Consider the following 68,468-nt stretch of genomic DNA (forward strand, 5'->3'; position numbering starts at 1 on the left):
ATGTAGCTAGACTTATGGGTCAAGGTAGCTAGGTGCGCCTTTAGTCTGCACCATCCTCTTCTTTTCCAACAAGAAATTGCTGTTGCTACCGTCCATGACCTGGTTAATTTTCTGAGTCTTGCATTTAACAAAAACAGTGGTTCTATTCACTAGTACGGAATAAGCTAGTCAAGATGCTTATTGAGAAAAATGAATTATTCAAACATTTTGAGAAGAATTATTAATCAAAATCAATCTTTATAGATCAACCAAGATTCAAATTTCAAATTGCAGGCTGGCCTCATGCTGCTATCCTTCACAGACTTTATCGCATCGATCAAGACTGAGATTACGGTCATACTTAGTTGAGAAAAATCACGAGTCTTTACAAATTCCATGGAATTAGTCTGGTCAACCCAGATTGAATTCAACTTCACTCTTAAGTTAGAAGAAACTTCTAATTAGAATTCTATATATACTTGATTGAGTTTATTCCACTCCCATTTGACTTATCAAGATGAATGATCAAAACTTCACCAACTTGGAGGGTTTTAGTGTTTCAGATTTTGATCCTTTAGCTGATTGTAGCTTGGACAATTAAGAAGCATTTTCAGCATTCGGAGCCCTATTTATAGCTTGGAACATCTCCAGGCTAGGGTAATTTGTAGTAACCAAGAGCGTTGCCCAAGTGTCGAGACTGGAGAAGTTGGATGGGGTAGTGATGAAATAAATGAGTCCTAAAATATTTTGTAGTTAATTATGATTAGATTCCCTGATTACGTAGGGATGTTCTGTATCAAATTCATTAGGAATCTCTTACTGTATGAGTATTGTATGATTGTATCACTGTAAAATCAGACTAAGATAATATGTGCAACCTCACAGGGCTTGTGTTGCTACCTTACATTCTATGTGCAACCTCATTCTGTTGGTTGGGGGCTCTACCTTTAATGATGAACGGAGAAGTCTCGCTCTCTCTCTCTCTATGCCGCTATGTTCTACCGCTAAGGATTGACTGTACAATGATGACACATCAAAAGATGTTTACTGTCGTGAATTACATTTTCAGATACTCTCTTGAGCAAAAAGTCAGCAATGCCTAAACTGTTATGAATATACACCATGCAGCGGACAAGTTTCCATCTTTGCTTGCTCGCTTTGAACCCAATGGGGATCATGTATAACTCGCCGTAGTTGATTTGGGAAGTGAATGTGTTATGATGTCCCTGTTACTTCAAGAGAATCAAAACTACGAGTATCGACAGGTTTTCTTTTATGAGAAATTGAGATCCTAAGCGAGTTGCTTTGCTGCTGTCTACACTGTTATATCCCACTGACAATCGGTTAAACAAGAAGTTGCAACTAGTTGAAGCAGCCGAAAAGGCCATAACCAATCTAGGCCTCGATAAAGTCTGGGATACAAAGCCATTACTGGACGGAAAGGAGATCATAAAACATTTGCGGCTTAAGTTTGGAGGACCAATTGTCAGTAAATGGCAGGGGGAACTAGTTGCATGGCAGCTTGCTTATCCTTCTGGGACTACAGAGGAATGCATCGAGTGGATGAAGGAAACACATTCTTCAAGTACCAGCAGATCTGCTACAGATATTGAGGAATTTAATTGCATCAACAGGAAGACAAGCAAAACTCTAGATTGTAATTTAATTGCATCAACAAGAAGAAAAGCAAAACTCTAGATTGTAACTAATTACAACCGAAAATTTTAATATCAGCATGTTCATATTTGATAATGTTTTTTTCTTCTTTGAAATATGCATTTCAATGGGAAATCTAGTTGATACTGAAGTTCAATCTAAATGGTAATACTTTGTTCCATTTCCATTGACTTATCAAGATGACCAAAAGTTACTCTCACAACAGTAAAATTATTCAGCTGTATTGCATATAGTTGATCAGATACATTCTATCTAATGCTTTTAGTTTTTCAAATGACTTTTCCAAATCCTCCTTTCTGAAATCACTACATTCCAATTTGTCTACAAGAATTGAAGGAATTTGGTATGCCTTAGTTGCTATAGAGCCTCACTGCTATGTGGCAACTTGCAAGCGGCAGTTTTGTCTTTTGACTTGACCTGGCCAAGCATCTCGGCTACAGTTCTGCATCGGCACTGGTTTCCTGGCCGGACCACATCACCGTAAACAGCCATTTCAATTATGTCAAGCTCCTTATCTGCGAGTTAAAGAGAAGTGTGTTTCTGAGATGAATGTCTCATCGGTTCTAAGTGCTACAAAACTAATAATGACATAGGTTAATACTTAAATTTTCTTTTTTGATTTGATGTTTCTCTGAGAATGAATTTGCATACTGGTTTCCAAGAAGGCCAGAAGGTAGCTCCGCATAAGATAGCCCACCAAACAAGCATAATAGGTTAACTCAATCAGAGAGGCATCTTAAGTTTGGATTATTATTTCCAAGACCTATGACTAGATCAACATCAAAGTTCAATAGCATGTAGTGATTGAAGACTTTCAAGTGTTCATCACAACTCTCTTTTTGGACTTGAAGCAGAAAAACAGTTCTCCAAATCTTGATGAATGCATTTTTGGATGATAAAGCAAGATCACCTAGACTAACAAAGCACATTCTAAGCGTTGATTATAGACAGACAGTAGAAACCAATAACACAGGAGATTAGTCATGTCCACCATCTTACTATTCTGTACCTCCCGAATCCAGGATGAATTCTAGCTGGTTAAAAACTGAAGAGAACAGAATATTCAACCTACTACAAAGACTGAAGTAAACAAGGCGGCATAAATACCTGTAAACTTGACATCACAAGAGTAGCCTTTCAATTGATTCTCGTCGACCTGCTCTTTGTTTGATTTGAATCTGTTCACTCTTGTTTGTAGAATCTGACAGTTTTCGGCTACGGATTCACCACCTACATCACAATCCCACATCAAACTGATTAACAAAGAAAATGCCCCTGTTGTGGATGTTGTGAACTGAGAAACAAAAAGGCAACAACTTTGAAGTTGTATTCCCCTACATTACTAAGCTTGTGCAAATCCTAACTGCCAAATCAAGTAAACCACACCATTCTCTTTGCTCCCAACCAATCCAAGACTACAAGGCCCAATCTTGGACATGGCTACAGTAGTTCAGAGGCAAAGCACATAGACCCAGTTCAACAAAGAGCTCAAGCAACTAGTATATGCACTAAAATCGACAAATCTCAAATACCCAGATCAAAATCATGAACCTAAATCCCAAAGATAAACAAACCCAGAAAGGAACTGAAGCAATTTATTGGATAAGAAGAGAAAAGCTGGGACCTTTAGAAAAGGGGAGTATGTGATCGTACTCGAAGCAGAGGCAGCCCTGGCAATTGCAGAAGCGCTTGCAGACAATGTTGCCGGCGGCGTCTTTGCGCCACCGCTCAGGGTGTCGACCTGGCACTATTGCGGCGTTTGCCCAGCACTTGCTCTTTGCTTTTGGGTCGAAGAATCGCGGCCTATCTTCGCCGTTGCTGCTACTATTGTTACTGCCACCATGAGAGCGATGAGGCGATGAGGAACTACCCATCTCTCTGCCTCTTATTGGTTCGTGAAAGTGAGTAGGAGAAAGAATAGATGAAAGGGTTAATGCTCATACACCCCAAATCTGGGAAAATACTTCTCATACACCCCAGTGTATTATTTTTGTTCCCTCTTACACAACTTTTTCTCATTTTCTTTCCTACCTACCCATCTTTTCAAAACCCCTACCATTAGTACCCCTTTACTGTTTTGGTCTGTCAGAGTCTGCATCTGCATATGTCTCTTTCATAAGTATATTCTACTATATATGTTGTTTTAGAAACGTGGTGGGCCCATCAGAGTTTGTTTCATTTGAATATATATATGAAGCTGACAGTCATCCTTTAAATTCGAAAGGTAAACAGTGCGATTTACTATTCATAATTTCAATTGTAGACAGACTTGAGTTAGTTGCTATATGCAAACAGGCTACTAAAGAACTGCAGAAAGAGAGAGAAAAACTGAGAAAATTAAAAACCTATCGGGACAACCTTGATAGAGAATCTCCCAATTACTGGGATATTATTTATAGACTTCAGACTAGAATCTATAAAATAGAAGAAGAGATAGAAAATCTCTTATATGTTCTGGAAGAGGAACAAAAACCTCTTGATTTTTTTAGCATTGGTTAGATCCGCACCTCACTGGTATCAGAGCTTGTAAAAGGCTCAAAGGAGAACCCCTCCTTAATGGGGACAATGTCAGAATTGTTATTAGAGAAAATAAATTCTCTACTAAAATCTTCTGATGAGAAATATCAGAAGCTGTTACTAGAAGTATCTAGAGGTCAGTCGACTCTAGAAAAATTTCCTGCTATAATCCACCAATTGGAAAGATTGGAAAACAAACTGGATTATATCAAAGATCTTCCAAAAACGGAAGAAGAAAGACTGACGAGTGTCAGTAGAAAAATCAAAGAACAGCAAAAAACGCTGGAGTCTATACTGAAGGACAAGAAATTGCCTACAGTAAAAAAGAAGACTAATGGGTTCAAACCATTAGAGAAACCAGACTCAAATCGTGTTCCTAACATGATTTTTCTGGAACCATCTACTAGTCAGACTAGTATCCGGCATCAAAACCCGGAAAAAAGAGAAATGAAGATGTTAAGCATCTTTGGAAAAAAGAAAGGAGTTCAACTCCTAAATTCTGAAGAATTTGAATACAACGAGATCGAGCATGAGGTAAAAAACTCCTCAATTCCAAAGCTGGATTTCAAACAGATCTACAGACGAGGAACATTTGACCTGATGGACAGCCATCATTTCAAAGTACTTGAATTCACAACCCCCTCAACAACAGGAGAAACAGATCTCTTGATGATCACCCCTGCTGAAGTTGCCAGAGCACAAGCAAAGCAGTACCAATTTATGCACATTGGAGCAGTCCAAATCGGCATAAAACTGTTGGCAAGAGAAGGCATCAACTGTTCAGTCCTATGTGTCCTGCAAGACAACAGATTGACAGACTTCCAAGCTAGTCTGTTGGGAACTCTAGAAGCATCACTATGCAACCAGGTAGCATATTTCAACTGCTTCCCCAACTTCTCAACCAGCTTGAAGGATGCAGCCCACTGCCTCAGACTGAGAGTCAAGACAGACGGGATCTCAATGAAAGAAGAAATGCAAGAATTGGCAATAGTATACAGAGTGTACTATAAACTGATGAGCACCACAGTGGAACCAAAGACAAGGATCTCCAACATCCCTGGTCTCACTACTGGATTCCTCACCAGCCAGAAAAACCATTCACAGCAGATTCACAAGGTTGCTTGGAATGAAGTAACTTTTCCTCTTGAATGGAAACTATCCGGTCCAAAAAAGCTACCGGAGAGAGCAACAGCAAAAATCTACGAGAGTAGAAGAACTGGAGAAATCAGCCTCAACTTCGACAATCACAGAAAAAGTGATGTCTGTCCTGAGAACATCAGGATAAACAGCAGTCTTCTGAGAAGAAGCTACAGCACCAGAGAAGCCGGTGTCAGTGGTACAAAACCCACTACTGAAGAGCCAATATCAGAAGAAGAACTGGAAGCTGATCTAGGCAGACCAGTCCATATGCTCAGAGCTGAGAGGCTCTATGATCTTTACAAAGAAGCTGAGAATTGTGAAAGTCCTGAACGATTAGAAAAACTAATCGAGAAAATGAAAGAATTCAAATGCAGAAAGACAAGAAAAGTCTTTCCGTACCAAGATGTTGAAATGGAAGAAGGAGGAAGCTCCAGAACTTTCATCAAAAAAGAAACAAGGGAAATGAAACTCCCAGTTCAGAAAGCCACCACGGGTAAAAAGGGAGAAAGAAATTCTCAGAGATTCGTCCCCGAGGACAATCTGCCAAGAGTTCCGATCACGAACTATGGCATCTGGTTGAATCTAGACAAGAGTCTAGACAAAAGAAAAACCATTGACCAATGGGTAGACAGCCTGATGATGGCCTCTGCACTTACCCTTGGCAAATTTGAAGCACCAGATTTGCAGGTGTACTATGAAACTACTCTCACCGGAGTGGCAAAAAAGTACTACCTATCTTTCAAAGAAACCGCCAGAGGAAGAGACTGGCTTGAAGAGATAAAAAATTCAAAGTCTCCGTATGATTTTGCAGTACCCCTGTACGATCAGTTCTGTGGAGATCTCTCAAATCTGAGTGAGAAAGCCAAAGAAACGGCAAAGTCGAATATCTATGCTCTCAAAATCTGTGACATGAGATATTTCGAAGAATACCTGAATGAATTTCAGGAATATTACTGTACAATTGGTGAACTAGAGAATACTGATCTAGTTAATCTGTTGCACAGAAAGCTCCCTGAACCATGGAGAACAGCTGTGAGAGAAAGCATAGCTGAAAAACCAATTGACAGATTTTCAGTTGGAGGAATTGCCGACAGAATCCGGCAACTACTGAAGGAGCAATGCAAAGCCAATCTTAGAGCTAAGATGGCCAAGAAGCAACTCAAAGGAGTTGAAAATTTCTGTTATGGAATACTGGATATGCCCACAAACTGGGGATGTCATGACACCAAATTCCACAGAAAGAAGAAAAAAGAAAAATATTACTCTAAAAATTCAAAAAGAGTAATCAGAAGAAGAATTGGAGATTCAAGAAAAGCTCTAATTACAAGAAGCAGCAGGATGAAGATCCAAAGAAGAAGTTCTTCAAGAAAAAGAAGAATATTCATCAGCATAAACAACCTAGCAAGAAAGCTTGCAGATGTTGGTTGTGCAAAGCTGAGGGGCACTATGCCAATGAATGCCCAGAAAAGGGTAAAAGATCTACTAATGCTCTCTTTGAAGAATATGAGCAAATAGTAGAGGTAGCAAACATGAAAGGCTACGAAATAGCCTATTCTGATGATGAAGAAGATGACAGGTCAGTCTACTCTGCCTGGTCTGAAGAAGAAAGTTCATCAGAAGAGTCTGAGAATGATTCTGAAGTAGAGTACTTCGAATCCAGACAAATGAATGTTTTGAAAGTCAAAAACTGGGAAGAAAGCAAGACAGAATCCTTCATGTCTTCTTATCAGGTGAACCCTGGTTCATTCGTTTGTGACTACTGCTTTTGTCACGAAAAGAATGGTCTCCCTATGTTCTGCGAAGAGTCTAAGAAGACTTATCACAAAGAATGCTTCATAGCTGAAGCAAGAAGAAAAACCAAGAATGGTCTTGTCAGCCAATGGGTTGAGCAAGAATATGAAGAATATTTCGCTAAGAAAAAAGCGAAAGAAGTTGAAACTCTGTTCCAGGAAACCATGGAACAAACAAAGAGAGTTGAAACGACTGTGTTCCAAGAAACAACCATGGAACCATCTTCCTCAGAAATAAAGGAAGAAGAACCATCCTCCTCAGAAATGAAGGAAGAAATCATCGGTGAAGAAGCGATCGATGAAGAAATTGAACTGGTTGAAATACCAGAAAATGAAGAACTGGTGAAACCACCAGAAACTGTTCATCTCTTAGAACGACAGGAGAATACTGACACATGGGATCTACTTGGCCAACCTTCCGGCAAGTTTGATTATAAGGTCAGATACGATCCTCCTCCCTGGTTCAATGATCCAGCCAGCAAAGAGATAAGTCCTACAGATTGGGAAGATGATGACAAATCACCCACTCAGGAAAATGTTCCAGAAGAATGCAAACCATTCATTCCCCAGGAACAAGCTCAAGAAAATGAGCTTCACCAATCGAAAGTCGTCTCTACAAGTAAGTACAGCAACTACATAGAGATCGGACTCAAGTTCCCTGATCACAGGAAATATCATCTACATGCTTTTGTAGATAATGGATCAGGCTTTACTGTTGCAAAGAGATTTGCAATTCCAGATGAACTCTGGAACGAAGACAAGAAAAAGTCAGCTACTGGTGTTACATTTGATGGAAGCCATCTCACCATGAAGAAGGTAGCAAAAAATGTTCATATCACCATTGGTGGAGGAACATTTATCGTCCAGAATGTTTGGTAATCTGAAGGCCAAGGATCTGATTTCTTGTTGGGAAATGATTTTATTCTCCAACAACGATTCATTCAGGATGAAGAAGCGATAGGCTTCAGGAAAGGAGAACGGGTGTTCTGGGCAGACCGCCTCACACACGCATTCAGCGTAGTCGGTCCCGGTTTTACTACTCACTATCAGAGATCGCAACAGAATAGTGGTGATCTTACCCCCTACAAACCCAAATTTCAGCCCATACTCCAAATCAAACAACAAGAAGAACTGCTTGTTGAAGAATCCTCAGAAGAAGAAGAAGAAGCTAGTGAAGATGAAGAAGCTAGTTTCATCCATGAGCACAACCTCAAGCACTTTCAGAACAAGCTTGAGTCTCAGCAAATTCCCACTCTTGAGAAAATCAAGAAACTACTCGAACAGAATGTGGATACAAACCCGCAGAAGTTTTGGGAAAAAGACCCAGTGGTCTGTGAATTGAGATTGCATGACATGAACGCTATCTGCCATGTCAAAGCTATTCCTCAGTATAAAGAGGAAGATCAAAAGAATTCAGAAGTGATATTGAAGATCTCCTGAAAAAGAGATTAATTCAACCTTCCACTAGCCCTCATCATGCTCCAGCATTCTACGTGAGAAATCATGCAAAGAATCTACGAGGCAAAGCTAGAATGGTTATTGACTACAGAGATGTCAATAAGAAGACTGTCAAAGACGGATATCAGATCGCTCAAGTCAGAGTCCTGATCAACCAGCTCAGAGGAGCTAAAGTTTTTTCGAAATTCGATGCAAAGTCGGGTTTCTGGCAGGTCAAGATGCATCCTGAGAGTATCCCTCTCACTGCATTTGGAACACCACAAGGTCATTACGAGTGGCTAGTAATGCCTTTTGGTCTCAAACAAGCTCCCTCAATATTTCTAAGAAAGATGGACAACATCTTCAAGCATGTAGCGGAGTTCTGTGTCGTCTACATAGATGACATCCTGGTCTTCTCCAAAAACAGAGAAGAACACATGAAGCACCTCCACGAGGTAACAAAGCTGATAGTTCAGCATGGAATTATCCTAGGTGAGAAGAAAATCTTCTTTATCCTTGATGAAGTTGATTTCCTAGGCATAAACATCAAGAATGGAGTCATAAAGCTCCAACCTCACATCCTTGAAAAGATCTGGAAGTTCCCAGACAAAATTCCTGATGCTAAGAGTCTAGAGAGATTCCTTGGTGTCATAAATTATGGGAGAGATTTCATCCCAAGAATCTCAGGGTTAACAGCAATGTTATCTCCCAAGACAAGTTCTAAAAGAAAATGGAACTTCACAGAAGATGATGAAAAGATCGTGAAGCAGATAAAAAATCTCTGCAAGAACCTCCCTCCTCTTCAACAACCAGAAGAGAATGATGAAATTATCCTCCAGACAGATGCGAGTGATAATTACTGGTCCGGTGTTGTTCTGGCGAGAGCGCCTGGAACTAACATTGAAAAGATCTGCAAATTTTGTAGTGGCAAGTTCAGCCCTGCAGAACTGAATTATCCCACAGGGGAAAAAGAAATTTTAGCTGTCAAGAAAATGATTTTAAATTCTCCCGCTTATCTGGGAAAAACCTTTACTGTCCGCACCGATTGTGCTAGAGTAAAGAATTTTAAAAAATTTAAACTTGATAAAGCTGCTGATAGAGGAAGATTAGCCAACTGGCAATTGTTTCTTAACCAATATGATTATACTGTTGAATTAATTGCAGGAAACAAGAACTATCTTCCAGACGCATTGACCAGAGAACTGGCAATGTTCAGCCAAAGAGAAGACGACGAAGGTCGTAATCCCAGAAGTAGAAGGACTGGGAAAGAACAGGAACCTGCAGAGGATCCAAAAGAAACCAAGGAGAAAATCCTTAAAAGGTTTCTGCTAAGCTCAAAAGGCTTGGCCTCAACTGATCAATCCCAGGGTAAAGGATTGGCTAGCCCGTCTCAAACGGCAGACGGTAAAGGCACATCAAGACCGTTGACGGCTGCTGCTTTGCCAAAAAGCAGACCAACTCCGAGTGGAGTTATAAATGTTTTTAATTATGAATTAAGAACTTTTGATACTCCTGTGTTCAGAACTGGCAGGAGACTAGCTTATCACCAGAAGGCAATCCTGGACAATCTCTTATTTGCCTTTCAAGAAAGAAGCAGTGGATTAATGTTCCCAGCTCTGTTTGCATTAGCTGAAGAACTCTACGAGAATGGTAGACCACAAGGTGAAGAGCTTCATACACAGCAGAGTGCTGTAAGGAAAGAAAAACTATCCTTCCTTGAAAGTCCAGAAAGTGCTAGGGTCCCTATCATGGCACTCAATGAATCAGACTGGTATGAATTCCATAATCTGATAGGAAGGCACAATCCTGAAAACCTAGTTCCTCCAACCCTTTTCATTGTCTCAGGACCATATGTTGGAAGATACCTGGTAAATGTTCAGAGTGAACATCCTCAAGAACACAAGCTTTGGCTTGTTGAAAATGGTTTTGTCCATAATCTGTGGACTAAAACTAATGATGATCTAAGAGGCTTGCCGCCTATTATTGTCAACACAGTCAAGAACATCAGAAAAGATAACTGTATGCTTCGTCTGAAGTTCAGATCCACTCCTCCAGAATGGATTCAGAAGACAGATGGTGAAGTTGAATATATTCCTCCATATCATTATGTGAGAATTATTCAAAGAAGATATCTTCAACCAGCTTGTGTAGCATACAATGGCCAACCTAATTCTAGCATTCCTTGGATGAAGGCCATGGCTCTTGACTACATCAAAAAGATCATCTCTGAAGACAGCAACAACACATTCCTGGCAGCAGGAGAAAAGACAATTATCACTGCTTACGATCATCCTGACGTAGTTAGCAGCGATATATTCCTATCTCTAACTAGAAAAGAGATAGACTCGACAATGGCATGCATGCGGTGGGTGGAAAAGATTGAAAATGACAACCACTACAAAATGTATGTTGATACAGACGTCGAGGATAATGCGACAACAACTCGCATGGCCCAAGTAGAAAACAACTCCTTTGTCTTTGGCCACCATTCTGAAACGGACGAGAACATGTGAAGCTACAGGTGAAGAATCAGCACCAAAATAGCAACTGTAGAACTTTAGACTTTTTCTAAAGCTACTTTTGCTTTTTCCTTTTCAAAAAGAAAAGGTTAAGTGAAAAACATTTCACTTTTTCCTTTTGCTTTTCCCTGACCGACCTCCACCAGCAGGAGCACTACGAAAAGCGAAAGTCACGGAGTTGGCCTGTACATTTTGTAATTTGAATTCTAGTTTGAGTTCCGCTCCCTATATAAGGAGCTTTAGCTTCTCTTAGAAGGCATTCGAAGTTTAGATCAGAAAACTCCTCTGAAAAATAAAATAGAATAGCAGTGTGCTTCCCTTCCTGTTTAAGTGTGAAGTAGTGTGCTTTCAGTACAAGTAAGTAACTGTTCTCATTCTTATGGATAGCTAAACAGCTTTTGCTGTTTACCTGAGAATGAGGCTCTGATTGTTTACAAGTTTTATATGTATATTTGAATAAATAAATTCAGATGGATGTTCACCCACTTCTTTAATTTATAAAAATAGTTATGTCATTATCTTTATATTTCATAATCATCTTTATCATGCATAGTCTACTATGTTTAAGTTTAACATTCGTATGCATGTATCCCATGGAAAGCTAAAGTTCTAAAGCTTTACTGTTCAGCCAAAAGAATCAGTTTTAAAATGGAAAAATTAGGACAAGCAGCAGTGATTCCGCCCTGTGAGTAGCCGTTTAGACAGGAAGTCGTTAGGCGAAATGTGGCATGTTGAAGGCTAGTCTTGTTTTTGTTTTAAAGTTTTTACTGTTCCTTTTTGTTGAATAGAACGGTAGAGGAATCTAAAGTCAACATAGGATACAAATGGCATTTGTTTGTTAAAACTATCCCTGTTAGTCTTTGTCTTTCATCAATAGTGAAATACCAAAGTGTTGGGCAGTTGGGAAAAATACCAAGGATTTCTGGGTATGCGGGAATTACCCCTAGATGAAAAAGCTACGAGCCATCTTGTCTTTGCCTTTTAATTGTAGTGCAAGTTGAGTCTGTAGTTGAGTCGGGGCGTCAGTCATTTTAGAGTTTTAGTGTGAAATCCAGTGACCATTTCTGTGTATGAAATAATGCTAAAACTCATTACATCAAGTTTATTATTAATAAAGTTTCTTATTAATAATATAAAGAGCTATCGTACTTAAAAGTTGAAACTCTAAGACACAACTCGTTACTTGTCACATGGGAATTGTTCTCATTGTTATTCTTCATATATTGCACACATCTATACTATTATTAAGAGAAGAAGTTTTGTTAGCCAAAATAGAAAAAATATACCAAAATAACCCTGAAATATTAAAAGACTATACAACTCATAAAACAGATAAGGGTAATATAGTCAAATTACAAAATAAACAGAAGAAAAAAAAAGGTGAAAATGAGAAACAAACAATCAAACAACCCACTTCTATCATTCCATGAAAAACTACCCGCTCCTGTAAATAACTTCTCACTCTCTATTAATTTTTTTTTTAATTTACACACAAATAGTGTGTGGGGCCATCTAGTTTGAAGGTTTATGTGTTCTCATTGTTGTTCTTCACTATTTGTCAATTTGGCTAAACGAGTTCATTCACCTTTCATTGCAATTTATGTATTTTCACTTTAGAGTTTCAAAATCCAGCTATTATTGTAAAAAAAAAAAAAAAAACGGTTGGATCATAAAATTATAGACTGAAAAATCATGATTTTAAAAGTTATCTCATTCCAACGGTTCTAACCATAACCATTCATGTAGTTAATAAATTATGCTATGCTTTCTTGAAAAGCTTTAAACATTGTGCAGTAGAGAAATTTTATACGCACATATATCATATAATGAAAATAAATGTTCCAACACATACATCATATATGTTGGCACTCGCATTCCACTGGTGCGTATTTGAATCAAAATATTATATCCTGGTAGTTCATAATAAAATTTCTCAATATCAAATTTTACTGTCACTGTCAGACTCGTAACAATCTGCTAAACATTTAACTAATGGAGAATCTTCAACCACATCTGCCTCCTCTTCAAAGCCATCATCAGTTTTATTTTCTTTGAAATAACCACCACAAAAATATTCCAAACAAAATCATAATAATTATAAAAATAAAAAATAAAAAAACACAGATCTATATTAGGGTCATCTATATTACTACCTACATAAGAGAAAGAGAAGTATAATGAAATAACTCTATATAACCATGCGTGAAGAGGTTCGAGGAAATAAAATCAAACTCGATCAAAACCATTTTTCAAAGTACTGGTCTTTTGCAGATAGGTAATTATTCTCCTCTGTAATTACTGACAATCGTCAACTCGTCACATTCCTTCTTACTCTCTGCTCCTTATATGTCTGCGTTCTTGGGAAACTACAAAATGTAGGTTATTTAAAGGTCCTATCTGATATCTGCTGGAATAGAATTCTTGGTTTTGAAATGCAAACACTTCAGAATACTTATTAGACTATTCTATCAGAGAAAGAAATTCAGAACTTTTGTAACTTTAAATCGGCCATCCAATGTGCAAGTACAACTTCATGAACTTAGACTTCGACAGAACAGTCATCCTCATACGTCCACGGATGGAGAAAAACATTATACCGAACAGGTCTACATCCAGAACATTTGGTAGAAAAACATCACTCTCTCGTTTTAACAGATGCATATGTGCCCATCACACCAACAGCTACAGCCATAACCATAATGCTTCCAACAATCAAAACTTCCACATCAAACTTCTGGTATAGACTAAATATCTTCAAGTAGCAAATACATGGAAGCAAGATGGAAATCGTTACGCAAAGAATTGCTCCAACAAGTCCCGTTAGTGACTCAAAATAGGGAAAAACTAAAGCCACTACAACTGTGCTAACCAATAACAATGTCCTTACGAGTATCCAAACCAGCTTGCTTTTCCATTTACTCGGTAAATTCATCTCAATGGCATCTGCTATAGGTGAGATTATCAGTGCATACTTAACCATCGGAGCAGCTAAACTGGTGTATATGACTATTTTTGAGCCGAGTTTTGTAGACATGTTCAGTGTCAATTGAGATTGGACATTCTTGCCAAACATCAAATAGCCAAGAATCGCCACCAGCATGTAGTTTACAGTGCATAGGAAAAAAGTGATGAGCAAAACCTGAAAACAAAAACAAATTATTTGAAACATTAATTCCACGACAGAAGTTGTTAAAGATCAAAAAATGAAAGGTTGGGATAGTTGAATTACATTGTATGACGACCATAATTACTTCCTATACATAATAAACAAACAAGCTATAGCTTTGAAGTGAACTACTACTTTACCTTGAAGAAGTGATTTTTTTGTTTCATTGAAGAATATAGGACTGGAAAGACTGGATGAGCTCCATAACAAAATGCATACAAACTAAGAGCAGTAGGAAGTCCTTTCCAATCGAATATCTCTCCTGCTGCGGAGAACCCTACTTCATCAATACCAACCCAAACAATGGCGCTGATGATAACAATGGTTGAAAGTATCCCACATAAAGAGATGTAGGAAAGCAATCTCAGGTCCTTTAACCACATCGAAGGTAATATTATCAGACCCACAAGCATTGTGAAAAATGGTTTTCCTGCCACGTGAAGTCCACCGAAATTGACTCCCTTGACTCCAAGGTGTGGGAATAACTTAACTAAATTATCAGCCTCCATTATCAGCAATCCTGTTGGGACTAGGTAAACCTCTAGGTATAAGAAAATGGAAACGAATATTCTGCCCTTTCGCCCAAATGCCCGGAAAGCCACGTCGGAATATGTCTTCATTGATCTGTTCGTGTTCAAGCATTTGGTGAGCAAGATTCCAGTGTAGCAAGTTGTTATTGCCATAACTAGAAGAAGACCAAGACTTAACCATCCAGATTTTGAAAGTGCATAAGGGGTGGTAAGCAATCCAATTCCTATTACAAGAGTTTAGGTCTGATTAAGCAATAATTTGAAGGGAAAGTGGAACAAAAACTGAAGGGAAAGAAACAATTAAGAACCTGATAGGGCATTGAACCCATTGAAGCAAGTCTTTGCAAAACTTGCTCCTGTGGTATGTGGGAGATCCATTAGCTGATCCGCCATGAGTATCAAAATATGCTACTCCCTTTTTTTTTTTGGCTTTTGTTCTCTTCACCTGATAGTAACAGAGGAGTAATTCTCACATCGCCAAGAAAATAAACAAAATTCTATCATACTTCAGAGCTTTTTTAACGTTAGGTTTAGTAAAAAAGTAAATCGATACAATAAAAAGGGACCGGGAGACTACCTTCGTGATTCAACCGGATATAATCACCCAATCAAAACCGTTTGTAGAGAACAAACAAGATTATTATTGTTAACGTAGTTATAAGATTTGAGGCTGAAAACTCAAGGACAAATTCAAATCAATTGCCAGATACAATTAAATGATAAAGAGAAAAGAAAACTACCATTTAAATTAAACTCTGAAAACCCTAGCTTTAATGTTTCACGAGAAAGAATGGACAAAAAGAAGAAGAGAAGGAGAAAGAATGAGAAAGCGGATCCAGACTTCCAGTTCGTGAATGGAAGAACCTAGGGTTTGCTCTTTGTTTGGATGCAGAAGGCAACTTTAACGTTTGTTTCAAAACCACAAATCAAAAATAAAGGCTAGATGATGTTATGAGATTACTTGTAAGATGATGATCTAACGAACTTCACAAAAACTGCACACAAGTAACTTCAGACGATCTTGATCCCAAAAAAAAAAATGCTCTTAAGCATATGATAGAAGTTTTTGAAAATCAATAATTAGAAAAGAAAAAGGAGACATACATACCAGGGAAAGCAAGTTATCGAATGTGGTGATGTGTGATCGAGTTGCTTTTAGATAATTAAAACCCTGCCGTGTGTTTGGATAGAGGAAAAGAATATGAAATTTAAATGAAAGTAAGGAATTCATAATTTCTAAACATGAAATACCTTTTTTTTTTTTTTTAGAATGTATGTTTTACCTTGTTTGGCATTTTAAACTTAGAAAAAAATAAAGAACTATTGTCCGGAATTCCTCACTTCAATTCTTATCAAGAAGCTAGTCCTTGCAAAATTTTCTTTCTATTACTTTATTAGTTTCAAAAACAAGGTTCTTATTCATTTTAAAAAATTTAATTTGTTTTAATTTTCTTAATTTATTACACATTCCAAATTCTAAATAGTATAAAATAAAAAAGGACTAAATACTATTTAGTCATTGAGCTTTTAACCATAAAACACTTCAGTTCCTGACCTTCTAATTTCACACGTTTAGTCCCTATACTTCAAAATTTCAGTCCAATAGGTCATTGCCGTCTAAAAGTTACGGCGAAATGTTTATTATGCCCTCAGTTTTTTTTTTAATTAATTAATTATTATTATTATTTTGGAAATTTTTTTTCCCTTTCTTTCTTTCTGTTTATTTTTTTTCTGTTTTTTTCCCTTTCTTTCTTTCTATTTGAAAGAAAAGAATAAATAAAATAAAGAAAAAAGAATAAATAAAAAAGAGAGAAAGGAATAAATTTATTTTAAAAAAAAGAACTGAGGGCATAATAGACATTTCACGGCGACTTTTAGACGGCAATGACCTATTGGTTTGAAATTTTGAAGTACGGGGACTAAACGTGTGAAATTAGAATGTCAGGGACTGAAGTGCTTTATGGTCAAAAGCTCAATGACTAAACAGTATTTAGTCCAATAAAAAATTAGTATACAACCAAACAATGAATTTTCATTATTGCAATCAATGGAATATTGAATGTGGATAATTATGCATTAAAGCTTGAGATTAGGTCAAGCATATATAGAATTGCTTGAGATTAGGTATAGAATTGAATGTGGATAATTATGAATTAAAGCTTTTAGCGATTTACAGCTTAAACCGTAAACCTAGCCTTATCTAAACGTAGTTGATCCTCTTTGGACCTCTACAACCCCAAAATTATATATGTTTTGAGAAACAATGAATTAATATAGCACGTACTGAATAAAAAAAGATACATAATTCTTAAATTTCCAAAAAAAAAAAGAAAAAAAATTTCTTAAAATTCATCAACACTGAAGGCATCACGAGGCATTTCGTAGGCATCTTTGGGTCTTGATCTCTTCAACCCAGCAGTGAACCAAACTTTATCAGACTTGTAGCCTTCTACAGCTACACTAGTGACTTTGATATAAACCAGCATAACCTTTGTCTTCATTCCTTCTATTACATCCAGCTTTCCCCTTGTCAATGTTGCTTTGACTCGAACTGCGTACCTTACCACAGATGAGTCCTTGAAGCTCACCTCACAGGCAGAGGTCAAGTACACAATGAGCTTCCCCTTTGATTCGTCGAACTCGTAGCATTTTATGTTTCGGGGAAACAGGCCTGGAGGAAGATTGTACAGCCGGAGAAGATCCGGCAAAGTTCTCAGTGGCTTGCCTGTAAAAATAAGCGCACAAGGGTCAGCTTCATTGCATCCTTGTTAACTTGGGCTAAAAGTCACTCCAAGCATAGAAATATAGTTTGTTGTGATTAAAGTAAATGGCTCAATAATATAGTACCACAATTAAGTAACCCTCATTTTGGGTTAGTGGTCTAAATCAGTTTCTGACTAGTGTGTTGAGAAGTCTAAGTCATTTTTTAAACATCCAAACCAACCAACCAACTCATAATGAAGGATACCCCATTAATTAGTGAAAGAGCTATTAGGTAACAACATTGACAAGCTTCACTCAACCAACTAGCAATGGGCGAGTAGTATTTCTCATCCATAATATATGTTGGATAAGTTCGAAGTTCTCCCCCACAATATATATATTAAAGAAAAAAATGTGGTAACTCAACTACTATTATACATTATTGGTTATTTTTGCTAGGCACAACTTCGCTAATGAAATCAATTTAGGTTTCTTCAAAGTTTTTTTTTTTTTGATAAGTAGGTTTCTTCAAAGTCCATTAGAAAAAGAAGTGTGATCGAGTTTCAGCTTTTTTAGGTGCGAGTGCACAAATATGGCAGATTGAAGGAGTCTAGTAATTAGTCAAAAGGGTGCCATCTCCTGAGAATTGTTCCAGACTCCCTCTGTTTAATATTCTCTAGTAATCTGATATTTGTTGGGTTAATATGCTTAGTCAGTTGTAAGCATGCATTCATTAAGATGGTTGGTCTGTTTAATTAGTCAGAACAAAGAAGAGTCTGGCTTGCTCTTCTATCATCTCTATTTCTCTTTCTTTCTGCATTACGCAGGACTTGCATGCTTAGGGTCTTTCTGTTTTGCCTTTATGGTGTATTGGTGCATTGTTCCAAATTCTAATAACAGCTAGCCTATGCCCGGCCTAAAGTAGTGTTAGAAGTTCCCAGATTAAAGAAAGATGAATAAGACTTAGAGGAACATATGAAATTTCAAAAGGACAAACATTGAGGAGTAGAGAAATCTTCTGAAGAATTAAAGATATGACAAGCTATTCTTGTAGTTAGGTTTCACTAAAATGAGCTCAAAAAGTTCAAAACAGCTGGCTCCATACCTTTAAGCTTGTTGAAAACCCATTTTGCCTTTCCCTCCACAGCGTTTGAGAGTAACTGAAATTGTTTTAATTTAGAAAACCAACAGAAACACACATTAGTTATTAAGGAACCATTCTGCCTACAGTGTATATTCATATTCACATGAATTTGAATAGTATGAGACGCTACAAATTCTGAATCAGCTAGCCTAACGCATTTAAGCTTTCCCAAATTACCAGGATATCAAACATCAAATTACAAAGTTCTTTAAGATGTATGATCAACTACGAAAATGGTCAATAGGGGAGTTGGAGGTAGAACACAACAAGCACCAATAGAGCCCCACAATCTTCAACTCTGATCCCATTAAACCACAACTAGCTCTTTGCAGATATATATATATATATATATATATATATATATCATTCAAATGTCCAAATGGGTAAAGCCCTATTTGGGTATGTACCCATAATGAAAAGAAGAAGAAGATAGAAGAAGAAGAAAATCATAATGGAAAACATATGAAAGAACAGAACCTAAAGGCTTAGAAAGTGTGAATTACTGTGAGTACATACAGAGAGGTCATCAGTGATGCTGTTGATCTCTTCCTTGGCTTTTTTGGCAATCCAATTGCTCCCAATAACTTTTGTTAGAGCGTTCTCCATTCTTTAATCAGGCTCTCTCTGAAGTCTGATGATCGAGGAAGAAGAAGATGGAAGTGGTATACTAATTGTCTCACCCAAACAATACCTGAGCAAATCTCTCTGTCTATGAGAAAAAACACATGCATAGATGAGTCATACTCATATGGCAACTGAGCGGCGTCCCAATAAATAATTGAATTATGATTAAACTTCTAGAGGAAGTTTGATTGCTTTTTCAATGCAGCATTATACGCAAATTTGAAATTAATACAGAGCAATAATGATGTCAAAATCCAAAAACATTAGAGCATCTTTAGTAGATTCTTTATTTTAGCTCCTTAGCTATTTTAGAGAGCATGTTTAGCTTTTTATCTATTTTAACGGCTGCACCAGACTCCTAAGTGGCTCTCCATTATAATTTTTAGCTATCTCACTCCTAAATATAGAGAGCAATATAAAACTCTTTATAATTTAAAACATTCATTTTGAGTTATTTTATATAAATTATAAATACATTTAAACTATTTAATCTTCATTTAAAAAATAATATAAATTTAAAATTAGCTAAAATAGAGAGTATTGATATAGACGTGAGACGCTTTTCTAAAGTGGCTAGCTAAAATGACTTTTTAGCTAAAATTTAATTTAAAAAAATGGCTAACATTGCTAAAGATGCTCTTAGATCACAGAAAAAAAAAATTCTTGTTTGAGATTGTCTTTTGGAGACTCAAAAGTGTTTCTAATTTTTTGTTTACATTATAAATAAAACAATTACAAAAAAAATATATATATTTTGGGTGAGTTTTAAAAAACACTTGAAAGTGGTTTTAACTTTTAAGAAGCATATGGTAAGTGCTTCGTGGTTTTGAGAAGCATATGATAAGTGTTTTTTCGTAAAAAAATACTTTGTCAAATCTTAAAAGTGTTTTTATAAACAATTTCAAACAGAGCCTATAGCCAAAGTCAAGGAATAAGTATACTTAAGAGCTCTCTCCACCGGACAGAGAGGCATAGCTAGTTAGATTGAAAGGACCTACACAAAGACACTGCTTGACATAGCAAGATCGCGATATGACGAATTATTTTATAGGGCACTGTTTAAGAAATTTTGATCAACTAAACGGGAAAGTACATATAGCAATCCTCTAATCTTAATCTAAAAGGCAAGTAAACTTAAAAGGACGTCAAAATCCCAAAACATAAGCTGTGATTCCCTTCCTGTTTGTGCTCCATCTCCATCAACGTTCTGTTTCAACTTTAAGTCCTACTTGATTTGCAGGATTTTTAAGTCCTACTTGATTTGCAGGATTAGGGAGACAGCATGAATGGTTGAATTATGGGTTTGGGCCGGAATTATTGTTCTTTTTTGCCAAAGCCCTAAACAAAACTGGCCCAATTAGATACAATCACAGGTATGGATACGTCGCCTGTTTAAGGTACATATTTTTTCTTTTGGTCAAGTTTAAGGTACATAGCACAAGGGGATCATGTTCAACTCTATTCCATATATTGTAAGTGACAATAAAATGGATCAATTGCAGAAAATGAAGAAGAGCATATTGTTGAAAGCAAATAATTGCAAAGAAATAGAGCCAAAAGTTGTGGTTTGTGGTTTTGCCGTTTTGGTGATCACAAGGCAGAGGCGGATAAAACAGAGAGGCTCCGGCCAACTTAGTAAACACCAAACCGGCCGAAATCCAAGACACAAAAAACAATGCTTCATTCTATGAATGGTCTGGATTTCTCTTGCTTTCTCCACATCTCACTTTCACATTCCACTTTGGCTCACTCAGTTTCAGGTACCATTAATCCTTCATAAATGGGATTTTGAGCAGGCAGCAAGCGTTGTCTTTTACTAACAGAATAGTACACATTTTCTTGTAAGTAATTTAGTTGAGTGGGAAATATGGGTGAGGTTGATACCAAACCAATTGAATCAGTCCAGGCTGCTTTGTCCTTGTTTGAAGATAAAGCTGATCACCGGAAATCCCGCCCTACCAGCACCGATGTAAGATCTGAACTTTGTTTCTGTACCAGCAACTAGTAATGTTGTGTTGGTATATTCTTCTTTCTGACGTTTGAGCTTTGATCAATTATTCAATTATATGGTTTCCTATGTAAAAGATGTGAAAAATGATCAGTCCGATTCAAATTTTGATCTGGGCATGTGTTCGAATTAAGTCTCAATGTGCGAGTACTTCTGCCTTAAAGTATAGAGTTGAAGATGCATGCTAATATGGCTGCATGGAGTCTTGTTAAGTCAACACTAAATTTTTATTTCTTCTCTAAGTTTGAAAATGACCTTCACGGTATTTTCTAGGGTTACAAATTTGAATTTCGGTCCGGCTATATGTTAGTTCCAATCTGTCGATATATTTGATATATAATGTGTGGATAAGTAGTACTTATGGAAATTGTGTATTTAAAGGTGCTATAGGCCTTAAAGCCTCCTATGTTGTTTGATTTTGTACTATTTCATTTTATTCTTTTGGTAGATGGAGAGTGAGAAAGAGAGAGAAATTGAAGGTATACTAAAGGATTTGGCCAATTACAAGGTGCAATTGGAAGCAAAGGATGCTGCCTATATGCAAGCTCTCCTTAAGCTGCAACACAATCAGTACACAGCAGAAGAGCTTTCCACTCTGGTTCAAAGCATTGAGATTGAGAGAGATGAGTACATACGAGACTGTAAAGAGGCTAGGACTCGCGTGGATGAACTCGAGTCCAAGGTGAAGGAGATGGCTGATCAGCTTTCGGAAACTGCCGAGCTACGCGAGCAGCTTATGCACGTTTTTAGCGAGTTGAAGGCCACACAAGCCGAGCTGTTTAGCATGGAAACTGACCTCGCGCGTGCCAGAGATTCAGAGCTCAAGGCCCTAACACAAGCGGAACTGATGGAGAGTGCTTTCGTCATGGAGCAAGAAAGGACAGAAGAGCTTGTGAGACAGGTTGCAGATCTCAATGAGGCGATATTCATGTCAAAAGGTGCTGCCATTGAGGCCGAGAATGACAAGTTAGCAATGTTATCTGAGAAAGATGCCGAGATTGAGCTAGCTACACAAGCTGCTCTTAAAGCACAGGAGCAGCTAGAAGACGCAAGAATACAAACACTAGCAGTTCAGGAGTTGGAGAATCAGCTCCTTTCCAAGTCTGAGTACATTGAAATGCTTAAATATGAGATCAAAGATGTAAATGAACAACTTGTTTTGTCCAAGAAGGCTGCTTCTGATGCTATTGATAATCTGAAGCTGGTACAAGAAGAGTTAGAAGGGATGGAAAGAAAGAACTTCGATCAGGATGGTTTGATTGAGTCACTTGAAATGGAATTGAATCAGTTAAAACAAGAGATAATAAATGCTAATGAAGTGGCTAATCGCTTGAAGGTTGATGTTGAAATTCTAACCAGCAAGTTACAGGAGGCAAGAAGTGAGATTGATGAAATCAAGCAGAGGGAAAACAATGCACTAGTTGAGATAGCAATGCTGGAATCTGAGCTGCATAGAGGAAGGTCAAAAATTGCAGCAGCTGAGGCAGCTGAAGCAAGAAAGGAGAACATGAAATCTGGGATGTATCTTGCAATTCAGCAACTAGCAATAGAAGCCGAAACTGCCAAGATGGAAAACAGAATGTTAAAACAAGGAGCAGATGGGGTAGAGGAAGAAGCTGATGAACAATATCAGGATGCTGAAGCTTCCGAAATTGAAGAACTCAATGTTGAAGAAGATCATGAAGAGAGAAAAGAACAGGATAATGGACAACTTATAACAATTTCGTTGAAGGAATATGAGTGCTTGATTGAGAAGGCAGAGAAGGCTGATCAAATTCCTGTGTCATTGGAGAAGGAACTTAGTTTTGGTCGACAGTCAAGCTTAAGCGCCACAGAAGACAAGTCTGAGTTGGAAAGGTTAGGGAAGGAGCTAGAGGCTGCTTTGGAAAAAGTAGTGCAATTCAGGAACCGAGCAGAACAGGCAGTTACGAGGGCTGATCTTGCTGAGACAGCTAAAGCAGGACTCGAGGATCAGATAAGGCGATGGAGAGAGCACAGGCAAAAGAGAAGGGCTGCTCTTATTGCACTTAGGGAGGTAGCTGCTCCAAAAGAATATGGATATCATGCTCCTCAAGAATTTAGCCTTCCTGAATACAATGAAATACAAAAGGAAAATCCCCCACTAGGTCAGGTACTTAACTTGAAATTCTAGTTTTGCACAGTTTAGGCCAGCTACTGTTCATGTGAATGGCATATATATATATATATATATATATATATATATATATATTACTATTGCTTCTTGAATTTCATTGATAATCTTAAAGGTAATTGTATCATGAGTGACCTTAATAATTGGATCAATAATAAAAGTTTCTTAAATTTATAATGAGTTTTTCTAAAGCACCCTTGTACATAATTAATATATCCTTGTTAATTTCTGAGTGATCATTTTTCTGTGGAGGATCATTTATTGACATGAACACTCTTGCCATTATGAAGTCTTGAGCAATGTTCACCAAATAGTTTGCGATACAAACATGACTGATGAAAATCATGAGAAGATAGACAATGAAATTAATATCCTATTGAATCCTGAGGATCTATCTCATCCAAAAATATATACAATTCCTTAAAGCACATAGTAACAAGCTAGCAACAATGCCAATAACAAATTGAGCCAAGCTTGATACGAAGTCAAGATATCTCAAGCTCATTTACAACCCTAGCTGAGAAGACAGGGAACCGGAAAAGGGAGTTGATGGTAAATATATAATTATATAAGGTTCTTAGCCAAAAAAAAGAAAAAAAATCGCTTTCCGACTATAACAAGGATTTGGCAATTCCTTGGTCTATGTTAATTATAAAAGCAGAATTCCTACCATAAAAACAAACAATTGACTAAACCAATTAGGAGAGGAAGAGAGCGAGAGAGAGAGATATTGAACATCGATCAAACTCTGTCAATTCAGTAAGGTTTTAGCGAGCTCGCATTAGGGCTGTGATGTCCGGCGGAGTTGCAGTTTTATTTAGACACGACCACTACGTCGACTATCGCACCCAGGTAGAGTGGGTTCCAATCCCACAGGGAACTACGAGCCTTCCCATCCATATTTATCTCTTCGAGTCAATCGAAACGGAACTGAGCCAAACCATTACCTATGCAGTTCATTGAGGTCACTAGGGTTCTTGGAGACATGGGTGTTCCACGGCAGGTGCAGCAAACTATTGTTGCAAAGATATCTGAGTTTCTTGTTCTTGGGAATATGGACCGCACCGCTAATAATGGTTATATTGATGTGACCATAATACACAATGCATCATACATAGATCTAAATATTGTTCCCAGTGATGAGGAAGATGATTCATATAGCTTTGATCAAATGTACATGGATGACTATTTTGATCATGATAGGGTTGCAAGGCAAAGAGGTTTTGATTTAATTGTTGAGCCAGATAATGATGATAGCGAGATCGAATGTGGAGATCCTTTGGATGCAATGTTAGCCAGGTTATATTATGATATTAATCATGTGGATGCGGCGGTTATCAGTATCCATGAGTTGCTTCAAAGGAATCTTCCTACGTTCACAGAAACAAATGATGATCATCATATTAAGGATTTTCAGCTGATGAACTATAGGGATATTGAGGCGGCTGATCAGTATCATAATCGACCACCTCATGAATATCCCTATAATTCGTCCGCTGATCATGATACTGAGGATGAAGATCATTTTGTGCTGGACGAATTGCTAATGGAAACATATGATAATGGTAATGAGGAGGTTGATGGGGCTACATTGGAATCCATAGAAACATATATGGCCATGACCATCCCAGCAAGTAAATCAGCGATAGAGGATTTGAAGAAATTGAGACTCGAGAGTGTGGAAACTGCGAGACATGCTGGGTTATGTAGTATTTGTTTGGAGGACTTTAAAGCCGGAGTTGAAACTACTTGCTTGCCTTGCTTACATTTTTTTCATGGAGATTGCGTTGTTCGATGGCTGGGGATCAATCATCAATGCCCCTTGTGCCGATTTCCAATGCCTCATGACGGAACATCAATCTATTAATGACCAGCCATGATATTGAATTTAGTTGCTTGAATTTCTAAGGACATGTTGATTAACGCTTCTGAGAACATATTGTTAAGTATTAATTCTGTAACATGCATGTATTTTCATTGTAAACTTTTTATTTTGTTTGGGGGCTTAATTCCTATCTATTTCAACCCCGCCAATTCAACTAGTGGCAAAGAGTTATTTTTTGTGCAGACACAATCCTTCTTTCATCTTCCAATTTGTTAATGTTAATATATTCCCATGAGAGCTTGTTAAACTGTGGAGTGTACTAAAGTGTCCTGATCTTAGTTGCTCATTATTGCAGGTCGTCTATGACTCCTAATGTAATGGTGGAAAAGCGTCTAGGGAAGTCAAGTTCCGGTAACGGATGGTGAAATACCATGCAATGATGATATCGGTAGCAATCTCAATCTCCTTATATACCGCCCTTAGCAATAAGTGTTACATGTTCGTTTGTAGTGCTGAAAATTCTAACATTATGTTGTTGAAATCTATTAGTTGGTGAATATATATGCAAACTTTGAGAAAGGAGATAGGATGGCGATTATACTATATCCAACTGATTGAAACAATTTATGGAGCAGCAAGGCTATTTTTGTTCAATTGAAATGGATGAGCCATCAATATAAAAAAAAGAGATTGATGGCATAAGAACCCAATTGATATCTTACGTGAGAAACATGGGGGCATTTGAAAGGAACGCAAATCTTCTATATGGTCGAATTAATTAGCAAGCTAGCTTGTATAGTCCTGTGTGAACTGTGGTCCTAATTTTTTGTCTTCGATAGCGTACGTAAAGGTCAATGATCTCTCCACACGTGAGAGGAATAGCATGGAAATACATGGACCCGTCGATCTCAAATCTCAAATATGAAAAATAACATCATTTTTGAAGATTGCGAGTCCAAACTATCTGCACACGGGTGGTTTAGGGACTGTTGTACATGCTTGACCACAGATTAATAGATTAATCATCCTACTATAAAAGTGGTAGTAATCAATTTATAATATGTTTATTCATGATATGTTTATTAATATTGATTGGAAAAATCACACAACACCTCTGCTGCTTAAGACTAAGGACCAAGAAGGTCTCTGGGTATAACTAAATTAATAGACATGGAGATCGATCATCAACTTCAATATAAATGTGCATGTGTTCGTGGTAGTCTTATCTTCTTTTTCTTCATGATTCACGGATCTTAAACAATTATGGTTCCGGTGATCTATAGGGTACGACGGTACGTCGTAGTTGAAAATTTTGGGGTTTTAATTTGGTGGTTTAAGTGGTTTAGACTTTAGACTTTAGACTACGTGGTTAACTTGTGGTTTAGCTACTCTAACTTGGCTTTGAGCCTTTGACTAACTAGCTCGCTGGACAGCTTAAACTTATCTTGAACAGTCTTCAATATGATTCATGGACCATGCATGATTCATTGGCTTTTAACTATATTAATCATAGACATGAAGGCCTTAATCTCTTGGGTTGTTCTAGAATTTTTTGCTATTCAAGAAAATTACATCGTTAAATTTCGTTCATTACCATATATTAGGATCTCATTCGATCGATGGAGAAAAATATACACACTAAATTCAATAGGGAAAAATATAAACTCTAATTAACCATGGCAATCAACAAGGCAAAACTTTAGTAAAAACACTTTTTTATAAGTCAAAGTAAAGAAAAACGCAAAAAAATGTCTAAATTGATCGAATATATATTTCTTAGATTTTTGTTTCAAAACACGTTTTTGTCTCATGTTCTGATTTCCCCTCCTCAGATTTATCTTAAGGTTGCACCATATATATTCGGTGCATCTGGTCCCAATAAGCGAATCCCTTTCTAATCTTTCCATGCTTTTGTCTCGTGTTGTAATATTATTTTGTTACATCTAGTCTAGCCGTTTCAAATCCAGCTAAGTAGCTATTAGCTTCTAATCAAATTCATTTTGTAGCGAATTGTTTACTTGCATAATTGAGTTAGGTTTGAACAAGATAAAACTTTGACATTCTCATATTTTCCTAAGATTCTTTATTAGGGCATTACTATTAAATGACCATCAAGTAGCTATAGCTAGTTGCCAATTGTGTTCTGATTATGTGCAACTGAATATATAGGCCGGCCAATGGCCATGCATCAAAATTCCAAACCAGTTCAATATTTTTTTCGGTTCAACTTTTGGCTGATAGCCTTGCAAGTAAATGGATCAGGTCAATGTACCATTAAAATCTCTAACCTTATCTCAATTATTCCTATAAGAAATAACCAATTTGCTGTATGTATTACCTCATCAGTGGTAGACTAAAGATAAATAATGCTTCAATACGCTTCCTCCTAAAGGATAGACAGGTTTATATTAAATAGGAAGAATTCCACAAATGATCACTCAACTATGACTCATTCGACACTTTGGTCACTGAAGTTTCAAATATATCACTTTGGTCACTCAACTATTACACTGTCAATCACTTAAGTCACCCAAAGAGTATTTTTCATAATTTTTTTTAATGAAAAAAAATTAACAAAGTGACAATGTAATAGTTGAGTGACCAAAGTGATATGTTTGAAACTTCAGTGACCAAAATGTCGAATGAGTCATAGTTGAGTGACTATTTGTGTAATTTTCCCTATTAAATATGAAAAAAAAAAACATGCAAATAAGTAAACATAGGCAAAGAAGAAAAGTAAAACACCAAAGCAAGAGAAAGAAATGGCTCCCTCGATCACCAAGCAAAGAAAATATGTACACACACACGTCCTCGCTTTCGTAACAATATATATTATAATTTTTTTTTCGAAAAGAAAATATATTTGGTTGAACTTATTATATCCTCTGAGCTTGACTCTATTGTACTTGGAAGTTTGTTTGAATATATGTCAGACTCTTCAAGCAGCTCATCATAGTAATAAATTACTGGATCCAGCCAGTGTTGATGCAATCCAAATAACTGGATCCAAACATTTGCGATCGAATAGGAGAAACCAAATATAAAAACGAAACAAAAATATGTTTATGTATATATATGAGCATATATGAAAGTAAAATTTTGAAATATATTTTAGATTTTAATTAACACAATGGTCTAACTTTTTCTCAGAACACTTAACTAGCTACTTCATTAATCATACACATACGTAAAAGATAAATTGCATGATATATAAGAGCTTCCCTTTAAGTAGGATGAGAGATAAATGTTGGAGAGGAAAGATTTTATATTGGAAAAGTGACAAATAAAATATAACTTATAAGTAGGTGGATTACATCCAATTGTAGGAGGCATTTTGTGATTAAAACTCAACACCTAATGAGTGGTTAAGTTGGGACAATATCGGTACAATGGTGGGTCACGGGTAACACTTGTCGCTGTTTAACATGGTATCAGAATTGGTCGCTCTCCAATTGCATATATAATTGTCATGGACCCAAATTTGGGTTCTTTATATTGCCATCGGAATATTTCTATCGATTGTTACCAAGTGTCTAATGTGGGGCTTGGATTGTTATATTGACCAAGTCTCCGATATGAGATTAGGTTGCACGTGAGGAGACGGAGTTGGAGATGATAGATCCTACATTGAAAAACATTGAAAAAGTGACAAATAAATTATAACTTATAAGTGTTACCAAGTGTCTAATGTGGACCTTGGATTGTTATATTGACCAAGTTTCTGATATGAGATTAAGTTGCACGTGAGGAGTCGTGTTGGAGAGGAAATATCTCATATTGGAAAAGTGACAAATAAAATATAACTTATAAATGGGTGGATCGCATCCAATTATACTAAGACATTCTGTGATTAAAACTCAATACCTAATAGGTGGTTAAGTTAGGACAGTATCGATACAATGGTGGTGACAAATAAAATATAACTTATAAGTGTTACCAAGTGTTTAATATGGACCTTTGATTATTATATTGACCAAGTCTTCGATATGGGATTAGGTTGCACGTGAGGAGACGTGTTGGAGAGAAAAGATCTCACACTGGATAAACGACAAATAAAATAGGGGGGTGAAATTTGCACCCCCAAAATTGCAAACCGCACCCCTTTTTATTTTTTTAATAATATTTCATCTCATGTCTTTTTGAACTTCCCAAACTACCCTCAAAAGTCAGATTTTCTTTTTCTTCTTTTTGGGTATGTTCTTCCCTCTATCTCTCTCTCTCTCTCTCGTTCTCTTCTCCAAAATGCCGGGCTTTCAAAGACTACAAAGTTCCAATTATCCAACAGCAAAATTGAAAACAAGACCCAATTATCCAACTACAAAATCGAAAACAAAATCCAAGTACAAAGTCGAGACTCGGGAGGAGATTAGAATCCAAAATCCCAAATCGAATAGCAGATTGCTCATTGCTATACAAGAACTTTTCTTCCAATTTCAGTAACTTTAAGCAAGAAACTCAAACCGTAAGAACAAAGAAGAAAAATCGACCTTCAAAAGCAGAGCATTAACTCGACCCGCCGGACCCAAAACTTACAAATCCCCCATTTCTTCACTCCTCCCTCTCTGCTCTGACCACACACTGGTATTCCTTACCTTATTTTCTGTGACGGAGGTCTCTAAGTTGTAGTGGGTGCTTATTCTTCTCCACAGCTTGTGGGAGTTGGATTGATATGTTTGGTCCCAAGCAACATGGCGTCTACTGCTTCACATTTTTCTCAATATCATAGGACGAAAAAAAAAAAAAAAACAAGTGAAAGATGTCTTCTTTCCCACATTAGCTGTTCAAATCAAAACAAGGTTCAGTCAGGGACGAAACCCAGAGAAAACCCAATAACAAATCATGATCGAGACGCGGACCCAATTCATATTCAAGCTGAAAGCTATGGACAGAAAAGACTGAAATGGAAGAGCTAATTTGGATTACCCGAGTCCGTAACCCGAAACCGGAATGCTGGTTTATCATCTCCATCTGGATCTCTGGTGAGTTGAAATTGGAAGAGGGTGTAGACTTCTTGCCCCAAGGTCGGCGGAGGAGGGGAGAGACTAAGCTCTGGCTTTGTAGGCTACGGTGGTGAACTGGATGCAACCGAAGCCGCGGGATTTCCAGTTCTTGTGGTCGCTGGCGATTTCGACGGCGAAGATGGAGTCAGGTTCAAGAGTGGACTTGAGGAAGGTGAGGAGGTCATTGGTCTAAGAGTGGATTGAGAGGTAAGAGGCGGAGAAGAGGTCGATCGATTTGGGTGTGAGGTTGTCGTAGGACTGATTATGGCTTACCAATCGGCGTCGCGCGTCAGAAATCTAGCTCGTGTGTCGGAGATTCAATTCCAGTTCCATTCGCCGACGTGATGGTGGAAAGAGAGAGTATTCGTCGGAGAGAGAGAGAGAGAGAGATTAATCTCAAAGGATTTCGTCGGAGAAAGAGAGGATAGAGAAAGGGAATAGCAGACCCAAAAAGAAGAAAAAGAAAATCTGACTTTTTAGGGTATTTTGGGAAGTTCAAAAAGACTTGAGATGAAATATTATTAAAAAAATAAAATGGGGTGTGGTTTGCAATTTTGGGGGTGCAAATTTCACCCCCCATAAAATATAACTTATAAGTGGGTGGATCATATCCAATTATACTGAGACAATCTGTGATTAAAACTCAATAAGTTGGGACAATATCAATGCAATTGTGCGCCACGAACCGCAAGATTTCTCAAATGACTTTTCGTGTATCACATATTTTTCGTGAAGGTAATAAGGTAGCTGATGCTTTGGCGAATTATGGTACGACTTCTCCTAATATGGTGTGGTGGGATGCTCCACCATCATTTATTTTATCGCATTGTCAGAGTGACCAATTGGGTATTCCCCTATTTCGGTTTCGATAACTTGTTTCTTGTTCGTTGCTTTTGTAGGGAGGTTTGGTTTGGTCCCGCCCCTCCTAATTAGTTCCTTCTTTTCTTTTTACTTTTTTAATAAATTCAAGTAAAGAGAAGGCTACTTATTTGCTTTAGCCTAAAAAAAAAAAAAAAGGAGGGCAGGCTCTAGCTAACCCTCACTAATATATCACAACAACCACCCTAGCGAGAAGATCATAGCTCTCTCTCCACAACAGAGAAGAGAATAATCACAAGATGGTTGACAAAGACATGCAGTCCTCCTCTAATCTGACTTTATTTTCTTTGGATTTGAAAATTGCATGGCGACAACCCACGAAGTCAGCCCATATTATGATGGAAATTGGAAATTTGGAATAGAACCGGTTAACTTTGCCGTGAAGCCAAGTCCAAGATCACGACCGTCGCTTATACACGTACGACGAGTCATATGGTCCCCACCAGTCGTCACATTGTCTTTGAAAACTTAGCATCTCACGTACATATCTCGGTCATATATATCTTGGCTTGGAAATTGATCAAACCCCATGAGGAAAACTATACAAACATGTTTCTTTGACCACTAATTTTCTTTCCAACGATTTGATTACATTAGTAATATACAAGCGCGTATATATATATATGTAAGCAATGATGTAATGGGTTCCATTACAAGTCATTTTCTTGATTCTGGTATATCGAGGACTTTTGTGCTTGTTTTGAGTATTAAAGAATGCAATATTCTTATCTTATATTTATTCATATAAGGACTCTTTAGTATGTTTGGTTTGGTTGCCTAGAAACATTGTCCCTCATAAATAAGAGACTTCTTCAGAAAAAAGAAGAGAGAAACGGCCCAGGTTTGCAATTCACAATTTGACAGAACAATAGGATACGTGTACTCACTATTCTACGAAGGGTGGAACAAGTACAAAGGGGCAGAGATGGGCGATTTGTTTTCAGAACACTATAGAAGCAAGCCAACAGAAGTGTTAGTTTGTTTTAATTGCCTAATCTAATTATTCTTGTACCATCTTCTTTGAAGTTTGAAGTAATTCAAATATAAAAAAATAATTTACGGGTATCACGAGTTAAAATATGTATATGTACGAAATTATTGGTTAACATCCTAATTAATCAGGCAGTAAATATAATACTAGGATAACAGTAAATTTAAGATCGGCTAAGATCTTATATATATTATAAAAGTGCGTTCAAAATCTGGTTTAATTGGAAAAGTAAAACAGCCTTTGTTGACTAGAAGGTCCAAAACTACCTTTATATATCTATGGAATTAGAACTATGTGTATAAAAATGTGACATGATCAAACAGTGGGACTAAGACCAGAACTATTAGGAAGCAGATCGATATGCCCCCCGTCATTGATAGTGAGGCTGCATTTCTTAGAAGTTGTTGGGAATTGAAGTACCTAAATCACGATTTGATATGGTACGGATCTCTTTCTTTATCAAAAAAAAAAAATAAAGACTAAGATTGCCTTACCATCAAAATGAGAATTTACCAAAGAAATCAAGAATCGCATTATTAGTCCAACTTGCAATAGCTGCCGAATTAGATTTTGTTAATTATATAGTACAGCCAATAACTGAATGTGATTTCGATTCTTCTCGCTATATATGCACCATGAGGAAAAATTCAGATTGGTGGATAGTGTGCTCGGATTGCAATGACCCAAAAACAGTGTAATCATTCCAAGTTTTGCAAGTTCATTAATAAAATAATCTATTTCACCATTGTTAGTATCTCTGTTTGTAGTTTGTTAGGTGAGCCACCATGACACAAATTAACCATACTATGTCAATATGAGAATGAAGTTACCTTGCACTCCAAGTTTTGTCTTAAAAAATCTGTGGAGATCTCACAAAATAACCTCTCGAGTCTGTACGTGAAATTCATTTTACAACAATAATTTCTTATAATTTTTTTTAATAGATGATATCATATTGTGAGAGAGAGGATATATACATTGACCCGTCTATGCTTAATTTCTTCAAGAATCTTTTCTCTCTCTTTACTTTACAACTATGATTTAGGAACTAATACGATATTGATTAGAAAGGAAACGGGTCCAACTCAAAGTTCAATTGATTAACTAGAAAGAAATTCCAATTCACTCTATTTTAGGGAAAGGCAAAAAACTACAACTTCCTATTGTATGTTCACATACATTTGCAACCAACTCCAAAACCATGAGTGCCCTTTTGACTTATGGAAGATGTTATTCCCCTTCTGGCTTTAATCTAATTCTCTGCTTGTAAACTTCCATGGATTGATATAAAGCAACACACGATTAGCTTCCACCAAATTTCATTTCGAGCATGATATGATTCTGTTTATATGCAAAAGAAAGAGCAGACGGTGTCAATTCTGGAATCCAAGTTCCCAAAGTCCAAACAAACCAACGTGAAAGCATCAATATATATAATATAGTCACAAAGACTCACTTTTCTGTCTCGGAGTCAAATCGCCGAGCCGGTTCAAGTGAACCGGTCAACTTCTGCGGCTCAAACCTTCGTACTATCTTAACCAACCAGAGCTTTCAGACATTAGCACAAATATTTTTCAACCAGTAATATTCCAATGAATATTTTTACATATATTTTAAAGTGTAAATGATATAGAAGAAGCAAAATTGAAAAGGACGTTGATCCAAGTCTCTAGATGCAGGCGCTTTCTATGTGCCTTCAACGACATTCCACAACTATGTTCAAACATCAAACTTTCACATTTCATGAACCTGTAAATTCTAACTCTTCACGCACCCAAAATCAAAAATCATAGTTCTTTCATATTCGTTTAGCTTCTTGATCACAGTGGAGGCCAGAAAACCATGTACTCGAACTCGAAAACTCGTTCATGGCGCTCGGTGTTGTGCTCTTCCATATTCTCACTCATCATCATGATAACAGGTATTACTGACTACTCCAAATCATACATGTTCATGTTGAAAAGTTTGGAATCTTTATCCGGCCGGGTATTGTTGTTTTAGAGTTTTTAATTCAACCCAGTTGATCATTTCCCGAGAAAGATTCGGTTATTTTCAGTCGGGGAATTTTATTAAACACTTTTGGGACATTGTCAGACAATCTCATATTCACGTTGTTCGAGGTTGATATTGATTTTGATTTTTATTAACTAATGATTCACAGCTGAAGTTGTAGCTGGAGATTCTCTAACCACAGACAAGGAAGTTCTGCTGAGCCTCAAAGCTTTTCTTCAAGAACAAAACAGAGTAAACCAAGGCCAATACTCAAACTGGAACCAGAGCATTAGCCCCTGTCATTGGCCTAGAATTAAATGCAATGGCGACAGTAGAGTTACTGGAATCGATCTCTCCGAAAGCAAAATCTCCGGTGAGTTTTTCGGAAACTTCTCTGCCTTGACACAGCTTTCGGACCTGGACTTGTCCGATAACACTCTAGGTGGAGCTATCCCGGAGGACTTGAGTCAATGCAAGAGCCTAACGTACCTGAATTTGTCACATAACATTCTAGAAGGCGAGCTGAGATTGCAGGGGTTGAGTCAATTGAAGGTTCTTGATTTGGCTGTGAATAGGTTTTATGGGGATATGAAGATGAGCTTCCCTGGAATTTGCAACAACTTGGTGGTGGCAAATGTTTCATCAAACAACTTTACTGGTAGGATTGACCAGTACTTTGATGAGTGCTCGAATTTGAAGTACTTGGATTTGAGCACAAACAAATTTAGTGGTGATGTGTGGGTTGGATTCACAAGGCTTAGGGAGTTTTCGGCGTCTGAGAATTACCTCAGTGGGGCTATTTTGCCTTCTATTTTCAATGGCAGTTGTAACTTGGTGATTTTGGACCTGTCACTGAACAATTTCTCTGGTGGAGTTCCAAAGGAGATTTCAAATTGCCGGAATTTGGTTTCGTTGAATGTGTGGGGGAACAAGTTCACAGGGCAAATTCCATCTGAGATTGGAAGCATTTCGAGTCTGCAGTCTTTGTTGTTTGGCAATAACAGTTTTTCTAGAGTGATCCCGGAAGCCCTTTTGAATTTGAGCAACTTGGTGTTCTTGGATTTGAGCAGGAACAATTTTGGAGGAGATATACAGGATATTTTTGGGAGATTTAAGCAGGTGGAGATTCTTGTGCTGCACTCAAATTCATACACAGGTGGTATAAATACATCTGGAATTCTCCAGCTACCTAATGTTTATCGGTTAGATCTCAGTAACAACAATTTTACCGGTTCTTTACCGGTTGAAATTGCTAAAATGCCAAGCTTGAAGTACTTGTTCCTTGCCCACAATCAATTCAGTGGAACCATACCACCAGAGTATGGAAATTGGCAACAGCTCCAAGCACTGGACCTTTCTTTCAACAGACTAACCGGGTCAATCCCCGCCACCTTAGGAAAGTTGAGATCTCTCTTGTGGTTGATGCTTGCCAATAATTCTCTAACAGGTCCGATTCCTAGGGAGTTGGGGAATTGTACTAGTTTGTTGTGGCTGAACCTTTCCAACAACAAGCTCAATGGAACAATCCCATCTGAGTTGACGAATATTGGGACAAATGCAGGTCCAACATTTGAATCAAACAGTGATATCAAGTATGAGATTGTAGCTGGATCCGGGGAGTGCTTAGCAATGAAGAGATGGATTCCAGCAGACTACCCTCCATTCAGTTTTGTGTACACAATCCTCACAAGGAAGAGTTGTCGAAGTATATGGGATCGGCTACTTAAAGGAAATGGCCTTTTTCCCATATGTGTTGCTGGTTCTGCTGTAAGGACACTGCAAATCTCAGGTTATGTACAACTGAGTGGAAACCAGCTTTCCGGTCAGGTCCCTCCAGAGATTGGCGAGATGCGCAATTTTAGTATGATGAATTTGGCTGTCAATCAATTAAGTGGAGAACTCCCTGCCGGTATTGGACAATTGCCACTCGTAGTGTTTAACCTCAGTAAGAACAGTTTCTCAGGCGAAATCCCAATGGAAATTGGGAACAGTACGTGTATGCAGAATCTTGATTTGTCCTACAATAACTTTTCTGGTACATTTCCTGTAAGCTTAAACAGCTTGACTGAGCTAAGCAAGTTCAATATTTCATACAATCCACTCATCTCTGGTGTTATTCCCTCAAGTGGCCAATTGGCAACGTTTGAAAAGGAGTCCTACCTTGGTGACCCCCTCCTTACTCTTCCGAGTTTTATCACCAACTCCCCGAATAATTCAACAAACAAGACAACTGGAAACCAAAAAAAGCCTGCAAAGCTTGGTGCTAATTTGGTGTTTCTAGTGCTAGTACTGACTTTCTTGATATGTGGAATCTTTTCACTTACGATGTGCTTATTTATGAAGAGCCCAGCAGATGAACCACAAGGGTATCTGCTGCCACACAACAAATACCGGCATGACCTTGCATCAAGTTCAAACTCTTCATCACCTTGGCTATCGGATACTGTCAAGGTCATTCGACTGGACAAAACAGCTTTCACACATGCTGACATTTTGAAGGCCACAGGCAATTTTTCAGAAGGGAGGATCATAGGGAGGGGAGGGTTTGGAACAGTGTACCAAGGAGTGTTGCCTGATGGGAGAGAAGTAGCAGTGAAGAAGCTTCAAAGAGAAGGACTTGAAGGTGAAAGGGAATTCAGAGCTGAAATGGAAGTTCTTACTGGAAATGGCTTTGGTTGGCCTCACCCAAATCTTGTGCAACTTCATGGTTGGTGTCATGATGGTTCAGAGAAAATATTAGTCTATGAGTACATGGAAGGTGGGAGCTTGGAGGATATTATATGTGACAAAGTAAGACTAAGATGGCGCAGACGGATTGATGTAGCAGTTGATGTGGCTCGAGCCTTGGTGTTTCTACACCATGAGTGCTTCCCTCCTATCGTGCACCGTGATGTGAAGGCTAGCAATGTGCTGCTAGATAAGGATGGGAAGGCAAGAGTGACAGATTTTGGGCTGGCTAGAATTGTTGATGCAGGGGATAGTCATGTGAGCACAATGGTGGCTGGAACTGTTGGTTATGTTGCACCAGAATATGGGCAGACATGGCAAGCCACAACGAAAGGCGATGTGTACAGTTATGGAGTCCTAGCAATGGAACTGGCAACTGGGAGGAGAGCAGTGGATGGAGGAGAGGAGTGTCTAGTGGAATGGGCCAGAAGGGTGATGGGAAATGGACGGCTAGGATTCAATCGTTCTGTGATGCCGGTTGTGCTTATGGGGTCTGGACTAGTTGATGGGGCAGAAGAGATGTGTGAGTTACTAAGGGTTGGCATAAAGTGCACAGCTGAGGCACCACAGTCTAGACCAAACATGAAGGAAGTTCTAGCTATGCTGATAAAGATAGCCAATATCCAAGGGGATTTTAGTTGTGGTTCTCCTCCTTCATTTTGATTAGTTTTGAGCTTAGGGAATGTCCATATGACCATATCCATATATGATACTAAAAAATGCTTTATAGTTCACATTTAATTGCATAGAATTTATTTCTGTAGCTCTTCTTGTAAACAGATATCATTCATTATGTTAAAGAATCAACTCAATTTTGGCCATTAACTCTTCTTGATGCATCAGATTTTGAGTTCAAATTTCACATCAGCTTGTACATTGCTCTTGGTCTGAAGTACCACCAAGTCCCAACAGAGCCACAGGTTCTGAAAATTGATTGCCTCATTTTGTTTTGCAGCGCGGTACAGATTTGTTGCTGACAAAAGACCAGTTTTTTTTTTTTTTTTCAGTCTATTATTGACTCGAATTTCCAACCTCATATAACATTGTGGAGAGAAATACAAATGAATAGCTAATCATTTGGAGATTCCCCCAACTTGAAGATTCGTACAGGACTAATGGAAGCAAATTGTTAAGTTTTGCATTTGAAGATTCGAAGAAAGAACTATACATATCGATCTTTTGCTACTTATTTGAAGTACAGGGGAGCAAGAAATTAAACAGCCTCGTGTGTGCATTTGCTAAAAGTAAACAACAGGAAAATGAACATTCTTGAATTCAATCATTTCAAAGATATCTAAAACTTGAGGGGCTGACATGGAATTTTCATTTACTTTTTCCCAATTCAATTCTGCTTTGTTCACATGCATTACATGTTAGTGCAGCAGTGTATGTGCATTATCATCTCATCAGTCACTGTTATGAAAATAGGAATGCTACAAAAACCAATTGTGGAAAAATGAATCAGATTAATGGGGCCTCGGAGCTCATACCTTGATACCTATTGGATCTACAGAAAACGGTTCTTAAAATGCCGACACCCTTTCTTATGACTGTGATCCCTACGATATAATCAATAATGCAATTTGGATATGTATAATTCTATACATTACATTTACTGTATATAAACATATAGTTTTCACATAACATCTGCTGAAGCCCAAGTTTAGTGTTCCATCGTTTGCTCTCGGAGGCGCCATTTTACTACCAAGTTACGATAGTGTGGTAACTATTTAGCTTTCTTGTTTCCCTTTTGCACTTTTTGAGATCGGTACAGGGTAAAAGTAAATTCAGCACAACCTTAAAGCATATGCGACCTTTTACACGTTTCTTTCCACACGGTATGTCCTTGCTAGCTTTACTAAGAGTAGGTAGCTTCAATCAGAGGATTAGGGATACATGATGAATGCTTTGTTTTCATGTTGATCCATTCTCGAGTCGCAATTTCCGGATTCACAGAAGCGAACATAGAGCCAATGATGTTCATATAGATGATCAAAATCTTTTATGATTCTTGAAATCCAAGATTGGAAGCAAAATTGATGGTGGGAGGATAAATCCAAAATTCTAAAGGAACAAAGCTGGATTCCGAAGGATTTGAGACTAGATTCTGTGGAGCTATAGATGACTGTAAATGAGCTAAAGCCTAAAAGGCCGACTTGAAGTTTTTGCACCTATTGATGCCTTAAAAAAAAAAAATTCAGGTGGGTATAAAATTAATGATTTCAAGTCATGAATGATAGAATTTCGACACCTTTGCCATACCTGAAATCATTACTTATTTGAGTGTTCCATCAAGTGCCCCTCCACTATAGCATTTTAGTTTCAAAAAAATAAAAAAAAAATAAAAATTCTCAATATATTCTGCCTTTATATTTGGCTGTGCATGAGGCAGAGTGTAGAAAAGACAGCTAGCTAGAATTAGAATTTAAAGGAAATGGGGAGCTCTTATGAGTTTTCAAGAAATGGTAACAAAGATGTTTCACTTCAAGAACTGAGAGACAGGCTTGCTGAGTTTGCTCAAGTTAGAGGTTGGGATCAATACCACAGTCCTAGAAATCTCCTTCTAGCACTAGTAAGTAAATACAAAACTTAGATCATTCATTTCAAGCCTCAGTTGTTCTGGTTTATATATATATATATATATATATATATATATATATCTGTGTGTGTGTGTGCGTACATATATAACATATACTATTCTGCAGGTTGGAGAGGTTGGAGAGCTGTCTGAGATCTTCCAGTGGAAAGGTGAAGTTGCAAGAGGGCTACCAGACTGGAGCTCTGATGACAAAGAGCATTTAGAAGAAGAGATCTCTGATGTGCTACTCTATCTGATCCAGCTCGCCGATGTTTGCGGCCTTGATCTTGGACAAGCTGCACTCAGTAAGATTGTCAAGAATGCTAGGAAGTACCCAGTTACCAACCAAACACCAGCTGCAGCTTCAACCAACTAGCTAGATTTGAAGAAACACCTTTCTCTATATTTATATATTGATTAATTACCTTTTAATTTCTATGTGTTCTTTGAGTTCCCCAGTAGTATCTTTGTTTAGAAGATACATGTAATATGCTTCTTGTTTGAGAAATGAGAATAAGCTAGAGCTAGTGTGTATTATTGTGTTTCTGGTAAGTAGAAACTAGGTCATTGCTTTGAAGCTTAGCATGAACAATAAACAAGGTAGGGACTTGATGCTCATGCCTTATTATCGATCGGTCATTTTCCATGTAGGGCTAATACCCCAACCGTCCATAGTGGTTAGAGTACCTTAATGGCTTAATGTGACCCATAGTTTCCTGGTATCTCTGTTGGCCACAAGGTGTGTCTACTGTGTACCATGTTGTAATCACTAGAAGAGATCTTAGCCAAACTTTTTGAGTGTATTTGGTGGTGGTGGTGGTTTAATGTTCATTATCATTGGTTTTGTGGTAAGATTATAATATATTAACATTTCTCATACATCAATTATTTTTACCACTTTGAGGACTCATTTTACCACTTTAATGACTTATTTTATCACTTGAAGACTTGTGTGGTAACTAATAAAATTTATCATTTTAAGAACTCATGTTATTATTTTGAGGACTTATTTTACCATTTTAAGACAATTGTATGCATGTCATACGTTAACACATTGTCAAATTTTCCTGATAAATATTTTTTTTTAATAAATTAAAATAATATTAACTCCTAGGTTAGAGGCTTAGAGCTAATTTAGGATGTCAAGCAATCTTAAATGATAATTGGACATTACATCTAAAAATTCACTGCCCGTTCCTTCAATTTAGAGCCGATTTGGGACGTTAAGCATCCACTCATAATCCAAAAAAAAAGAAAAAGGAAGCCAGTGCATCTGAAAGCCCACCTCCCGCTCCTCCAATACAAACTCATCTATCTTTATTCGACATGACAAACTCATCTATATCTTTATTCGACATGACAAACTCATCTATATCTTAATTCAACATGAGAGATCACTGTATGTAGTGGAGTTTCAAAAGAAGCAGTTACCTAAGTTACACGATCGTGTTCTATAACTTCTATTGTTGGTTTTGGTCCACAGAAATTTATCATTGCCTTAAAGGCAGTCAAAGCACTCAAAACAGGTATCAACTTTCCGACCGACTGCGGGAAACTTCCGGGTCTTCCGGGCCCTCATGTGATTGGGCCCACGGCCACAATTGTACGTAACTCAGTCATTATGGCCCGTTGGCCCATACAAAAGATGTCCTTATTTTATATGGCCAGGCATCTTCCACCTCTATCCTTCCACTCAAGAAGAAAGTACTTTGTGACTTTCAGTGGAAATATGTAAACTTCAGTGAAAAGGTTTAAAAAATAAAAAAAAAAGGTTGCTTTTCCTGGGCCTAGCAGAAAAATTGCAAACCATTTGACCCAAGAAGAGCCCAATATGTAATGTCTTTGCAACATTTGATTTTGAGGAGAAGTGTCTCTTGGGCCTTTTCCGAACAGTGCCCAACAAAAGTGTGGCAAATTTTCATAGCAACAATGAGAATCATGACTCCTAAAAATAAACAAAGAGAATCATGAGCTCATGACCATGTCACAAGCATCGCAATCACATGATTTATTGACCATCAGTTCAACTAATAGTACGTCATCATCAAAATCACTATGACTTGTTATGTACATTCCATGATTCAATTCGATCAATTATCACAATCTACATCACCTAGCTATTCATCGAAAGAAATATTTTACATAGTTCCAGATATTTATCTCAATAATTATCCAATAATCAATATATACGGTTCACAAAGTACCCTTGTGACAACAGATTTGTTTTTCTCTTCTCAGATGAAATTGTCATGTCGAAAAGTATATTGCACTATCAATTAAATCCTAAATCATTTGAAAAATTAGAAATATTGCTACATCAAGACAAGTAACTATATGAGATTTTGATGATAAAAGTAATAGGAATTAGTAAAAGCTACCATTACTTGCTAGATTAGAAGGAGTCCCAAAAAAGGAAACGAAAAAATCAAAAATGTGACCCGTGAAAGCGAACCGCACGAGAGGGACGTCGAGAGGGGCAATATCGTCATTCAACATTTCAATGGCACATCAGTAATTTCGACGAGAAAAGGAATAGAAAATAGGAAAGTCTAAGGAAATCGACATCGGGGATTGGACAGACTGGAAGGATGAGTGGGGCCCGCCGCAGAATTCGCACAAACTTCTACGGTGGATTTCGTTTTTCTAAATTTCTTCCCCTGAATTGTTCTATATTTGTAAATGAGGCCCTTAAACTTTTATATATTCACAGAAAACTGTTCATTCTTTAACTGTATTTACAGATTAGGGACCATCTTTTTGCCTCTTTTTCATTGGAAAGGGCCAAAACATATCTATATGTATGACTCGTATCACATGGATTATCTTATCTCTTAAAAAAGGAAAAATTTTAAATTAGGGTTTCTTTGTGTTCAAGTTAAAATCTATTCTACATTTCTTGACTTCAAACAAGGCTATAAGGAAAAGTTTTCAAAGAGCTTTACCTATGTCCTTTTTCAAATAGAAGCTTTTGAGGAAAGTCTTTGTTTCTTTGTATTTTTCTCATTGTTTTTGCTCTTCCATTATTGAATTAGTCCTTTTCTTTTTTCTTCCCTTAATATTCTTTTCTTTATTTTTTTTTGTCTAGTGTTACATGATAGGTGTGATGCAAACATTGTAACTAATTCTTTAGATTAACAAGTTATAATCTTCTTGTCGTGTTAGTTGGCTTTGAGGATTGAGTCATTGGCATTTATGATGTACTAACAACCATGATTAAGGGCTTGATTAGAATGTTGCCTAAATGTGTCATGTCTTTAGGAAAATATTAATGAATGATTGTTCAGTAAGGAAAAAGAAACTCACAAATTTGAATTTTGTAGTCGACTTTATAATTTAACTTACATTAGTATGAGTCTCAAACACACAAAATATGATGGTTTTCTATCAAATAAAGAACTATGATTCTTTAATGGTTGTTCACATATTTGAGCTCATCTCCATTTTGAAAAATGAATGGGTTACAACGGTTATTTTCAACACGGACACTTTAATCGAGAACAGTCAATTTATATTTATTCTATCACCACTCATGTCTCGTTTGGTTCACTGAACAAAGACGTGGAAAATTAATCATTTTTGTCTTATTTGGAACAACTTTTGTTTTAACGTTATTCATATTGACTAAGTAACGCACATAACCGTTGTTTTAACTTGCAAAAATTAATCATGTCCTCTTCACAAATTACATTTCCTAGGTAAACACTCTTTAGGATGCGTTTGTTTTCCATGGAGTAGGTAAATGTTAGGCAAATAATTGCAATTTTCTTTTCTTCAAGGAGAAACAAAGAAAAGAATATAGAAATTATGGAGCTACACTAGTACTGGTGGTACTGTCAGTAAAATCCGGATTGCATACTAGTACTGGTACTGTCTGATTTTTTCCCAATAGTACCTGAAAATGAATAATAATTATTTTTAGAAATGGCTGAGAGAATCTAGAGCCTCCTCATAAGACAATGCCCACTTGCTCAAAAATCCAAAAACAAACCCAAAGAAATGGAGTCATTGGGTGAGGACGACTCTCATGTCTCTCTTTCTCATGTAAATTTCGTTTCTGGATTTCTTATTTTTTTTCTCTGTGATTCTTTCTCTCTCTAAATCTTCCTCGACAAAAAATGGCCCATTTGGATCCCAAAGCTTCCATCTTTATTATATTTTTGCCTTCTCTTCTTCCATCTTTCTTGGCCTTCCCAAAATGCTGGCTTTGATGCTCCAGCTGTGTTGGTTTGATTTCTGATTCATGGGTTTGTTTCTGGGTTGTTCTTGTTTTGGGTGCAGAGCAAGCCAGCATGTATGAGTCTGTGGAATACTGGGAATGAGTGAATGATCAAAACCTTTGTGGGTTTTTGAGGAGGAGTCATGTATCAGAATTCAGGTACGGGTTTTGATTCGTTTTGGTTATGTATTAAAGCTGGTGTCTTTAATGGGTTTGGTAAATTTAAAAAAAAAAAAAAAGTACAACTTTTTCTTTATCTGCTCTCTCCCTTTTCCTTCTCCATTTGGTCTGTGAATGAATGAACATTTATGAATGTGTGGTTTTCAGTGTTTGATGGGTTTCATTGCTGGGTCTGTGAAGCTTTGTTTGTTCCCAGTATGGATTTTATGACCACATTTTTTCTAGAGGTGGTTTCTGTTCTTCTTCAGTGTTCTTGGTTCTTTTGTTTGGGGAATTTGGTCTGATGAATACTGTTTTTTTTTTTTTTTGTTGTTGGTGTTCTGAGTTTGATTTTGGATTCCCCTGAAATTTATGACATATTGTTTATTGTGACCTTGACATCATCCTTACAGTTTTTGAGGGCAAAGTCCAAATAGGGTTCTTCATAGGGGGCTGTATTGATGCTCAAAATGATGACCATGTTGGGAAAATCATGCTTTGTTTGATCTTGAGGAAGTGTATTTTTGTCCTGCTAAGAAAATGGGTATATTACTCTGGCCTGATATTGACCTTGTTTGACGCATTCGGCTTTTATTTATTTATTTCCAGTAGTACTGGAGTATGTTGGTGGCTTTAGGTTTACTCTCAATTTTTTCTTCTAGATATGTAGGAACCTTTAAAAGACAATCGGTATGATTTGATTGCTGGAATGAAATTTGTGCATTGGCATCAAAATACAGCCTTGGCCATTCAGTATCTGCATCTTAAAGCTTGTCCAGCATTGAGAGTGCTGATAAGATGTGGATTCCCTCTGCTCACCAGCATTATGTTGGGAGATGTTTATTTAGGCCGCCTGTATTTGGAAATTTATATAAGTTTTCCTTTCTGCTTTGATATATTTATAAAATGTGCTTGAAAGAGGGGATATGGTTTTTGTTCTTTCAATTGAGTTTAAGCTTGTTAAACCATTTCTCTCTCAGTTCCGTATTCTTACACCACCTGTTTACAGTGTATCAATTGATCTCAACAGCTTAAGTTAATCCTGACATTCATATTCTCCGTTATTAGGGCCTCGTACCCTTGAAAGTTCCAGAATTTCCAATGAATAAGTCTTGGAAGAAACACAGTGAATTAGTTGCTTTATATTGCCATACAATACAAACAAAGTTCAGACTTCTGTAGACAGTTGTATGTTTTTTTTTTTTTTTTTTGTGGAAGTGAGGTTATACTTTGTTGCGTTATTCAGTAAACTCGTGCTTGACTACATGCAGACTTGCTGGAAATGGGAGCTCATATTCCATGCAGCAGCTATGCCCCAGTATATATCCCCACAATGAATCATAACTTAAGTGCTAATGGCAGTGAGAGGAATCATAATTTGACTTCTGACCAGCTTTTTTGGTATTACAAGGAGGTGTTCAAGCAGAAAATGCTCAATCAAGAAATGATATTTAAGAATCAGGTATACTATTGTGACTGTTCATGTCGAGAATAATATACTGCATGTTTAGTTTTGTTGAGCATATTAGCTGGAGTTATTGCAAAATATTGAGTCATAATCCATAGATGGTCATAATCTACACTTTAGTGTTCTGTTTTCTGTTTCAGGCATAATTTCAGTTTCTTTAGCTTATTTATTTATTTTTATATCTTTTTCAATACTAATTAATTGCATTGGCACGAACAATTAACACCTTATCTGAAATGTCTTGTGACATCCAGATTCTGGACCTCCACCGCCTTTATGGAAGACAAAGAGAACTAATGGATGATATAACACGGAATGAATTAGATAAACATAATCTGGGCACCGAGGTTTCAAGGCGGACTACTTCTTTGTCTCAGACTTCCCTTGTCTGTGTTCAAAAGACATTCAACATCCCTGCATGCAGTCAAGTATCTATTTCAGGTGCTGAAAATATCCAGTCACCTTCATGTTTTCTTCAAGGGAGGAACATACGGGCATGCTCTTATCCTGCTCAAACTGAAGGCCATTCAGGAGACCGTGAATTTTTGAAATCCAAATACAAGAAACCTCGGAAGAACTTGGACCTTCGACTTCCAGCTGATACAATATACATTGATAGTGAAGAAGAGGAATTGTTAGAAGACGGAAAGGTTTCTGAAGCAGCTGAGGTATCAAATTATCCTACTAAGAGAATTCCCGAGGTTGTGTGTAATGGTGATGCAACTAATGGATTCAACTCCGTTTCCAATTATGCCTCAAGTGCTTCATTAGAAAAAGGTTGGGTTGACTTAAATTATCTGTATAAGCTACAGGAAAAAACAGCTCCTGCATCCGATAGTTTTGAGGGGCCCACTGCTGTCGAAGCTTACTCAAATATTCTACTGCAAGGCACAGAAAGAAAACAGGAGTGGTTGTCATCTTATAATTACAATGCTGGTGAGCATTTCAAGTTTCCCCATTTTAATTTGAGAATGGAATTTATTATATATAATATGCTCCAGAGTCAGTTTGAATGCCATCATCACTCATAGTCTGTCTGATAACTCGTAGTTTTCTTATATGGTAAGCACTTATCTTTTCAGGGAAAATTCAAAGCAGCTTGTATTCTTTGTGTTAAAGATACTCAATCTTCCTCAATCACTAGCCATTAATATGGCTATAATGCTGTGCATTAATCTAGGATCAGTTTTGCTATTGTTATAAATATAGATAGCTGTAGCATATATTGATGTGCATCAATCTAGGATCAGTTTTGCTATTGTTATAAATTTAGTTATTACAGCATTGTAAAACTGATGCTGCTTCTCCTATATATTGTAAACATTGTAAATGCACAAATCAATGAAAATACAATTCTAACATGGTATCAGTAGTCTAAGGTGTCAACTTAGGTGTCAACTTTCCTGTGTCTTCTTCCTGTGTTTTCTTCCAATCTCACCCTCCTTATCTCCATGGCCTCTTCATCGTCCAACCCTCCCTCTCAAAACACTGCTCAATTCACCAAACTTACAGAAACAAATTATCTTGTCTGGCTTCGTCAGCTGAAACCATATCTTCATGGTGCGAAACTCTGGGGCTATATAGATGGCTCTATCCCTGAACCTGCTGCCACCAAAACACGACCTGCAAGTGATGGCCAATCTGCCGCAACCATCCCTAATCCTGAGCATGAAACCTGGTTCACTACTGACCAACAAATTGTCAGCATCCTCACCACTTCCCTTTCTGAAAATGTGGCACGTCTCACCATTGGCTTCGATACATCTAAAGGGATATGGGACTGCCTCGCTCGCCATTTCTCCCAGAAGTCTGTTGCCAGTGCCACAAGTCTCAAACTTCAACTCTTTGATCTTCAAAAGGGTTCTCAATCTGTTGATGAGTACCTCCAACAAGCCAAATCAATTGCTGATTCCCTAGCCTCGATTAATCAACCCGTCTCTGACGCTGATCTTGTTGTTGCCACACTTCATGGACTTGGACCAGATTACCTAATGCTTCGTACTGCCCTTGCTCAATCATCTTCTCTTCCAGATTTCTCTGAACTCCGAGCCCGAATCCTCTCTTTTGAGGCTCAGCAAACCCGGTCACCAGATTCTAACACTGCCTCGGCCTTGTTTCACCATGGATCCAACCCATCTGCACCCCCCCGTGGCCCTCCCCCTCGCCGTGACGGCCGCCGGCCTTCATATGGCGGGCGCAACAACCAGCGCTACCGTCGTGGTGGTGCTGCACGTCCTCAGTTCCAGAACTTTGCGTTTACTCCAAACGCACATTCCTCTACTTCATGGCCAGCTCGCCCAGCATGGTCAAATGGGCTTCTTGGCCCCGGGCCACAATGGTGTTTTAATTGCAACACTACTCAGCATGGATTGAATCAGTGTCCACATCGTTTTTCCGGCCCAGCCTCTGCTCCTCCATTTGCGGGTGCACATTTTCTTGGTGATCCGAATTGGTATCCTGATACCGGCGCTACCCATCACATGACAGCCATGCCTCTTCAAAATTCTCAGCCTTATGGTGGTCCACACAATGTCTATATGGGTAACGGTGATTCCATGCCGGTTTCCCATTCTGGTAGTTTTCCTTTTTCCTTAGGAAACTCTAAATTCTTCCTTGAAAATGTCTTGAGAATTCCCTCAATTCGTAAAAATTTATTGTCTGTCGCTCGTTTCACTAAGGATAATCTTGTCTATTTTTTATTTACTCCTGACTTTTATCAGATTCGTTGCTTACGAACTGGTTGTCTCCTATTTCAGGGCCCCTGTAAAGATGGCCTCTACCCCTTCTTCTCTCATCTGTTCCCACCATTCCTCAAGCTCTTGCCACCGTTCACTCCTCCCTTTGGCATAATCGGTTGGGTCATCCTTCATCTTCTGTCTTAGCACGATTGGGATCATCTCTTGGTTCGATTGTTTCTTCTAAAGATTTCTGTAATAATTGTGCGCTGAGTAAATCGCGACAGTTGCCTTTCAATTCTAATAATGATCCTGCTACTTCTCTTTTCCATGTAATTCATAGTGATGTGTGGATGTCTCCCACTTCGTCAGTTAGTGGTTTTCGATACTATGTCCTATTTACAGATGAGTATTCTCGCTTTACTTGGGTCTATCCTATGCGCCGTAAAAATGAGGTTTTTACTCATTTTCAGTCCTTGGTTGTCATGATACAAAATCACTTTCACAGTTCCATAAAATTTTTACAAAGTGATAATGGCACGGAATACGTCACTAATGCCTTTTCTCATTATTGCAAATCTCTAGGCATTCTCCAACGTTTTTCCTGTCCTCATACGCCTCAACAAAATGGCCTTGCTGAGCGCAAACATCAACATATAGCCACAATGACCCGAACTCTTCTCCTCACATCAGGGGTTCCTCACAATCTGTGGGTAGAAGCTGTCCTAACCTCAGTCTATCTTATCAATCTCCTTCCTACACCAGTTTTCGATTGGGCAACACCTTATTCTTGTCTCTATGGACGCTCTCCCCCCTATTCTTCTCTTCGTGTTTTTGGGTGTTCTTGCTTCCCTTATCTTGGTCCCTATGTCTCAGACAAGTTATCCAGTCGTAGTATAGAATGTGTCTTTCTTGGTTATAGTCCTAATCATAAGGGCTATCGGTGTCTCAATCCAAAAACTGGTCGTGTCTATGTGTCACGTAACGTTTTATTTAATGAAAATAGTTTCCCTTTTAAAGATTTGCAGGTACCATCAAATGTTCCTCCTGGTCCACTTCACTTGTTCACATTATCTAGCCCATTGACTTTTCCACCAGAAACAGTCCCTACATCGATCAGTCCCCCTGCTTCAGATCCTCCTACGACCCTACAACTGCTAAACAGCTCCATACCTTCCGCTCAAGCATCTCCATGCAACTCCGACTTCCCACTGTCAATTCCCGCAGGTGACTCCACCGTCACGCCTCCACCCTCACCCCCGTCCGCCCGAACTCCCCTTCTCCAATACACCCGCCGTCGCCCAACGACTGCGCCAGCCACAGCGCCGCTCTCCCCTCCATCTCCGGCCACCGCGTCGCGCAACGCAGCAGTGCCGCCTATCTCTCCTCCTCCAGCCTCCGCGTCCCCCGACGCAGCTTCCCATCCTTCGTCATCCTCACTGCCTGCGGCACCTTCCTCTCCTCTTTCTAATTCACCAGCTCCTTCTCCTGATCCACCGGTCAATGCTCCTCCACCGGCCCCCGCCCCATCGCATCCAATGGTCACCCGACTTCGGGATGGCATTGTCCAAACCCGTGCACTAACAGATGGTACAGTACGGTACCCGATTCCTCGTGCTCTCCTTCACTTGGTTGATATTGTGGAACCTACTTGTTACTCAGGCCTCTCAGAAACCTGAATGGCGTGCTGCCATGACAGAGGAGATCAATGCCTTGTTGAAAAACAACACATGGACTCTAGTGCCTCCTTCTTCTTCACAAAATACAGTGGGTTGCAAATGGGTTTTTCGGGTGAAGCGGAAGTCTGACGGATCTATTGAGCGGTACAAGGCTCGTCTTGTCGCCAAGGGCTTCCATCAACAGCAAGGTATTGATTACGGTGAAACTTATAGTCCAGTCATTAAGCCTGCAACTATTCGTACAGTCCTTTCGATTGCTGTGTCTCGTGGTTGGTCCCTACGCCAATTAGATGTTAAAAATGCTTTCCTTCATGGTGTTCTTACTGAGGATGTGTATATGGTTCAGCCCCCTGGTTTTGTTGATCAGTCTAGGCCTAGTCATGTCTGCAAATTAAACAAAGCTCTTTATGGCTTGAAACAGGCACCTCGTGCATGGTTTCAGCGTATGAGCACCTTTCTTCTTTCTGTTGGGTTCTCTCAGAGTCTTGCAGATTCCTCTTTGTTTATCTATCGTCATGGCCAGCATCAGATATTTTTTCTGCTATATGTAGATGACATTGTTGTTACGGGCAGCAATGTTCAGCTGCTTCAATCCTTTATTGATAACCTTGGGCGTGGTTTTGACATTAAGGATCTAGGACCTTTGCATTATTTTTTGGGATTACAGGTTACAAAACACTATCATGGGCTGCATATTAATCAGCTTAAGTATGCTCATGATCTTCTCTCTAAACATGACCTTTTGCTTAGCAAGCCTGTCAGTACGCCCATGTCTGCCAAGTCTGATCTTCACTCTACTGATGGGGTTTTCCTTGAGAATCCTACATTGTATCGTGAGCTTGTTGGGTCTTTGCAATATCTCACAATCACCCGTCCTGACATTGCTTTTGCTGTTAACTTGGTCTCTCAATTTATGAGTCAGCCTCGTGTTTCCCATCTCATTGCTGTAAAACGTATCCTTCGTTACGTCAAGGGCTCACTTGGTCATGGGTTGTTGTTCACTCCTCAACGACAACCAGTTCATCTTTCAGCTTACTCTGATGCAGATTGGGCTGGTTGTCCAACGTCTCGTCGGTCTACATCTGGCTACCTTGTGTATCTCGGTTCCAATCTCATCTCTTGGTGTTCTAAAAAGCAACCTACGGTTGCACGTTCTAGTGCTGAGTCTGAATACAGAGCTCTGGCTCATGCTAGTGCTGAAACGACATGGTTGGGTTATTTATTGTATGAGCTTGGTGCCACGATCCATTTTCCAATTTTACTTCATTGTGATAATCTCAGCACCACATATATGGCTTCCAATCCGGTGTTCCATGCCCGCACCAAGCACATTGAGCTCGACTACCACTATGTGCGTGAAAAAGTTGCTCGTGGAAGTCACAGAGTTTGCTTCATTCCTTCCAGAGATCAGCCAGCTGACTTACTCACAAAGCCACTTCACAAGTCTCGACATCTTCTTTTCACCAGCAAACTTGTCCGTCCAGGCCGGTCAAGTTTGAGGGGGGATGTTAAAGATACTCAATCTTCCTCAATCACTAGCCATTAATATGGCTATAATGCTGTGCATTAATCTAGGATCAGTTTTGCTATTGTTATAAATATAGATAGCTGTAGCATATATTGATGTGCATCAATCTAGGATCAGTTTTGCTATTGTTATAAATTTAGTTATTACAGCATTGTAAAACTGATGCTGCTTCTCCTATATATTGTAAACATTGTAAATGCACAAATCAATGAAAATACAATTCTAACACTTTGCCTCAAGGATTTCATGCAGATGACATATCCTCGTCATCTAACTCATTACATAAGAAGCTTACGCAACAGGAACCGTCATCCTTTCTTCACAATCACCAAAATTCGTCGAGTGAAAGAGCAATGATTGCTGTTCAAAACTTCAGAAGAAATTCTGAAACTAAAAATGATCATCAATCTGGACCAAGTGGAGCTTTGATGTGCACATCATCCCAACATATTCCTCATGACTGCATGGAAAATTCTGGGTCCTCAGGCATTGCTGCTTTAAGAAAACCTATGCATGACTTGGCACTTACCCAGATTGCAGTTCAAGCACTCCCATGTCCTAACACCTCTATACCACTCAGTAATAACTGTAAATCATCAACATTAAGGCATGGGCTTGAGGAAGAAAGGTTACAGTTGAAGAAGCATCTGAGGTCTAGTACAAAACATGATGGTCCGGTCTCTGACAGTAGCTTTAGCAATGTCTTTGATTTAGAATCCAACAAATCAGGGGCCCAGCCACCATCCATCAGTTCTGATAATCTGATAAGGGTTAATAACGGTTTAGTGCCTGAACTTCATGGAATTACCAGATACCTGCAGGATTCTGCAAATGTCAATGCTCGGAAGGATATAGACTTGAATTTCATGCCTCCTAGCTGTTCTTCGGATGCAGCAGTTTCCCAGAGTTTACAAACAGCTGGAACAGAAAAGCTTGAAGATTCTAATGAGAGGTTTCCTTTGCATAGACCGAAACTTGATTATTATGGGAATACTGATAAAGGATGTGAAGATTCAAATCAGGCAGAGGCAAGTGACTTCTTGAGTCAACAGATTCATGGGTCTCCTACTTGTGAGACTCCTAACATTTCTGGTGATCACTGTTTTCATGTCTCAGGCTCCAATCACCATCAGAACTCAGTTCAAGATATCAAGGACAGCAAAAGAGCTGTGCTACTTGATTTAAATGTGCCTTGTGATTCTGTGCACAACAACAAAGTAGAACTAACTGTTGATGAACATGTGGAAAAGAGTAAATTTAAGAAAGATGCAGGTTTTGGAGGTCACATTGACCTGAACTCATCCATAAATGATGTAGGTTTTGGAGTTCACATTGACCTGAACACATCCGTAAATGAAGATGAGTTTTCAGCAATGTCATCCTCTTCAACAGAGAGTCTTTTGGAGGCACCTTCTAGTCCAGAAAACAAAGAGTGTTCTCCACCGAGAGGCGTCTCATCTGATGGAAATCAAGTTGACACACCTGATCTAATGTCAGTACTGGAAGCTCCAGAAAACAAGGAGTCTTCTCCACCTACAGGAGAATCTGATGAAAATCATGTTGAGATACCTTTTCCATTGTCAGTACAGGAAGATCTCGAACATAAGGTGCGTTCTCAGCCAACAGAATCTGATGAACAAATTGAGACACCTTTTGCATTGTCAGGGCAGGGAGGTCTGCAGAACAAAGAGTGTTCTCAGCCAATAGAATCTGATGAAAATCAAAGCGTGACACCTTTGCCATTGTCAAATATGGAAAGCAAAGATTGTTCTAAGCCTATGGAATCTGATGAAAATCAAATTGATACACCTTTTCCATCAGGACTGGATGATCTGGAGGGCAAAGATTGTTCTCAGCCTATGGACTCTGATGAAACTCAAATTCAGACACCTTTGCCATTGTCGGGACAGGAAAATCTGGAAACCAAAGAGCGTTCACAGCCAATGGATTCTACTGAAAAACCAATTGAGACACCTTTTCTATTGTCAGGACAGGAAGTGCATCTGGAAGAGGAACTGTTCAGGACTGCTGCAGAATGTTTGGTCACCATTTCATCATCCGTGTGTCATACTTGTTCTGAAAGGACCACATACAAGCCAACTGAAACTTCATCTGATTCCCTAAAGTGGTTTGCTGGTTTAGCGTCTTCAGTTTTAGGCAGTCTAGAAAATGAGGTGGGATGCGGTGATCATCAGGAGGTTCTACCTGATGGAATGGACTACTTTGAGGCCATGACATTGAAGCTACCAGAGTCAAAGGTGGAAGAGTGCTGCTGCTATAGAAGTAATGGCTACAAAGAGGAAGTGATGGTCACAGCTTCATCACAAAGTCAGCCAAAAAAGGGTCGACCTAGAAAAGGAAGGCAACGGAGGAAGGACTTCCAAAGGGAAATTCTCCCTGGCCTTGCTTCTTTGTCAAGGTGTGAGGTGACTGAGGATCTTCAGATCATAGGAACACTAATTGAGGCTTCTGCTGATTGCTCTGAAACAAGATCAGTAAGACATGCAGCTAAATTTGGGTTGGCAAGGGGGAGGAGAAGGTGCACCATTTCTGCTTCCGCTGTAAAAGAGAATACTGCCGCTTCACCACTGAATCACATCGGTGTCAAAAGGCAATTGGAATGTGAGAAGAGAAGCCTAATTGATTGGGGAGAGGTAACTAGGCGGCCTAGAGGGCAGAGAAATTCGGGTAGTGATCTGCGGCTGATTAGAAACAAGGTATAGGGAAATGAATAACAGAGTGTTTTTAAATGCTCTTTTGGGAGGTTTGTGTGAATCATAAGGTTGGTTTTTGTACATGTCCTCCAAACCTTCAGAGTTCATACATGTGGGTGGGTATATACGTTTGGGTGGATAGAACTCATAGAAAGGAAGCCAGGACATTCATGCATGAGAGTCCCCTCATTTGCAGAATGATATATTCAAATTTGAAGTGTTTTTGGCAAAGTGCTATAGTTGACTATGAGAGAGTTCTTTTTCTTCAATCAAAGTTATCAAACATTTTGTTGAAGGATCATTTCAGAAAAACAGCTACAATTTTTAAGGGAGTGAGGGAGTCTATCTGCTCCCCCCCCACCCAACCAAAAAAAAGAAAAAAAGAAGAAGGAAGAATCCTTGTCACTTCAAGTAGAGTAAATGGAAGTTCTTACAAAAAACAAATGTTCAGGGGCTATTTTCTTGTGTTTAATGTTTAAGTGTTTATTTAATAATAAATTCTCCCATTTCTCCAAAAAAAGAAAGTCCCAAGTTTCAACCAAATAACAAATACATTTAAACAAACAAGAATACTTTAAAGACTTTTACATGGGAAAATCTTGAGCTCCTTGTTCTTGTTGAGTAAAATGTGGACTTTGAAGAGCCTCTTGAAGCAAGTCATGATCATCCAACGAATCTCTATATGTTTCTAAGTTTGTCTCAGAATTTCGTAAGGCAGAAAGGCAAAGCTCTTTCCTCCATTCCTCTAAATGTGGGAAACCGACATGATCTCCATATTTGTCGCAATACTGCAAGAACAAGAAAACAAATTAGGCCTCTAGATTGATAGCTTTGAATGCAAGCTACGTCAATTGCGGTCAAAAGATCACCCGTATTTAAGTATACAAGATACAAAATTACCAGACGTAACAAACATTCTTACCTAGAGCTTATTTTCCTCCTCAAGAAAAAGAAAAAAAAAACAAACAAACAATTTTACCTCGAAATCTGCAATATTATGAGTATTGTACTTTGGGATGCCAGCAACATCCCTTGAGTGGTAGAAGTCCTTAATGGACTGCATCATTTCATCCCATGATGGCAATGTTCTTTTCCCAGAGAGCAGTTGAGCTATCCATTTTGCTTGTGACTCAAAGAAAGGGAACCCTATGATCTGGATGGAACAGATGATGAACATGAAAGCTATATCTATATGTTGGGGCCAAAGAAAAAGAAGAAAAATGAGGGGAAAATCTTGGATCAAGTTGCATGAACATTATATTAGTCACGCTAACTAATGGTCAGGCCGCCTAACCCAAAATCTTTTCAATTATATCATGTGTCAATTTTGGTTACCTGTCTAGGAATGCCAATAAAAGATAAAGAAGGAGCAAGCGAGGGAGGGAAGGTGTGCTCATACAAAGGACCCACCCTGTCATCATCAATAGCTACTATTCCTTTGGTGTCAAGAAATGGGAATGTGTATGAATACCTGCACAAAAGTACAAACACAAGTCACAACCCACTTGGAACAATTAGAAGTAATAACACTCGAAGTTCTTCATGTCAGAGACCCACAGAAAATCTCCCAGTCAAGGTCAAGTTGGTGACTTTCAGTACAGTTTAGGGCATTGATAGCTTGTTTCATAAGCAATCATTGAGTTTTTATAATATTGTCTGCTAAACAGTGCAAAATAGTTTTGGAATGGAACATTACCCTGTGCAGTAGATGATTGTGTCTGCAGTTACCCAAGAACCATCCACAAACAACACCTTTCCATCTTCTTGAAGGGACTCTATCTGCATATGAATTGTGCAGTTAAAAGTCACTAACATCACACATGTAATAGACAGAATTATGGTTAAAACTTAAAACTAATGGGATTGTAAAGAATTAGCCCGATATTGTAAGGAAATACGAGAAAATGAGTTGGGACTTGGGACTAAACTAGTTTTAAGGTTTCATCCCTTTTGGTGTCACCACGAGGTGCGATTGTAGTACCTGTGGACGAAGATGCAAGGTATCATGCTTGGAAATGACCTTGGATAAGCCCTCAGAGATATTGTTCATGGATCTTGCGCTGAGGTTCACTGCCTTTGCCACTTCTACTAGCTCCATTGATATGTCTTGCCCACTTAGTGAAGTTCCAACCACAACCACAACCTTGGACGATAAATATTGAAGGTCAAAAGCTTGAATATATATATATGAATGACTAATATGGATCAACAAGGTCGTATATCAAATACAGGCCACAGATTACCTCATTACGGAAGGGCTCGGGAACCCTGTAAATGTGACTGTGCATTTGCTTCCTCTTCCATGAATCCATTCCTAAACATGACCAACAGTATTGAAAAGAAAAAAAAAGAGAGAGAATGAAAACAGTTTAATTCAATATAACTAGAAATGTTAGATAAGACAAGAAATTTTCAAGTAATTACTTTACCATTAATGGAAGGCAACCTAGGCTGAGAGTAATGGCCGGTGGCAATAACCACAGAATCAAACACCTCTTCCATCACAATCTGGGTCTTCTTCTCCACACTCTTAACAAGCCATTTCAAATCTTGGCATCCCATTACATGATCCAGCATGCCCACATAAGCCACCCTAGTATTGAACCTAATCAAATCCCTCAACCCAAACCAGTCACAAAAATCTTGAAGGTACAGAAGAAGTTCCCTATGCCCTGGAAACCTTCTCATGTCTCTACCCTTCTTAATTGAAAATGGGAAGTCAGTGAATCCCATGATCTCTCTTGGAGATGTTAGCCTTAAAGAGGTATAAAGACTACTGTGGACTTTTAGATGATAAGACTTCGTACTAGTAGTAGGACTAGTAGTGTTCCTTCCTAAGGGGTCCTCTCCCTCCACATTTGGGTCATACAGCCATTGACCTCCTACATCATGGTTTTGTTCCAACACCACCACTCTGTGACCTTCTTTCCTCAGCTCTCTTGCAGCAACAAGCCCTGAGGGTCCAGCCCCAATTACGCACACACTTTTGGATTGGTACCTCTCAGACACCATTGTTGTGTCAATGGGTTTTCTTTTGGTTGTGTGGAGTTTGATTTGGTAGGGGTATGAGAAATTTTGATGTTGGTGATGAGGCTTTTATAGGGGGGACTTTGTTTAAGCAAGCAGATGGGGATCTTTTAAAAGAACATGTTAGTTGGTGAATCAAATCTTTTATCAAAACTCCAGAGCATAAACTCTTTTTGTTTTTGGTATGCTAAGCACCTAATTATTGTGATTAGCTGTAATACCAAATACGTAGCTAAGTAGGAGGTATGGGATATCTCTGTTTTAGCTACCGAACTACTTGCTGGAATTTGTTGTTGATGTGTACTTGATGCCCTTGATTGTCGAATCAGACTGTTTAGAAGCAGTAGCCTTAAAAACAAAGATGACATATGACTATTGCTACGCAATAAACAAGTATATCCGGAGTCTTCTACGGGCCTAGAAGATGTAATGTAGTGGCACATACAATTGCTAGGTTTGTATTTTCAGTTTCTGAAAGAAGTTTTTATTTTTTTAGTTGGAGGAATAGTGGAAATGAGTCCTTAAAGTGGTAAAGTTTCTTAGTTACTACATGAGTTCTCAAAATAGTAACACTAGTCCTCAAAGTGGTAACATGAGTCCTTAAAGTAGCAAATTTTCTTAGTTTACCATATGAGTCCTCAAAATAGTAATAGTAGTCCTCAAAGTGGTAACATGAGTTCTTAAAGAAGTAAAAATAGTTGATGTATGAGAAATATTAACATACCATAACTTTACTCTGGTGGGAATAGCTCATGAATGTAAATACTACAAACTATTATGTGATCTCTAAGTAGTGTAATTTTGCGATCATGATTATGCTCTCTATTAAAATAAAAAATTGAATAACAAAAACCATATAATATCTTATTTTTTGTATCGAAACTTATCTATCTATCTATTACTATAAAGTGAAGCCCTCTTTTGGTGTCAAAGGGTTTACTAAAATTTAATTTTTCTATAATGCCTATTTAAACATGTTTAGTTAACTCACCAAGAATTTATTTTATATGAAGAAATCGTCAAATAATGCAATGAGGCAAACAAACCAAAAGCACAGAAACATACTCTCCACGAAAACTACTCACTACAATAATCAAAATTGCATGTTTGTCACGTAGTATATACAGTTTTGTCAAGAGGATAGGACATAGTTATATATTTCAGCCCTGCATTACAACCTCAAACTCTCAAAAGTAGAATTCCTAAAGACATTAGCTAGATTAGCAACTGATGCAAAGGTATGCCGTATGTCTTCATAGTTCACATAAATTTTTTCTTTTTCACCGCGCGCAAAATGCAGGCACGATGCTAGTTTTTAGCAGTGGCGGATGTAGGATTTGAAAATAGGGAGGGCTACATATTTATGTGTCCTTTTGGGCGAAGCCCAAAATTTTTTTTTTAGTACAATAATGCACAGGTGTGCGAATGCAAGAGTGGGGAGATGAGAACTTGAGAGTTCAAGTGTTCAAAGATTGAGTTTAGTCCGTAATTTAGGCCTTTTTGTGAAGAAGAAGAATGAGAATTTGTGATGGACGGAGAGAATGGAAGAGCTAGAGAGGAGTTTAACTTCGATAATTTGAGAGTTCGGGTGGTTTCGTTAAACAAGCATACATATAAACAAAAAATATACATCACATATATAGGTTTTTTTTTCAACCCAAAAGTTTGTTATGAATATAAAGCCATGGATAGGACGAAATAGTTAGTAAATAAACCCAAGCCCAATCTGCAAAGTTAACTCCATAAACTTGAATTGATTACTCGACATTCGAATGAGGCCAAGCTCCTGGCCGAGATATTCAGATAGCACAACAATTGATAAAATGATAAGTATTGAAATCAATTAAACCCACAACAATTGCACAGCAGAAAGAAGACTCATTGATCGACCTTGATAAGTTTTGAAATCAATTAAACCCACTTACCCACGTCAATTAAACATTTAAACCCACATCAATTAAAGTATACATCTATTTTTTATTTTAAGCCTAAAAATCTCGGACGGGCTCCAGCCCGCCCAAGCTTCTACTTGGATCCGCCCATGGTTTTTAGTAAGAGAAAATTATTTGTAGAGATTTCTTTTTATAAAAGATAAGGCTCAATTAGCTTGGGATCATGCTTGTAAACTTGAAAATCAAGATGGTGACTGAAAAATCCGACATGATTGTTGATAAAACAATAAATTAGTTGCTTGTTATGGTCATCAATTAGATCATACTAGCTTTTGCATCGATAATTTTCTTTTGTATTTTGTTGTCGAAGATTGCTCAAAGATTTTGGTTCCAATTATATATATATTTTAGTTCATTATGATGTTGGAGATAAAGATGGTTTTGCAAGTTTGGAAACAGACACACGTTACATGCATATTGAATCAATGCCTTAGATTATTTGTCTCCTCTAAAAGCACTTTTGCATGATAATTTTTGGTGTCTTCCGATTTATGATTCATCAGACAATCACCAAAAACATTTACTCTCTCTCTCTCTATATATATATATATATATATATATATATATATTAAGATAGATGGATTTATTATATATTATAATTGTTTTTGTTTTACTCTATCTGGATTGAACTTTTCAGTGAAGAACTTGAGAAACTTACTACTCAAAGAGTTAATTTATAATATCAATTAGCAACCTTGCACAATAACAAGTAAACAACAAGTGAGCCACGGAGGCTCCTCCTCCAACTAATTAATACATTTCATATGATAGCGGTATTAATGCTGTAGTCTCTCGCCGAACAAATCCGCAAGATCCGTTATGCTACACTTTTGATATGAGAGTAACTTCATTTGCATAGTTTTAAAGTTTAGAATTAGAACCTTATATATATATATATATATATATATATATATATATATATGATAGAAAAATTACTTTTAGAGTTAAACAAAACGATAATTAAAAAGGTGACTTAGTACGTATCTTCTTTTGATAAAAAAGAAAAGAAAAAAGGTGTGTGACTACTAAAGTAGAGTACTTGCGTTCGGAAGAAAGAAGAAATGTGAGTAGTCCCGACGACAAAAGAATTGTCATCGAAAAAAAAACAAGAAAAGAATGCCTCCTTCTTGAAGCTAAGGGAACATGAGCAATCATGAAACAGTACGTACGTAAGCATGTTTGTTCAGCACAGTTCCCTCATTTTCATTTGACTTTCAAATGTGGTCATGAAGTCAAGTACAGACAGTTCCTCTTTAATTTATTTCCTTTCCTTCGATCTCCAACTGGGAATTAATTAGTACGTATTTCTTCTTTGTTAATACGTAAATCTTAATCCATTTGAATTAGTACGTAAATCTTAATCCATTTGAATAAGAAACCAAGTACAATTCGGGTAAATAAATCTTTTATTAGTGTGTAGCCTAAGTCTGCAAGTACAGGTAAATTATTTGTTATCATTCCTACCTAGCTAGCAATGCTAAATGATTGGTCTTTATGTAAAGCTTGCAAGGTAAATTACATTGAGTAGATACATATACCCATAACACTCTAAGCCATCCCAGCTCGATCGACCATGAATCATAATCATGGCCTTGCTTTCAATTAAAATCATGCACGAGTTTACCAAACTCATTGCTCAGCATTGTTTGACTGTACAGTAATATATAATACACTAACGTACAGATCGATTTGGGCATATATTAAAGTATTAAACTATATAACAAAGTCAAGGTTTAATCAGTCCTAATTCATGAAGCCCTAAACCCTACTTTAAGGGAAGCAAAATGGATCGGAGCTTCAAAGTGAAGTAAAGAACTAAAGTAATATATAGGTTATTCATATCCATTTACATGCCTAGCCTGCTGGCATGTCATTTTCTCTGTATAGCTATGTCTGCAATGCGGACTTGGCAATTCGGTCAAGAATGTACATGCAACGCTTCCTCCCATTTATTCCTTCGGGAAATATAGTCACAGCACTATGAAACCGATTAACTGCATGCGCTGCACGTAAGAAAATTTTTATAAGCCAAGCTCTCGATCTTTAGGGTTTTTATTTTAGCTAGAGATTGGTTTTTTCTATATGCAACCATTTTAGGGTTTTTATTTTAGCTAGAGATTGGTTTTTTCTATATGCAACCATTGTAGAGGATTGTATGCACTGTGAGGTTATTTTAATTTCTAAAAATATAACAGTTACTCATCTAATCAACTCCTTTATATATTTTAATATCAAAAAAATTACATCAATTTATATTGCAAGTACCCATGCACTTTCAGTTTTTAAGATTGGTTTTTTCTATATGCACCCAGCTTCTATCGATTTCTAGGGTTTTAGTTGTAGAGAGTAGCTTTCATGCGTGGCCCCAGCTCAATTTAGGGTTTATTGTCTAGACTTGATTTGCTAAGCCAAATATTATTCGTAAGACGTAACATTCTCACTTAAATGAGGATGTACTCAGTCATTACTTTGGCACAGAATTTTCTGAGATCCAAGATGATCATAGATTTTTCAGTTTGATTTATAACTCCAGTTGCAACCGGCAAAAGTACCAAAAGTGAGAAGTAAAACTTACAGACGACTAGCTGTTGTATAATTTTAATTATTGTGTAACATATAAATAAAAAAAATAAATAAATAATTAAAACAACAGAAAATACCGAAGTTGTATCAGATTCGTCACCAAAAAAAAAAAAATCAAGCACATTGTTACTTTCTTAGCGTTAGTCACCGAGAAATACAACACTAGGGCCGCTGGGGTTGTTTCACTTGTTTGGGTTTCATTTATTGGCGCCAAAATTTGACCCGCGTCTGGGAAATGTTATCGTCTCATTTATGCCCTAGGTAGTTTGATTTTAATTACCAGGATGCCATCACACCGTGTTTGGTTATGGTATATCAGTAATTCAGCGGGTCTTTTGGGAAACCAGCCCACTATTTATGCCAGCTCATCTCTGCGACTCTACATATTTTAGATTTTGGAGCACTAGATACGTGCCCATGGAATGCTTTCATCTCAATAATTGTCTCAAGTAGTTCATATCATTTACAACCGTGCCATCCCAGTATGGCAAATCCGTAAATCTGGGGGATACCATGGGCTTCTATCTGGGTCTCTGGGACTGTGCTAATTAGGTAACCCAATTTATTTATTTTATTTAATTTATCCTTTTTTAACATTTATTTTCTAATAAAAAATAATATGTTCAGAATAATCGACCTACTGTATCGATCACTGTATGTGGATGATTAAACTCGTGGTTGCAAGATGGAATGTGATCTTTGACTCCTCTCCAAGAAACAAAGAAAACTTGGGCTTGACTAGCGTATTTCCATGAACACTTGATCATAGATTGTGAAATTCTCACCATTTTGTATTTGTCACTAGTTCCATGAACAAATCCGAAACCCAAAGAAAGTTTTTAATACCTTTCAACACCAAGGGTTTCGGAAAGCACCTAAATTGTGTTGCTGGCCGGATTCCACACTAACATATGCTCATGCCACATGGGCTTTTGATGAGAGCATCCCATTGATGTGATACGGATCTAAACATACACAGAGACTAGGCAGGTAATGTTGAAAGATGTTCGATCTACTACGAGGTCTTCATTTTTGGCCAAAGAAGAACATATACACCTTTAATGCTCTTTAATTTTCTTCTCGTGTTTCCATTCCTTTGGAAAAGACTACCGAATCGACCATGCAACCGATCATAATCAACACCCGATCTACTCCTATGGAGTTTGTCAAGGTTCATGGCTTGTATATAGGCCGAGCTCCATCTCCATCTTTAATTAATTAGGGTTTTGAATTCATGGATTTTTTTTTTTTTTCCAAGAATAAGATTGGATTTTGTAATTAGGCCCAGTTCTCTTCAGCATTTAAAGAGATAGGGTTGGAACCTTGGATACGTTTGGAGAAGAAAAAAATTCTACTAATTTCCTAATCCAAGACTTGAGATAGCGGATTCCTCTACCTTTGTCACTGATAGAATCGTTTGATATTGTTTTGTAGAGACCAAAAAGCACTTTTTTAGGGTTTAGTTAGCTTAGTAGTTTCCGAATGACTGGAAATGCAGCTCATGGATGTGGTTACTGCATATCTCTATGGGGATCTAGATTTAGAGATATATATGAAAGTGCCTGATGACCTTACATTACCCAAGTCAAGTGACTCTAAACAACGGAGTGCGTTTGCAATTAGGTTGAAACGCTCACTTTACGGATTGAAACAATCCGGGCGGATGTGATATACCCGTCTAACTGACTACTTAATTGGGAAGGGATATAAGAACGATGAATTATGCCCCTGCGTATTCATAAAGAAAACAAGTTTCGGATTTGCAATTGTAGCAGTATATGTGTGACGATCTGAACTTTTAAATTTATAATTTTTAAAGTCGAAAGTTATTATTAAGAAATTTTTATTTGATTTTACTAAATTCAAATCTCTTGAAAAATATTTGAATTTTTTTAAGTTAGTTAAATTTTATTTTTGAGCTTAGAAATAAAAAGTAGAGCTCGCCACAAGTTCGCAGCATTTTTCGGTGAATTTTTCGGGTTCCCGAACTATTTTTAAGGAATTTTTGAAGTTTGGATGCAAAACAAATTAGGTGACGACGTGGCGTCTCATTATTGGCCGAAAGCATGACTTGGTGGCCAAGGAGTAGCAGCCATACGTGCCCCTTACAATTACAACAGTCATGAAACACATGTCACTTGTTTAGACAAAGTTTGCTATATGTTTGACATGTGGCGTACAAGTGTTGGAAAATTAGTAAAGCCTTGACATGTGTCATTCACTTATGGACCAAAACCATAAAACTGACCCAATTGTGTCGGCTATTCAACCCTATAAATAGGACCCAGCCAGATCATTATTTCCCCACAATTTTCGGAGCTTTCTCTCTCCTACATTTCTCTCTCTAGGATTTGTTTTTGGCATAACTTTTGATCCGTAAGTCGGATTTAGGATCCGTTTTCGCCTACGGATTCGTCTTGACGAGCTCTTTCTATTGGTGGAAAGAAAATTCAGATTTGGTGAAACTATTTTTTGACGACCTAGGAGGCTTGATTTTATTTTGTATCATCCACGATTGTCAGAAATAAGGTTGGGGAATCTCGGGGAAACTTTTTATGATTGGATGTTGATTTTATGTGCTTCGTGTATATGTTGTTCTTGTTAATATTATGTTTGAATGATTTCTTTGATTATATTTGAATTACATGTACTAAATGTACGTTGATCGATGTATGTGCATGTTTTCATGGAGGTTGTTATTTATCAAGTGTAAAGGAGTTGGGGGAGAATTATGATTATTTGGTGATTGTGGGAATTATCTTTTGTGTAGTTGAGTCTGAACATTGTAGGGATCAAGCTCAGGCGAGCCCGTGTGCACAATTAGGTTTAAAATATCGGCGATATAATTGTCGATATATTTGGGTGATTTGGGCTTGGAGATCAATGTTTTGGACAAGATGACTAGCAAAAGGGGTTTTGGGGGATTTGATTGAGTCAGGGGATTAATTTATATGTTTGGATATTCAAGTCACAGTTGCAGAATTGTAAAGTACACGGTATGGGACGTGTATGCTTGCTTATTCTGGTATATGAATTAACGGGTATATAAATGGAGTTGGATTGCATCATTGTTTGATATGCATGTTATAATTGAAATACATTATTATGTTATTTTTGGTCAATTATCCATGAAGAGGTTTTATGTCCTTACTGAGCCGCTGGTTGAGCTCACCCCTTAACAGATTTTTGCAGGTATGGAATCAAGATACTAGAGCAAGAAGTTCTGATATGTATATAATGTCAAATGGGTTGTGAAATTTGTGTTTTCTTTATGTTTGTTTGGAATAAAGAATGAGTACTAGTGTACTATGTGATAAAGACAATGTAATATATACTTCCACTGGAATTTTGAGATCTTGTTATCTGGCTAGTTGTTAGTTCGCGATTTATTTATTTATTTATTTTGGTCACATTTTGATTATAGAGATTTTGGTTCTATAATTAAGATGTGATTCACACCTTAACTCGAGATTAGAAGATTAGCTCGAGTCAAGGCGTGACAATATGTCGATGATATGAACATAATAAGTACTCTTGATGAAATAAGAGAAACCGCGAGCTACTTGAAATCCGAATTTAAGATAAAGGATCTTGGGAAAACTCGATTCTGTCTAGGCCTTGAACTAGAACACCGAGTTTGTGGAATACTATTCCACCAATCTGCGTATGTCCAAAAGTCAGGCAATTTAACATGGACAAAGCGCATCCTGCTAGCACTCCCATGATCGGTCGAAGCTTGGATGCAAGGAAAGATCAATTTCGTCCAAAGGAAGATGACGAAGAGGTGTTGTGACGCGCCTTTGGGAAGCGCACAATTTAACCCTGAAATATCGTTAGTAGTATAAGCAAATAGGGATCGTTCTATCCGGGGATTGAGGGTACACTTGTAATTGTGAAACAAATAAAGAAAAGTATTATTTACAAAAATAAAATAAAGAATATAAATATATACAATTGTATAAACAAATAAAGAATTAAAATAATAAAGTATTATTTACAAAAATAAAATAAAGAATAAATATATACAAGTAAACACAAATAAGGGGGGGATTAGGATTCTTAAAATTAAAATTAAAATAAATAAAATAAAGAAAACGTAAAAACATATATACAAGGGTGGATCGCAAGGAACAAAGATCAAAATCAATTCCATGTAATCAAATTCGATTCAAACCCTATAATTGTTCTTCCAAGTCATGAGATAGGAGTTGATCATGTGAAACATTCGAAAGCAAATGATTTCCCATATTTTACTTTTCAATGCTAATTAACCTAAGCGAAAGCACCTAGATTAATCCTATCAAACATGCAATCAAGCCCTAGAAAGCTAGTCAATCATGACATGTTCAACGCATTAGACATAGAGAAAGGCTATCAACTCAAGTGTACAACTTAGTTATGGAAAAGTCCACCTAATTGCAATCCTCTTCAATTAAATTCGATTCTTGTCCAGAACCTTTACTACTTTTGATTCAAGTTACACAAAACGAAAAGTTGATTTCATGTTCTTAAACCTAGCACCAATTACATGCAAATCCTATAAGTGTCGACCCAAATAAGATAAACATATAAAAGTTTTCTGTAAAGCAAATTTAATCGAACAAACTCACATAAGCAACTTAGAATCACAATTATAGAATTCGAAAACTTTATTTAAACATAGAAATTGGGCTTAAACTTTGCCCTAAACGTTAGGTTAACTAGAAACAAGTTCATACGAAATCAAACAAGGAAACCAAAAAGGTTACAAGGAAAAGGAACGAATTACACCGTGAGTGGAGATGGAGATGGAGAGCTAGATGGTTTGATCTTAAATCTTGGAAGCAAGCCTTCAAGGTGGATGATGGAGGATATGATCTTCACGGCTCCTTCTTCTTCTTCGTCTCCTTGCTTGAAAATGCAGAAACTTAAAACTAGAGAATGGAGAGAAAAATGGAAAGGAAATGGAGAGACAAAGAAGATGAGATGGATGAAGGAATTTGGTGTTATGAAATGGTGAATTGGTCTCTATTTATAGGCTTCCAAGCAACACTATTTGGCCTTTAAACAAATCATAATGGGTTAGGTTTGAGCACTTAAACACTTGGTGGATTTGTTAGGTGAGAGCACTTAAACACTTAGTGGATTTGTTAGGTGAGATCACTTTCTCTTCCTTTATTCCTTTAATTTTTATCTCCACTAAGAACTCAGTTTTAGCCTTTGACTTATTCATATGAAATGTTCCACTATGAGTGTAGATCATTGTGGTAAAATTTCAGAATGTATTGCCATGTGGTTGGGCCGGAAATGCTGCTGGACCTCTTACAGGTCCAGTTTTCCGGTTTTGCTTCTGTAGAAAATTGGGCTGATTGTTTGAAGGCCTTCCACTCATAGTTTGATCTGGCACTCTTCATAAGAAATGTTCCTTTGGGTGTCTAGAATGGATCTGGAAGGTTTCAGCTCATTTGAAGTTCATTTGGTCAGGCGGCCGCTCCTTCTTCTTTGCTTGGCTTGGTTTCTCCTAGCCGGAGTAGGAATATGTGTAAAATTGATCTTTTAGTACATTTCCATTTTTCTCCATCATTTCCAGGTAATTATGGACCTAACGCTCATTTCACCTTCATCTACTCCAATGTACCTAAAAATAGAAATTGAATTAAAAATCGATTCAGTTAAGGAATTAACTAAGCAAAATGTGAGGAATTAACTATTAAAATACCGCATTAAAATGCTCCTATCATGTTGGGAGATGAAATTCCCTATCTAAGTGCAATAGGTGCATTATTGTACTTAGCCCAATGTACTCGACCAGACATTGCATTCTCAGTGAACGTGTTAGCTAGATTTAGCTCAGCGCCAATGCAACGTCACTGGAATGGTATCAAGAACAATTTGCGATACCTAAAAGGAACTATTGACTTGGGACTGTTCTTTCCCTACAGGGAGACAAGAGGGACCGCAGATGGAACTGCAATCCCTAAAGGAAATGTTGATGGCGAAAGCGCCACTTACTACACCGAAACGCCAAATGACGTTTTGGTGGTTTTGCTGATGTTGAGTACCTCTCTGACCCACATAAAGGTTGTTCCTAAATTGGTTATGTATTTACCTTTGGGAACATGGCGATATCTTGGAGATCAACCAAGCAAACTCTTGTGGCTACCTCCTCAAACCACTCAGAGATCATTGCTCTACATGAGGCGGTTCGTGAGTGTGTATGGTTAAGAGCTATCATCACACATATTCGAGGGACTAGTGGTTTGAATTCTACCACTGAAGAGTCTACTTGCATTTATGAAGATAATGCAGCTTGCATCGAACAGATGAAGCTAAGATATATCAAGGGTGATAATACAAAACACATATCGCCAAAGTTTTCCTACAATCAGCAACAACAGACCCTCCTCAAGATTCAAGTGAATCAAGTAATGTCTGAGGAGAATGTGGCAGATTTGTTCACCAAATCACTGTCTAAGGCCACATTTGAGAAACATATGAAAAGCATAGGAATGCGAAGACTTTCCAAGCTCCCTTGATTAATGTAAAGATCAGGGGGAGGTGTAGACGTCAGGGGGAGTCTAACACACACATGTCATCATCAAATGTAAAAGGTGCGTTGTGCTCCTTTCCTTCGACCAAGGTGTATTTTTTGTCCCACATGGTTTTTATTGTTACTTGGCAAGGTTTTTAGTAAGGCAACAATCCATGCACCATTTAATCTTTGACTTGGCACTACGGGGAGTGTTAAAGGAAAAACATATTGTGTGCCTTCGTCAAAGCAACTGACGGAGAGGGAATCAAGGAATCAGTGATTACCATCAATCAGCGCAATTACGGATCAATCAGCATTTAATATCATTAATGTAATCGATATTTCCGTGGTAATTTTATCCCTATATAAAGGGACTATGAGATGAAATAAGTAGACCAATTCCATCTCAATTTTACTTTAACATGAATGTCATTTTGTTGAAATGTGAAATTTTTTTTTTTGAATTAATGATAATTTCATTTATGAAAACTCATGCTAAGATAATCATTACATACCCACCTGATGCCTCATAATGGACAGAACAAGACTTCGTGGTAAAAAAACTATAGTGATACATA

General features: G+C 37.8%; 8 protein-coding genes across 21 annotated transcripts; 4 read left to right on the forward strand and 4 right to left on the reverse strand.

Annotated features, from left to right (window-relative positions):
- Nucleotides 1-1,787: 1,787 nt before the first annotated feature.
- Nucleotides 1,788-3,576, reverse strand: LOC112178954. The gene is made up of 3 exons (XM_024317232.2): nucleotides 3,281-3,576; nucleotides 2,764-2,886; nucleotides 1,788-2,171 (listed from the first exon to the last, which is right to left on the reverse strand). The coding sequence occupies exons 1-3, from the start codon at nucleotides 3,528-3,530 to the stop codon at nucleotides 2,014-2,016; spliced, it is 531 nt and encodes a 176-aa protein (XP_024173000.1). The 5' UTR covers nucleotides 3,531-3,576; the 3' UTR covers nucleotides 1,788-2,013.
- A 9,699-nt stretch (nucleotides 3,577-13,275) lies between these two features.
- On the reverse strand, nucleotides 13,276-16,040 carry LOC112176405 (amino acid transporter AVT1I). Of its 3 annotated transcripts, none has more exons than XM_040511551.1 (5): nucleotides 15,864-16,040; nucleotides 15,333-15,425; nucleotides 15,064-15,200; nucleotides 14,366-14,979; nucleotides 13,276-14,198 (listed from the first exon to the last, which is right to left on the reverse strand). In XM_040511551.1, the coding sequence occupies exons 3-5, from the start codon at nucleotides 15,146-15,148 to the stop codon at nucleotides 13,695-13,697; spliced, it is 1,203 nt and encodes a 400-aa protein (XP_040367485.1). In that variant the 5' UTR covers nucleotides 15,149-15,200; nucleotides 15,333-15,425; nucleotides 15,864-16,040; the 3' UTR covers nucleotides 13,276-13,694. The 3 variants fall into 3 exon arrangements, with proteins under 3 accessions (XP_040367485.1, XP_040367486.1, XP_024170078.1); XM_040511552.1 differs by lacking the exon at nucleotides 15,864-16,040 and adding an exon at nucleotides 15,717-15,745; XM_024314310.2 differs by lacking the exon at nucleotides 15,333-15,425 and having other exon boundaries at nucleotides 15,864-15,876.
- Nucleotides 16,041-16,892: 852 nt separating this feature from the next.
- On the reverse strand, nucleotides 16,893-19,371 carry LOC112180482 (uncharacterized protein At5g01610). Its single transcript, XM_024319041.2, has 3 exons — nucleotides 19,119-19,371; nucleotides 18,564-18,618; nucleotides 16,893-17,480 (listed from the first exon to the last, which is right to left on the reverse strand). The coding sequence occupies exons 1-3, from the start codon at nucleotides 19,206-19,208 to the stop codon at nucleotides 17,098-17,100; spliced, it is 528 nt and encodes a 175-aa protein (XP_024174809.1). The 5' UTR covers nucleotides 19,209-19,371; the 3' UTR covers nucleotides 16,893-17,097.
- Nucleotides 19,372-20,522: 1,151 nt separating this feature from the next.
- On the forward strand, nucleotides 20,523-23,420 carry LOC112179602 (protein WEAK CHLOROPLAST MOVEMENT UNDER BLUE LIGHT-like 3). Of its 4 annotated transcripts, none has more exons than XM_040511550.1 (3): nucleotides 20,523-20,986; nucleotides 21,081-21,195; nucleotides 21,743-23,420. In XM_040511550.1, the coding sequence occupies exons 2-3, from the start codon at nucleotides 21,094-21,096 to the stop codon at nucleotides 23,384-23,386; spliced, it is 1,746 nt and encodes a 581-aa protein (XP_040367484.1). In that variant the 5' UTR covers nucleotides 20,523-20,986; nucleotides 21,081-21,093; the 3' UTR covers nucleotides 23,387-23,420. The 4 variants fall into 4 exon arrangements, with proteins under 4 accessions (XP_040367484.1, XP_040367483.1, XP_024173833.1 ...); XM_040511549.1 differs by having other exon boundaries at nucleotides 20,526-20,986; nucleotides 21,073-21,195; nucleotides 21,683-23,420; XM_024318065.2 differs by having other exon boundaries at nucleotides 20,526-20,986; nucleotides 21,683-23,420.
- Nucleotides 23,421-33,714: 10,294 nt separating this feature from the next.
- LOC112176686 (probable LRR receptor-like serine/threonine-protein kinase At1g74360) lies at nucleotides 33,715-37,626 on the forward strand. Its single transcript, XM_024314736.2, has 2 exons — nucleotides 33,715-34,002; nucleotides 34,243-37,626. Exons 1-2 carry the CDS (start codon nucleotides 33,924-33,926, stop codon nucleotides 37,461-37,463), a joined length of 3,300 nt encoding a protein of 1,099 aa, XP_024170504.1. The 5' UTR covers nucleotides 33,715-33,923; the 3' UTR covers nucleotides 37,464-37,626.
- Nucleotides 37,627-39,179: 1,553 nt separating this feature from the next.
- Nucleotides 39,180-39,922, forward strand: LOC112179412 (dCTP pyrophosphatase 1). Its single transcript, XM_024317816.2, has 2 exons — nucleotides 39,180-39,372; nucleotides 39,506-39,922. The coding sequence occupies exons 1-2, from the start codon at nucleotides 39,235-39,237 to the stop codon at nucleotides 39,752-39,754; spliced, it is 387 nt and encodes a 128-aa protein (XP_024173584.1). The 5' UTR covers nucleotides 39,180-39,234; the 3' UTR covers nucleotides 39,755-39,922.
- A 3,325-nt stretch (nucleotides 39,923-43,247) lies between these two features.
- LOC112176211 lies at nucleotides 43,248-54,112 on the forward strand. Of its 9 annotated transcripts, XM_040511892.1 has the most exons (7): nucleotides 43,286-43,419; nucleotides 43,657-43,753; nucleotides 45,025-45,215; nucleotides 45,476-45,889; nucleotides 46,034-46,157; nucleotides 46,304-46,327; nucleotides 51,332-54,112. In XM_040511892.1, exons 2-7 carry the CDS (start codon nucleotides 43,738-43,740, stop codon nucleotides 53,824-53,826), a joined length of 3,264 nt encoding a protein of 1,087 aa, XP_040367826.1. In that variant the 5' UTR covers nucleotides 43,286-43,419; nucleotides 43,657-43,737; the 3' UTR covers nucleotides 53,827-54,112. The 9 variants fall into 9 exon arrangements, with proteins under 9 accessions (XP_024169795.1, XP_040367826.1, XP_024169794.1 ...); XM_024314027.2 differs by having other exon boundaries at nucleotides 43,248-43,387; nucleotides 45,476-46,157; XM_024314026.2 differs by having other exon boundaries at nucleotides 45,476-46,157.
- A 136-nt stretch (nucleotides 54,113-54,248) lies between these two features.
- On the reverse strand, nucleotides 54,249-57,046 carry LOC112176212 (flavin-containing monooxygenase FMO GS-OX-like 9). The gene is made up of 7 exons (XM_024314032.2): nucleotides 56,247-57,046; nucleotides 56,061-56,131; nucleotides 55,799-55,960; nucleotides 55,514-55,596; nucleotides 55,153-55,288; nucleotides 54,797-54,970; nucleotides 54,249-54,605 (listed from the first exon to the last, which is right to left on the reverse strand). The coding sequence occupies exons 1-7, from the start codon at nucleotides 56,827-56,829 to the stop codon at nucleotides 54,402-54,404; spliced, it is 1,413 nt and encodes a 470-aa protein (XP_024169800.1). The 5' UTR covers nucleotides 56,830-57,046; the 3' UTR covers nucleotides 54,249-54,401.
- Between the last annotated feature and the right edge of the window lie 11,422 nt (nucleotides 57,047-68,468).

The sequence above is a fragment of the Rosa chinensis genome, chromosome 7 (assembly GCF_002994745.2).
Source record: "Rosa chinensis cultivar Old Blush chromosome 7, RchiOBHm-V2, whole genome shotgun sequence".
Classification (NCBI taxonomy): domain Eukaryota; kingdom Viridiplantae; phylum Streptophyta; class Magnoliopsida; order Rosales; family Rosaceae; genus Rosa; species Rosa chinensis.

Bases quoted from the DNA above. Each gene is read 5' to 3' on its own strand.
- LOC112178954 (XM_024317232.2), bottom strand. From the start codon at position 3,530: ATGGGTAGTTCCTCATCGCCTCATCGCTCTCATGGTGGCAGTAACAAT. The intron at 2,887-3,280 runs GTCCCAGCTTTT...ATTGTGATGTAG, and splicing joins CATACTCCCCTTTTCTAAAG to GTGGTGAATCCGTAGCCGAA. The intron at 2,172-2,763 runs GTATTTATGCCG...TTTAACTCGCAG, and splicing joins TTGTGATGTCAAGTTTACAG to ATAAGGAGCTTGACATAATT.
- LOC112176405 (XM_040511551.1), bottom strand. From the start codon at position 15,148: ATGGCGGATCAGCTAATGGATCTCCCACATACCACAGGAGCAAGTTTT. The intron at 14,980-15,063 runs GTTCTTAATTGT...CTCTTGTAATAG, and splicing joins TGGGTTCAATGCCCTATCAG to GAATTGGATTGCTTACCACC. The intron at 14,199-14,365 runs GTAAAGTAGTAG...TTTTGTTTTCAG, and splicing joins AAAAAAATCACTTCTTCAAG to GTTTTGCTCATCACTTTTTT.
- LOC112180482 (XM_024319041.2), bottom strand. From the start codon at position 19,208: ATGGAGAACGCTCTAACAAAAGTTATTGGGAGCAATTGGATTGCCAAA. The intron at 18,619-19,118 runs GTATGTACTCAC...AAACAATTTCAG, and splicing joins GCATCACTGATGACCTCTCT to TTACTCTCAAACGCTGTGGA. The intron at 17,481-18,563 runs GTATGGAGCCAG...TTATTTTTACAG, and splicing joins GGTTTTCAACAAGCTTAAAG to GCAAGCCACTGAGAACTTTG.
- LOC112179602 (XM_040511548.1), top strand. From the start codon at position 21,094: ATGGGTGAGGTTGATACCAAACCAATTGAATCAGTCCAGGCTGCTTTG. The intron at 21,196-21,682 runs GTAAGATCTGAA...TTCTTTTGGTAG, and splicing joins CCCGCCCTACCAGCACCGAT to ATGGAGAGTGAGAAAGAGAG.
- LOC112176686 (XM_024314736.2), top strand. From the start codon at position 33,924: ATGTACTCGAACTCGAAAACTCGTTCATGGCGCTCGGTGTTGTGCTCT. The intron at 34,003-34,242 runs GTATTACTGACT...AATGATTCACAG, and splicing joins ACTCATCATCATGATAACAG to CTGAAGTTGTAGCTGGAGAT.
- LOC112179412 (XM_024317816.2), top strand. From the start codon at position 39,235: ATGGGGAGCTCTTATGAGTTTTCAAGAAATGGTAACAAAGATGTTTCA. The intron at 39,373-39,505 runs GTAAGTAAATAC...ACTATTCTGCAG, and splicing joins GAAATCTCCTTCTAGCACTA to GTTGGAGAGGTTGGAGAGCT.
- LOC112176211 (XM_024314027.2), top strand. The intron at 45,216-45,475 runs GTATACTATTGT...TGTGACATCCAG, and splicing joins AAATGATATTTAAGAATCAG to ATTCTGGACCTCCACCGCCT. The intron at 46,328-51,331 runs CTTTGTGTTAAA...ACAATTCTAACA, and splicing joins AATTCAAAGCAGCTTGTATT to CTTTGCCTCAAGGATTTCAT.
- LOC112176212 (XM_024314032.2), bottom strand. From the start codon at position 56,829: ATGGTGTCTGAGAGGTACCAATCCAAAAGTGTGTGCGTAATTGGGGCT. The intron at 55,597-55,798 runs GTACTACAATCG...ATTCATATGCAG, and splicing joins CCTTGCATCTTCGTCCACAG to ATAGAGTCCCTTCAAGAAGA. The intron at 54,971-55,152 runs GTAACCAAAATT...TGTTCCATCCAG, and splicing joins TTATTGGCATTCCTAGACAG to ATCATAGGGTTCCCTTTCTT.